The following is a 72,089-nucleotide window of genomic DNA, read 5'->3' as shown; positions in this document are numbered from 1 at the left end:
CCACTACAATATCAGTTTCTAGTTTGAGAGTTTCTCTTCTCTCTTCATCTGCAAGATGTTAATGGCTAAACAAACAGTAATTTTTATTAAATATCAAATAGGACATATGAACAGTGATGTCCATTAACAGTAGTAGATCTACAACATAACCCCCAAAAAATTCCAGAGAAAAAGACCTAAAACTAAAAGAGTACATTACATACCCAAGATACCCTTGAAGATAAAGTGAAATTACTTATCAGAACCTCTACCAAGCATCTCCTTGTACCTGAGAATAGAATCTAACCTCTGCAACTTCAATAGAACTTGTTTATAAACAACTTGTACCTGAGAATAGAACTTCAATAGCATATTTGTGATAGAAGGGAAGATCTATTAGAGGAGAGAAGAGAAACACATGTTTATAAATGAGAGAAAGAAAGGAAACAAACCTGGAGAACGATTAGAGTCTTCTTCTTCAATTTTAGGTACTTGTTTCGCGGCTCTTCCTTATTTTCACGAGGGTTTTCATTAGATCTTAACCGAACATCAAAAGCCAAGTCTAATCTAACGATGGATGAAACTATGGACACAACCGTGGCCAAAATGCGAAGTAAACCCAAACTACACAAACAATACCCGACCGCCACTTAAAACTTGGCCCACGCTGTGGGCGTTGGACCCCAACAACAGCTAATGACTGTGGCTAAACCTAGGTTGTACCTGTGGCCAAACCTCAATTTTCTTGTAGTAGTAGTTCTCAACTTAAAATCCATTAATGTTTCCTCGTCAAATCTGTTCTCGGTGACATTTTCTTCAAGTTATATTCACAACTCTTCTTCAAAATCAATTACGTTGACCTTAATGTTTGGGTGTTCGGACATTCTTTCTGCATATGCTAGTGCCTCACGATCGTCCGCGCCGCCCAAGAAAACCACTGCCACATGATAAGATGACGAGTTATCTAAAACACCACCAAGTACCCCCACCCGGTCAATAATGATGCCAACAGAGCAAGGTGCATTTTCAAGGACATTCTTGTTCATTGTCCTTATCCCACGCTGGCTAAGTCGATCCAAATGTTTGTGGAAGGGGAGAATTATGAGAGAAATCATTTTTTCGATCGCGCAAGCTACACACGTCATTGTGCATAGATGTGTATGATGTTACCACGATTGTAGGGCGAAACCGAAACTCTCCCTTTGTTTTTTCTTCATAAGACCTGAACACACCGATTCTCTTTGGGATCTTTGTATTAGGAGAAGAAAGAAGATATTTAAATCACGATCTGTGAGAAATGATTTGGGGAGTTTAAATGGCCAACAATCTCAACAAAATGAATGATGTTCAAGTTGATGGGGCTAGTTTTTGTCGGATTGGTGGCCATCATGAGATAGATCACGAGATAGTACATTCGGCTCATTGTGGATGCAAGCAAGAATTAGCGATGGAGTGTTAAGTTCAGAGTGTGCAATGGTTCTTCATTTGAGTAGCTTATATTTCATTGACAACTTGTGGAGATATCTTACTAGGGGTGCGAAAGCCCGGTTATGACCATCGTTGACAATACCATGATTTGAAAATAGTAAGTAATTGACTAGCTGCCATTTAAAAAAAAACAAAAACAAAAAAAAAAATGAACCAAGAGTTCGTAGTTACATGAACATAAACACATTAAGCCAACAATAAGAGGTATTATATATGGAGCATGATTTCTGTAATATATTATATACGAACGGCCGTCAATACTTGAAAAAGGAAAGATCCGTAAAAGCCTTGGCTGTTCATCGTGAGGCCAAGTAAAATAGCATCCTTGGACGACATGTTGTAGTAAAGAGCGGTAAAAATGCTCCTAAGAACTTTCCAAAGGCAACTAATGAGAACAACCATTCCAACAATGAGAGCTATAGATAAGTCGATCGGATATACATTCATCGCCATCCCATTAGGTGTGTGTAGAAAATTGGCATGATCAACCATTTATTGAAAAGTTCAAGCCTATTAACAAGGGCTGATCCTAGAGGTGGCCCAGGTGGTATCATCAGCCCAAAATGAATGGTCCAAACATAATATCAAGGTCGAAGTATAGAAAAATATGCTAACAATACTACCGCTGCAAACACCACAAACGGATATCCCTCCTGCTACCGTCTTTCCATCCGGTATCCGATTAATCATCCAATTTATCAGCGCGCAATGCAAACATAACTACCACAACTACTATGGCTATAGTGAGACACCCATATATAGCTATATTTAGGATGCTTGGATTTTGTTGATGGGTCAGAAAAATTGTCATTCTTGATATATACAATATACCACCGATCAATGAAGAACTTAAGGCTAACTGGCTGAACTCCGTGTTGAAAATATTAAGCTCGGAAAGATAACTAGAGATGGAAGGGAAAGCCGGAATGGATTCTGCAACTCCAACCATTATAAGATGATAGTATAGCGTTTTGTTTACGTCTTTGACTGAATATTGATGAGAAAAGAGTAGCACATCTTTAGAGAGTATCATTTGGAAGTAAAATTACCAAAATGCAAGTTATTATTGCTTTTCTTCCCGTCCTTAATATCATCCCGGGTTCATCTTCACTCCAATCAAGAAGATTTGGAAAATTATTCCCAAAGCTGAATATAGATCTAATGTAGCTTAAACTTGGCTCGGGCGAAAATTGTTAAGTAATTGTTTGTTTCGAAGGAGGACCCAAAATGCTAGGACCTACTACGATGCCCACCTGTTAGATAAGAAACATTAAAATAATTATTATTAAAAAAAAAAAAACATTCAACACTATTTTTTTTCAAAAATTTATTTCCCGTAATAAGGTCCAAAATTGTGTTAATGAAAGGAAATGTACACTATACATCTCTTTTGGTGTTGCTACAGTGGATGCAACTACCAACATTCAAGCTCAATTAAATAAAATTCTTAGTAGACCACCCACTTTTAGCCTCCTTGGGAGGCCTAGAATCCAATAGAATTGAATTCTAAACATACTCCAAATCCTTTTATGAAGTCTTCCAGACCTATGGTAATCCCATACAAACAGACCTATGGTAATCCCATACAATCGTAGACAACATATTCATTGTGTTTCAAATACAAAATCTAAATAGGAATTGAATTATGAAAGTTTGTCAAACACACATTTAAATAAATTTGAATCAAATTCTATTATAGTGGATTTCATTCCAATAGTTTCCAACTCCATCCTATTCCTAATTAGTTTCCACTTTAAGTTGCCAAACGTACTCAGGTACACCATATCAGACTCCTCCCAATTACATGGTGGTTTGCATTCAGACCAAATTTGTTCAAAAATAGTTAAACTAGTACCATGCATGTTTTGCTATTATATCAGCCGTGAAGCTAGTTTTCTTCCTTCCCTGTGTGAAATTTTCCTAATCATATATAGAATCTTGTTTTGTTCAAGGTATATGCACAATATAGAAATCTAATCTAGTATTATATTAAATACATACCATATATCTTGTCTTCCTCCACAATAATGACAATATATAAATCTTTTACAAAGATGGCATCTCTACTAGGGCTGTCCATGGTTCGGTTCGGGTCTGTTTAGTCCAAATATATGAACCAAATCACAAGAGTCGGTTTCTAACTTTTCAAACCGTAACCGAACCGCATCAGAAGAAAACCGAGTTCTAACCGAACTATAAAATCGGTTCGGTTCGGTTTAAAACCGAATATATTGACTTAAAGCCCAACTATTCCAACTTAAATCGGTTTATCGGTTTAGGCATTTATAAAACAGCAACATTAAGAAGGGAAATAATCAATTATACCAAATAAGATAACTAATTTTGATCTATTGAATCAATTAGATTTGAGATATGAATAGAAAGAATATCAAACCCAACATGAAAATTGATATCATTTGGCTTTAATTTACAGAAAACATATTTGTGAGATCTCTCAATCGATTGATCTATAACCAATGTTCATTCTTCTCATGGTGAACAACGATCCTTGATATAAAATTAGAAATTAAACTAGAAAAGAAGAAGGTGAGAGGTAGTGGTTGACTGGTTGTTATCTTGGAAAGGGTCACTGATATTTTGTTGAAGTGGTTGTTAGTTTGAACTTTGGAGATGAGAATATAAGAGAGGAGAGAGAATAAGAGAGGCACATGCGGCTGGTTGAGAGAGTTAGGGTTTGGTGGCTTAAGTTATATAGTCCATTCAAAATCAATGGTCATAAATTAACTTAAAGATCTAAGGGTTTATAACAATTATTACTAGTGTACCAAATGAGCCGAACTAACCGCGGGCAAAAACTGTTATATTCTCGGTTCGGTTCGGTTAACCGTGGGCAAAAACTGTGAGCCGAACCAAATGAAGTCAATTTTACAATTAGGAATCGAAAACCGAACCAGACATGTACGTAGTAATCTAAAAAAAATGACCGGTTCGGGCCGGTTCGATTCGGTCTGTCGATTTTTCGGTTTTTGTGAACACCCCTAGTTATATTTGATGACATTAGCAAATTGAGTTTATATTTCCATCGAAAACAGATGAAGTGGATAATAGCAATAGAAAGTGATCCTTTTTATGATCTATCAAGACTTGATTTTACTCAGATCCTCAATCCATCAACAACTTATTGACTTTTGTATACAGTTAGTCAATTCAAATATCTATCACGATAGGGATATAACATTATATACAATATAATGACAAATCTATCTATCGTGAATTTGAAATTGGAACTAAAAATTGGCAAACAAAGATAAATATGACTGGGCGCTTTTATATCTTTATCCACCCTTCATCATGATTATTTGATATAAACAGGTTTATTAAGGTTGCCGACTTGCCATTGAATTTCTGCTTACCCTTGAGAAAATCCAGTTCAACCACGCGGTGGCCATGCACCACCAAATTGAAGGGTGCGATTCTGAAACTAAGTAAGGTAGATGCAAGGCATTCACTTTACAATTAATTTAACGTTATAACTTATTAAATATATTAATAGATAGTAAGTTTGTGCAAATTAGCTTTTGAAGTTAATATTGAGATTTCTAATGACTCCATCTTAAAAGCAAAAATGTTGTATTCTAAGTTACATTGATACGGTTATGTGTGTCCATACCCGAAACGAATATGAAGTGTCAAACACGGAATCGAGATATATTTTATACCATTTATGTCAGTTTTTGGTCCGTGTTTTGATCGACAGCATCTTAAGAAAGAATCGTTCATTCAAGGCAAAGCAAACTTCACTTCTCTTTTCATAAATAGACTCAGTTAGAGATCTTCCTGATTGTGTGACCAAAACGGATACATAGATACTGATGTATGATGTGAACGTTCACTTTTAGGTATTTCTATTAGTAGAATTATTAAGTTGATTGAGTAGTTTCTTACGTTGGGTTTACTTAGATTTAGAAGTCTAGGTTTCTTGGTTATCAAGTTTGGCTTATCTATATAAGGAGGCCAATGTTAGTTGTTTTAGGTATTCAATTATTCAATCAGATCAATTATCAAAATTATCTCAAGTCTAATATTTTCCTTCTCCAATTATTCTTCATCTCCTTCAATCTTAATTTCTTATTCGTCTAAACTCTTCAATCTCCTTCGTTCAATTATTCTATGAAGGATTTCCATATCCTATCTTCTAAATCTAATTGTTCCCCATCAGATACGTATCTGACACGGATTATTTAAAAAAAATTGTAAGTCCATGTAACATAAGTTGTAATTAAACAAAATCTAACATGACCACTTCCACAACACCCCAGTTCCATTTTTTGGGAAGAGATTAAACACATCTTGTACTTAGGTAAAGTAGAACAAAATGCATCAATGTTCACTAAATTTGGCATATAATTCAAGGGCTAGGACTCTAATGCGGTAGGAAACAAAAGCAGCATGGATTATGTATTTACATACATATCCATGCAAAAAAGACATTAAATCTGGGCACCCAACTCAAAATCAATTGGCAATAAGTGGCTCGTCCCCGAGATTTATGTATTATATGCATGGGCGCATGGCTTCAGATATCCGATATGGGATAATAGATCTCACGACGCCCCCTAATGTGTGACGTATCTTGAGCCAAACATGTGGACACATTTTAATGAGTGATGTAAAGTACATGGGTATTTGGGGCGTCGCGTATCTTGAGCCAAACACATGGACACTTTTTTAAAAACACACACATATGTGGTGTAAAGTACATGGGTATTTCGGGCCATAGAATAGTCCGCTTTGATACCATATTAAATTTGGGTATCCAACTCAAAACCAATTGGCAATGAGTGGAGAGGCCCCATGTTTCTTATACAAGGGAACATCCTCTTCTCCCTATTGAGAACAAAGGTATGAATCTGGGTCTCAAACAGTAGAACATGATATCCGATATCGATTATAAATCTCAAGAAAAGAAAATACAGACTGTCAGGTATGTTGATATGACAAGAAGTCCTATATTCTCAAACACAAGCTGATTGGCATGCCATTGCAGATAAGGTTGACAAGGATAGGATACAAATTACGAATACTTACCCAAGGTAACCAATCATTAAAGAAACACCCCACACGGTGCTTTCCTTGCCTCTATTATATGAACTAATGTCAGCTGCTGCCTAATTTCACCAGTTCAAAAGAAAAAGATAAGAAAAGTAGATTCATCAACTTCCATCTCACAAGTTTCATGAAAGTCCACAAAAGTATATTCAAATTTTGCTTTATTATATATTTTAGAAGTAAATAATGTAGATCTTAGACAGCAAAGACAAAATCTAATAGACAATGAAACAGTATACATAAACAGGACTTGAGGTACCTATAAACAGAACGAGTAATTCCAAAGACAACCATTAAGTTCCTAGTCTTCCTACAATAGGTCCAACCAAAGAGTAAAACAACATGCTCCTTATATAATTGATAGCTAAATATTCTAATTTTGATTTAGCATAGCGGTTAGCAGACTTCTAAACCATTTAAAACTTTCGATTATCAAGACACTATGATGTTTTTGGATTCCCCTGAGAGAGGGGGAGGGGGTTATTTTTAGATAAAATCCTAAATGCATATGAGAAAATTGATTATAGAATCCCAATCTTAGTAGGCTTAGTGTACAAGTTTGAGCAAGTAAACCTCCAGACCCTACAACAATGAGATTTAAACACATTGGGTAGTATGTTTTATCAACCTCCTATTCCATACCAGCATCTGATTGTACTCCTATTCCGCCACATCTCGTACCCAGTTTTCTAGTACCTAGTTCTTTACATATGATCATTGCAGCCCTACGCCCCTTTTGTTGTACATTTTATAGAAGATATTCATTTATGTTGGGGTTCCACAAACGCTTCACACTTAAAATTCCACACAACAGTGAATAACATAATGGTCAAACACTCAAATAAACTAGGATAAGATAAAAGAACTTCTAAAACTTAGAAGGAAGCTCTTAATAAGGGAAAGAACCACTCTTCAAAAGCATACCAACCTCTTCAACCCACTAGGTTTCTATCAAATCTCTCGATATGATCTCAAACAATTTGCGCCAAAGAATTTTCAAAAATAGACGAGGTATCCACCCAGTCGAGTACCCAAATTATTGTTCCCACAAAAAACATTTTTAGAAGAAGTGATCTCAAGGAAAAATTCAAACCAAAAAATTATAAATAAAAGTAACAAGTCGCGAGGTGTCTTACTTAACAACCTAACTCCCCTCGACGACAATGGTGTCATCCATGAATTGTGGGAGAGAAATGTCAATGCCTATCTTCCAACCTTAAAGCCTTAAAACCAATTGGTTAATTTTCCTTATAAAATTCTCATTAGTACCCCAATCAGTACTATCAGCAAACGAGGGAAAATGTCTCAACTCTGTTCCAAATTGGTATACTTTACACTCTAGTTTATGATTTACGCATAGTTCTTAAGGGGTACTAAGTGACAGATTTTGCTTGTGTATCCAACAAAACCCCTCACATTCAGGCAAAGCCAAGCAGGTAACAAATGGAAACATTTCTAAATTCAAATGGTCAAAATGTCATGTTATACAAGAGAAAGGAGACAAAACAAAGGATAATAATGTTCAACTATTCTTTCCAATATTATTGTGGCTATTCATGTATAAGATAGCCAGTAATATAGTTTGTGATCCTTCTTTTACGGTTTTACACATTCATTAAGTGGATAATATGCCCATTCCACGACAGAGTAGTAAATCTGATTTGAAAACAAAGAAATTATAGTAGTCGTACTGACACCCGTAAATAAGATAGGAATCTACTTAGCGAAAGAATTACGAGATATAAGACAAATACCGAGCATCCTATAGTCACTACTACAGCAATCAAGTAGTCTCGGCCCCTATATCTCTTCTGCATAATTAATGTGCCCCAAACCTGCAGATAAGAATGGAAATCTTTTTGAGAGACAAAATATAATCACTTGACATGAAGATTCAGAACCTTGCTTAAGATGAATGGTAGAATATTTTTTCATCCTAAACTAAGTTATACAACCAATATTAAAAAAAGTAGACAATTACACAACATGAGGATGGAGGATTCCAAGCAACTAAGCTTGGTTCAGAATGAGAGTACAGGAGAGCCGAACTCAAAACGATGCCAGTATTTACTTTAAAACATTTATCTATGATACTGTGGTACTTCAATAAACACAACTTATGCGTATCCATGCGTTATCCAACACCGAAACCAACACAAGGACACCGACGATCGACACTTACATGGGTACTTCTTGAACGACTACCCCGTATCCTTTCGTGTTTACATCTATTGCCCACACACTTATGAATTACTTAATTCCTTTCGAAACTGAGACACTAGATAGTATATTGCAAACAAAAATTATTCTAGAAAGGAGTGCAATCCTTAAAGTGGTATTACATCTATTATCAATTGTGATTGCATTTACAATATGCATAGTACTTAAGATAAACTGCTAAACTTAAGAATAAAGCTATTGTCTACAAAGATGGTTGCATATTGCAGGTGCCGACTAGCAAAGTCGGTAAAACCTTTGGGTGATGATACCAGAGGTTTGGGGCTCGAACCCCGCCAGCATCAAAGAGTTACTGATCTCATTTAAAATAGGCTTACCAATAAATAAAAAAAAGATGGTTGCATATTAGCTTTAAACAAAAACAAAACACTAGAAAACATATTATGTATATTATGTACTGTACATACATACAGCAAGTAATCGTGCAAATGAAGTCAGGAAGCTAATTTTTCAGAGGCTATTTTCTTTAAATTGTTGTTGTACAAAATAACTACCACAATACTTCATTCATTATCTATCCAATGCATTTAATGTACTGGCTAATACTTCTGGTTGTGACCACTAATAGCGTCAGATCACTTCTAAATCTTGTAGCAGGACAAAGAATAACATACTCTCGGAGGAAGAAGAGTCTGTTGAAGATAATTTTGACGGCCTATATGACACTGAGGATGAGATGTTGGATCTCGAATTATTGAAGGAATACTACAACAGGGAGGTGGAAGGAGAAGACGAACAGAGGACGAGGAACAAGGGACCATCTAAGTCAAGTGATAGTGGTCATCTGGTGTAGGAACTAGGTTATGGTGGTGTTTTTGGGTGCTTTTGTTCTTGATTACCAACTGGTCACCTGCTTGTTATTTTTCGTTATGTTTTTCTTTCCTTTCTTGTAATCAGGGGTTGGTGTCTTAGGGTTTATGGGGCAGGTTTTGGGCTTGAAAATTAGCTACTGGCTAATAATTCAACTGTTAATTTAATCCCATTCATTAATATTATTACATTTTCTTTTATGTATCCAAAAATAAAATAAAAATTGTAGCAGGAGTTGTTTCTTTGGAGCAAAAAGCTGATGCTTGGAGAGTCTGCTCCTAAAACCGTAGGAGCATGCTTTTGGAGTCAATCGACCACCATGTCACTTAGTTATGTTCTCTGTGGAAATGATACTTAACTCTGTCTTGCATACATACTAGATCACTGAAGTAAAATAGGCGATTGTTAAGGAACAACATATAGCTCCTTGCAAATTCCACAAGGAGACATACAAGGCGTACATAAATAATTCTACGGAGCTAACCCTTAAAGTTTTTGTTTACTATAGGTAACACTTCAATAGGTAAGTTGTGGCGGGAATATATGCAGGATACTAAAATTTTGAATTCAGTCAAACATCTATCAAATCCAATAGAGCTAAAAGTTATTTTGCAATGTTCAGTGAGGATTAAAGAAAGTTAAGACCTAGAAAACCTTTGGAAGCAACATCACGAAAAACGAGTTTGGAAAGATGAGAATAAATAAGTCACTTACCATAACAGGTATCATCTTAGCACATTTTGCAAGTGTCTGAACTGGAAAACTAACATACTTGAGGGCCTGGAGAAAAAAATAGGTGACATCGTTAATATACAGGCGAAATTAATTATAAAAAAAAAAAAAAAAAGAAGAAATAGTACATACCTCATATTGGCAAGTTGTTGTGAGTATGTTTGATATTGAGATGAGGCAATACTTATAGATTGGAGCAACAGGGTCCAAGGCTTTTTTACTTGCCTAAAAAAGATATTGGTTAGGCAATGACACCATCTCCGGAAAGACAAAATAATAATAATAATAAGGTTACATATATAGTAGAGTACTAGTAAAAGCAAAACTGCAGATCTCTGAGACGTCATAATGTGGTTCGCGAAAAACAAGAAATAACGAGTACTTAAAATACTCTTTCTTTTCCCCATACGGAACTCTCATTATCTTTTCCTGCATCATTAAATTTCCCTTTTCTTTGTCAAAAATATACACAAGACAAAACTCTTGAGACGAGAATTGAATTTTTTTAAAAAAACTGTAAAGCGCCCGTAAATGGCGAGAGTGGTCATGATCTCGAGACAAATAAAAGCGCCTTTCCATAATAATTTATTATTATTATTATTATTCTCTTGTAATAATAATAAGCCACTCGATGGAGGAGGAGGCGTCATGCTAATTATTAGACCGACACGTGGTGAGTGGAGAGGCGGAAATGTGTATTAGAAGAGCGCGGGTGGTGGCTTTTGTATATTTTAGTTTTTGTTTTGCGAGGACGGACGGTCAACCTTACTTATGTTGCTGCTGTGCCTACAACAGAAATAAATATAAATACTAGTGGACCAACTAGTTCATTTCCTAAGAGGCTTTGGGCTTTACACAGCACAGGCCCACAGGGTTGGGCTTCTACAGCCGCGGCGGTTACCCAATGTTTATATGTTTAAAAAATTGAAACACTTTGAAAGACAACAAGTGCATATCCACAAGATTAGATTTTACAACATCCAAATTAGGCGAAATATCTGTATTGACTAAGTTAAAAGCTAAATTTGAGCACGCTAGTTTTATTTTGATTGTTGTTGTATTAGCAAGAGTGTTGCCTTGCCACCATAATTTGATGTCTCGAATATGTCACCAATTGTACCTAATTCTGAGCATTTGTCGAAATCTGTAAGCTCGATGATAAGCGGTGAATTTTCATCGTGGCGTCTGCCTAGTATAATCAATTCGTATTTATCTCCCATTTCACGAATCACACTGACTACACCTACCCCGTTGTTTACCTCCTCTTGTATATATGTGACTCTTTTGTTGTATGTACACTACAAGAATACTGAGCATTTGCCACGGACATAGACCGTGGCTAAAGCCCTTTTGCCACGGTTTATGACCGTTGCCAATGCATCTGTGGCTAACCTTTTGCCACGGCTGTTGGATGTGGCCAAAGCTTGGTTTTTGCCCACGGTTTTGGACCGTTCCATAGGCCGTGGCAGATATCCCTTTTGCCACCGTTGTTAATTGTGGCCAATGCTTAGATGAAGCGTGGGGATTGTTTTTCTTGAACTAGATCAATAATTTAGCTACGGTTCTAAGCCGTGGCAAATGTTTTGAATTAGGTAAAAAAAATATGATTCTAGCGCCTTTATACAACACGTGTAATTCATACAAAGATATATAATTCCATTCAAAACCACAAAAATCATAATTCTTCACCATTTAACATTTCATACACAATGTGTACTTGACATGAACGTTTTTACATCATAGATTCCATTTGAAATCCAAACTAACATAGAGAAAAAAATATAGTACTCTTTAAGAAATTTGAAATATTATTAGGACTCCCCAAAAATGAACCAAAAAATGAAAACATCACCAGACATAGCGCCCAAACTCGATAGACTATATTCCTAGCCATCTAAACAGCACCTCAACTTCTTTGGATCAAAGTCCGCATATTCCAGTTCGCTTGCTTGTACCTCATCATGTTAGACAGTAGTACAGGCATTGAAGATATAGCTAAAACCATATAAAATCAATCATTAGAACTTGAACTACACACATCTTCACAAAAAAATTAAGTCGATATTTAAGATTCAGTCATCATCAAATAGAAAAATTAATAGTACAAAACACTAATAAATATCAGCACCAGCCTCTGCTCACTGGGAATGGTTTAGAGCCTCTGAAGCTGCTCCTGTACAGGCCTCACATGAGTTTTATAGACATGAGCGTCGGATAAAATCACCAGGAACAACATCGGGGTGTGAAGGAAAACAAAGCCAATTACAGAAGTAACTAATGAAAATTATCACATTACTAAACCAATCAAAAGTGTACTCGACAAAAGTAAAACTGGGAAAGGAGAAAAGGATCTCTTCAACCCCTATGTCTTTCTTCTCTCTCCTTTTAGTTAACTTGTTCTCTACCAAAACTACCAAGCCTGCCTTTAGATGTGTGATTATTAGGAAAGTGCAAAGAGTACACAACATTACATATGCAATATCATCATTGTAAAAGAGGCCATGCCTAGCTATTCTAAAGTCGATTATTTGGGGACTCCCATAAATAATTCTTGATACTGTGATACATCATTAGTTATCGCACCGATCAGGAACATACAATAAGCTTAAAATTGCTGACAAAATAAATTCAGGTTTTAAAGATGAACAACACATACCACAAACACGAGCAATCATGCATGTGAGAAGAGCATAAAATGCAATGTTGAAAGGCACACCAAGACCCAGGTCTGCAGATCTCTAATACATTTGACATTATAGCTCTCCATTGGCCACATAAAACTGCCAAAAGACGAGAGAATAAAGGAAACAATAAGTAAAAATTTACATCAATGTAATAGCCTAGAAAAAATGACCAAGTCCAGTAGGGATAACCTGTGCAAACATGTGGCAAGGTGGAAGGGCCATCAATTTGAGATCAGCAGGATTCCAAGCTGACAGAATAATCCGCCGGTTGTCAGGCTTATTCTTTACCTTCTCAATCACATCCAGCAACTAATCAAATCCTTCGCCAGTGTAATCAGCATGCATGTTAGTATACCTGTAAAAAGCAACTCCTTATGAGGATCCATGCAAATAGGAAAGTGAAAACATACAAAAGACTCGGGTTGCTCACCTGGCACCAAAGTGTCTCCATTGGAAACCATAAATGGGGCCTAAATCACCATCTTCCCAATCACATAATATTATTAATGTCAGTACTTCTATATCCAAAGTTCTATTCTCTTTCACCAATCACATAATGTTTTTAATGTAAGTACTTCTAACCAGTTTAAATGAAAGCAGAGAATAAGTTCAAATCAAGACCAAAATATTATCTATCCACGTTGTACATGTAAGAAAAGTGTAGTTGATACCTGGTCTGATGTGCAACATTTCCTTAGTATCGGACCAACAGGTAGACCATCATCACTAGGTAGTTCTTTTCCTTTCTTCAAGTCTCGTTGTGTTTTTGAAAACCCCTCAAAGTCCTTTAAACGGCAATCATAAAAGTAATAAGCAAACCTCAAACAAATGAATTCGACCAACTTACACAACAACGAGTAACTGGTGATATGTACAGTGGTAATACCATAGTCTCCAAACATCTTTTCGAAAGATAATTTCCAACAAAAAACAGACCAAACAACACTAGAATGCTTTTTTAACCAATAACACAATTCATCGGTATCTTAGTATAAAAAAATGTACTAGACATTCGTTCAAGTTATCATCTTCAATAGAAATCAGAGAAAACAACACAAATACACCACATTTCCACATTATCATTTCTTTATTGAGATTCACACAGACACATTTCCTCAAATCAAATAATTTTTTATGTTAGTACTTCTAACTTGGAAATGAAAATTGAGAATTTGTTCACGTTAAGACCAAAAGATTATGAAAGCACTTGTGCATGTAAGAAATGTGTATTCTGTCCCCGGTCTAATGTGCAACATTTCCCAAGGAAAGGACCCACAGGTAGACCATCACTAGCTTGTTCTTTTACGTTCTTCAAGTCTCGTTGCATTTTTGAAAGCCCCTTAAAGTCCTTCAAACATCAATCAGAAAAGTAGCAAGCAAACCTAAACGAAATGAACCAACTTACACACAAACAATTGACTAATTGTAAGAAGTAGCAACATACTCTCCACATATTGTCTAAAAGATTATATCCAACAGAGAACATATTTTTTTTTACCGAGAGAAGACAATTCATTATTATCCTAAAGATAACTATGTACTAAGAGTTTATCAAGCTTTATAATAAAGACCATTCCAACCAATCAAATTACATTCAATACTATCTCGCTACTAAACACCAACAAACAGCATAGTAGGCTTGTTGTTTGTTAGCTAAGAAATTGCACAGAAGTTTATAAATAAGACCATCGATCCATCATATAACTATGGAGAAAAAGAAAAAGGACGATAAAAGAAAACGTGGAGAGAGGATAACCAAGATTCTGAAAGTTTCTCCACGAAGACGAAGAAGCCAAAATCGACTTCGAATGCTCCAAAGACGATTTAGAAGAAGAAAAGTGGTGGGGTAAGGGTATAAAAAATGTTGATGGAAAAGCAGACAGTAGCAATGGTGAGTAGGGTGGAGGTTGCAGGTTACTGGTGATGGTGATTGTGCACGCATTTTGGATCCTAGTTATATCTATTTTGATATTCACTAAAACAGGTAAGTTACTGCATCATATCTCAAAAAATGTTAAAAAAAATATGTAAAACAAATGGTAGAAACATACCTCCTCAAAATTGAGAATTAATGAAATCGGTAGAATATTGATCAGCTCATCGTCCATAACAACACAAGACTTGCAGGACGCGAGAGATAGTATGAAGCGCTCATTAAAGTGCCCAGTTACTTCAGAATGGGATTCGGTTTGAAATCTCTCATGAACATTCTGAACAAGCAAGGTTCTATTGATAACAATGTCGGGTGGCATAAGAAACAGCATAACAGCATATAGTATTCATGGCACTTATTTCATCAAATGAATAGCATATAACAACATAAACCACTTGTTTATAAACAACATAAGTTCTATTGATATATAATTCATCTAGTCTGAAGTCTTTTTTTTTATATAAAGTCTAGTCTGAAGTCTATAAAACACAGTAAAAGCTGTCGCAATTAGAAAAAGTATTGGTTTAACCCTAACTAATGCACTTTAGGCACCAACATGCCATTAATTAGAAAATAAAGTAATCTTCACCTCAAAGTAAGCTACCAAGCTCTCCTGAGTCCTATCATGTGACTGTGCAACGACTAGATACCTACCCTGTTTGCTGGAACTCCAATGGCATACGGCATATCAAAGTCAAGACAACAGAATGAATTGGAATGGGGCATAAGAAATTAAGAATCACATTTAAATGCCTACACATTTGGACAGCCTTTTCTTGTCTTCCTTTCTCTTTTGGCCGGCCGGTTCAGAAATGAGCATACATCGTCAGTAAAACATCTCAAACTTTTATAGCATTACAAACAGTACATTCGCATTTCTCTATTAGTCCAATGGTTTTATGTTACAAACCATTGAACATTTAAACTGTTAGATAAACTGAAACGGAACAAATGTTTCCAATGAGAATCAACAGCAATTCCCAATTCCCACCATTAACTAGCTAGAACTCTAGAGCACCTAAAGCAACCCCAGAACTAACCTGTTAATCTACTTACCGCATAGGCAACTGATCATTGCTAGAACCAATCAACTCTCCTCAATGCAGAGTCCCTTAAATCTTAAGATTAATCACTAGAATTCATAGGTTTTGTAAAGTATATGAGCAAATGATCAAGTGAATTGTTTCACTGCATGAATAAATAAGAATAAATGGCTCAGAAAATATAATCAGCTTGATTTAATTTATTGAACCATACTCTGATACTCTACACGAAGAGGGAATCTAGGAACGCATTTTAGCAATCAGTTTACTATTTAGAACAAGCTGAACATGTTAACAAGACATGGACCAGAAACAATTGGTCACCAAAAAAATACACCCAATAGAGTGTATTTTAAAGGTCCATAGTCCATACACAGCACATGACATTGAAAACTCCATTTACACCCAAAGCATTCAACCCCATGTGCAAGTGCAACACTGGCCAAGCTAGAATCTTCGCCCACTACTCTTTGTCCAAAGTCCAAACAAGGTGTTATCAAACAAAAAAAGATGTTATCAAACATTGCAAAAATTTGATATGCCTTAAATGCCCATCAACTTGACCATAATAATATATCTGGGCACTTTCGTCATTAATCGACCACCTCACTCACTCTGACATAATCTAACTACACAGCCAGAAAACCAATCACATTGATGCATACTGACAAGTGACACCACTACAATATCAGTTTCTAGTTTGAGAGTTTCTCTTCTCTCTTCATCTGCAAGATGTTAATGGCTAAACAAACAGTAATTTTTATTAAATATCAAATAGGACATATGAACAGTGATGTCCATTAACAGTAGTAGATCTACAACATAACCCCCAAAAAATTCCAGAGAAAAAGACCTAAAACTAAAAGAGTACATTACATACCCAAGATACCCTTGAAGATAAAGTGAAATTACTTATCAGAACCTCTACCAAGCATCTCCTTGTACCTGAGAATAGAATCTAACCTCTGCAACTTCAATAGAACTTGTTTATAAACAACTTGTACCTGAGAATAGAACTTCAATAGCATATTTGTGAGAGAAGGGAATATCTATTAGAGGAGAGAAGAGAAGCACATGTTTATAAATGAGAGAAAGAAAGGAAACAAACCTGGAGAACGACTAGAGTCTTCTTCTTCAATTTTTGGTACTTGTTTCGCGGCTCCTCCATATTTTCACGAGGGTTTTCATTAGATCTTAACCGAACATCAAAAGCCAAGTCTAATCTAACGGTGGATGAAACTATGGACACAACCGTGGCCAAAATGCGAAGTAAACCCAAACTACACAAACAATACCCGACCGCCACTTAAAAACTTGGCCACGGCTGTGGGCCGTTGGACCCTGGCAACAGCTAATGACTGTGGCTAAACCTTGGTTGTACCTGTGGCCAAACCTCAATTTTCTTGTAGTAGTAGTTCTCAACTTAAAATCCATTAATGTTTCCTCGTCAAATCTGTTCTCAGCTGACATTTTCTTCAAGTTATATTCACAACTCTTCTTCAGCAATCGAATTACAGTGACCTTAATGTTTGGGTGTTCGGACATTCTTTCTGCATATGCTAGTGCCTCACGATCGTCCGCGCCGCCCAAGAAAACCACTGCCACATGATAAGATGACGAGTTATCTAAAACACCACCAAGCACCCCGGTCAATAATGATGCCAACAGAGCAAGGTGCATTTTCAAGGACATTCTTGTTCATTGTCCTTATCCCACTGTGGGCGAAGCCAGTATCCAAATGTTTGTGGAAGGGGAGAATTATGAGAGAAATCATTTTTTCGATCGCAAGCTTACACGCGTCATTGTGCATAGATGTGTATGATGTTACCACAGTGTAGGGCGCAACTGAAACTCTCCCTTTGTTTTTTTCTTCATAAGACCTGAACACACTGACGATTCTTTGGGATGCTGTATTAGGAGAAGAAGAAGATATTTCGTACGATCTGTGAGAAATGATTTGGGGAGTTTCGTGGCCAACAATCTCAACAAAATGAATGATGTTCAAGTTGATGGGGCTAGTTTTTGTCGGATTGGTGGCCATCATGAGATAGATCGCAGATAGTACATTCGGCTCATTGTGGATGCAAGCAAGAATTCGCAGTGGAGTGTTAAGTTCAGAGTGTGCAATGGTTCTTCTGTTGAGTAGCTTATATTTCATTGACGACTTGTGGAGATATCTTACTAGGGGTGCAGAAGCCCCGGTTATGACCACTGTCGACAATACCATGATTTGAAAATAGTCGTAATTGACTAGCTGCCATTTAAAAAAAACAAAAACAAAAAAAAAAAATGAACCAGTAGTCGTAGTTACATGAACATAAACACATTAAGCCAACAATAAGAGGTATTATATATGGAGCATGATTTCCTGTAATATATTATACCTGAACGGCCGTCAATACTTGAAAAAAGGAAAGATCCGTAAAGCCTTGGGCGTTCATCGTGAGGCCAAGTAAAATAGCATCCTTGGACGACATGTTGTAGTAAAGAGCAGGTAAAAATGCTCCTAAGAACTTTCCAGTGCAACTAACGAGAACAACCATTCCAACAATGAGAGCGGTAGATAAGTCGATCAGATATACATTCATCGCCATCCCATTCGTGTGTGTAGAAAATTGGCATGATCAACCATTTATTGAAAAGTTCAAGCCTATTAACAAGGGCTGATCCTAGAGGTGGCCCAGGTGGTATCATCAGCCCAAAAATGAATGGCCCAAACATAATATCAAGGTCGAGAAGTATAGAAAAATATGCTAACAATACTACCGCTGCAAACACCACAAACAGATATCCCTCCTGCGCTGTCTTTCCATCTGGTATCCGATTAATCATCCAATTTATCACTGGCCGCAATGCAAACATAACTACCACAACTACTATGGCTATAGTGAGACACCCATATATAGCTATATTTAGGATGCTTGGATTTTGTTGATGGGTCAGAAAAATTGTCATTACTGATATATACAATATACCACTGATCAATGAAGAACTTAAGGCTAACTGGCTGAACTCCGTGTTGAAAATATTAAGCTCAGAAAGATAACTAGCAATGGAAGGGAAAGCCGGAATGGATTCTGCAACTCCAACCATTATAAGATGATAGTATAGCGTTTTGTTTACGTGCTGACTGAATATTGATGAGAAAAGAGTAGCACATGCTGTAGAGAGTATCGCTGGAAGTAAAATTACCAAAATGCAAGTTATTATTGCTTTTCTTCCTGTCCTTGATATCATCCTGGGGTTCATCTTCACTCCAATCAAGAAGATTTGGAAAATTATTCCCAAAGCTGAATATAGATCTAATGTAGCGAAACTTGGCTCGACGAAAATTGTTCGTAATTGTTTGTTTCCAGTGATAGGACCCAAAATGCTAGGACCTACTACGATGCCCACCTGTTAGATAAGAAACATTAAAATAATTATTATTAAAAAAAAAAACATTCAACACTATTTTTTTTCAAAAATTTATTTCCCGTAATAAGGTCCAAAATTGTGTTAATGAAAGGAAATGTACACTATACATCTCTTTTGGTGTTGCTACAGTGGATGTAACTACCAACATTCAAGCTCAATTAAATAAAATTCTTAGTAGACCACCCACTTTTAGCCTCCTTGGGAGGCCTAGAATCCAATAGAATTGAATTCTAAACATACTCCAAATCCTTTTATGAAGTCTTCCACAGACCTATGGTAATCCCATACAAACAGACCTATGGTAATCCCATACAATCGTAGACAACATATTCATTGTGTTTCAAATACAAAAATCTAAATAGGAATTGAATTATGAAAGTTTGTCAAACACACATTTCGTAAATTTGAATCAAATTTTATTATAGTGGATTCCATTCCAATAGTTTCCAACTCCATCCTATTCCTAATTAGTTTCCACTTTAAGTTGCCAAACGTACTCAGGTACACCATATCAGACTCCTCCCAATTACATGGTGGTTTGCATTCAGACCAACATTGTTCGAAAATAGTTAAACTAGTACCATGCATGTTTTGCTATTATATCAGCCGTGAAGCTAGTTTTCTTCCTTCCCAGTGTGAAATTTTCCTAATCATATATAGAATCTTGTTTTGTTCAAGGTATATGCACAATATAGAAATCTAATCTAGTATTATATTAAATACATACCATATATCTTGTCTTCCTCCACAATAATGACAATATATAAATCTTTTACAAAGATGGCATCTCTACTATGGCTGTCCACGGTTCGGTTCGGGTCGATTTAGTCCAAATATATGAACTGAATCACAAGAGTCGGTTTCTAACTTTTCAAACCGTAACCGAACCGCATCGGAAGAAAACTAAGTTCTAACCGAACTATAAAATCGATTCGGTTCGGTTTAAAACCGAATCTATTGACTTAAAGTCCAACTATTCCAACTTAAATCGGTTTATCGGTTCAGGCATTTATAAAACAGCAACATTAAGAAGGGAAATAACCAATTATACCAAATAAGATAACTAATTTTGATCTATTGAATCAATTAGATTTGAGATATGAATAGAAAGAATATCAAACCCAACATGAAAATTGATATCATTTGACTTTAATTTACAGAAAACATATTTGTGAGATCTCTCAATCGATTGATCTATAACCAGTGTTCATTCTTCTCACGGTGAACAACGATCCTTGATAGAAAATTAGAAATTAAACTAGAAAAGAAGAAGGTGAGAGGTAGTGGTTGATTGGTTGTTATCTTGGAAAGGGTCACTGATATTTTGTTGAAGTGGTTGTTAGTTTGAACTTTGGAGATGAGAATATAAGAGAGGAGAGAATAAAAGAGGCACATGCGGCTGGTTGAGAGAGCTAGGGTTTGGTGGCTTAAGTTAGATAGTCCATTCAAAATCAATGGTCATAAATTAACTTAAAGATCTAAGGGTTTATAACAATTATTACTAGTGTACAGCTATTGGTTCGGTTCGGTTAACCAGGGGCAAAAACTGTGAGCCAAACCAAATGAAGTCGGTTTTACAATTAGGAATCGAAAACCGAACCGGACATGTAGTAAACCGAAAAAAATGACCGGTTCGGGCCGGTTCAATTCGGTCTGTCGGTTTTTCGGTTTTTGTGAACACCTCTAGTTATATTTGATGACATTAGCAAATTGAGTTCATATTTCCATTGAAAACAGATGAAGTGGATAATAGCAATACAAAGTGATCCGTTTTATGATCTATCAAGACTTGATTTTACTCAGATCCTCAATCCATCAACAACTTATTGGCTTTTGTATACAGTTAGTCAATTCAAATATCTATCGCAATAGGGATATAACATTATATACAATATAAGGACAAATCTATCTATCGTGAATTTGAAATTGTAACTAAAAATTGGCAAACAAAGATAAATATGACTGGGCGCTTTTATATCTTTATCCACCCTTCATCATGATTATTTGATATAAACAGGTTTATTAAGGTTGCCGACTTGCCATTGAATTTCTGCTTACCCTTGAGAAAATCCCAGTTCAACCCTGCCAGTGGCCATGCACCACCAGCTTGAAGGGTGCCAGTTACGAAACTAAGTAAGGTAGATGCAAGGCATTCACTTTACAGTTAATTTAACGTTATAACTTATTAAATATATTAATAGATAGTAAGTTTGTGCAAATTAGCTTTTAAAGTTAATATTGAGATTTCTAATGACTCCATCTTAAAAGCAAAACTGTTGTATTCTAAGTTACATTGATACGGTTATGTGTGTCCATACCCGAAACGAATATGAAGTGTCAAACACGGAATCGAGATATATTTTATACCATTTATGTCAGTTTTTGGTCCATGTTTTGATCGACATCATCTTAAGAAAGAATCGTTCATTCAAGGCAAAGCAAACTTCGCTTCTCTTTTCATAAATAGACTCAGTTAGAGATCTTCCTAATTGTGTGACCAAAACGGATACATAGATACTGATGTAGGATGAGAACGTTCACTTTTAGGTATTTCTATTAGTAGAATTATTAAGTTGATTTAGTAGTTTCTTACGTTGGGTTTAATTAGATTTAGAAGTCTAGGTTTCTTGATTATCAAGTTTGGCTTATTTATATAAGGAGGCCAATGTTAGTTGTTTTAGGTATTCAATTATTCAATCAGATCAATTATCAAAATTATCTCAAGTCTAATATTTTCCTTCTCCAATTATTCTTCATCTCCTTCAATCTTAATTTCTTATTCGTCTAAACTCTTCAATCTCCTTCGTTCAATTCTTCTATTAAGGATTTCCATATCCTATCTTCTAAATCTAATTGTTCCCCATTAGATACGTATCTGATACGGATTATTTAAAAAAAATTGTAAGTCCATGTAACATAAGTTGTATTTAAACAAAATCTAACATGACCACTTCCACAACACTCCAGTTCCATTTTTTGGGAAGAGATTAAACACATCTTGTACTTAGGTAAAGCAGAACAAAATGCATCAATGTTCACTAAATTTGGCATATAATTCAAGGGCTAGGACTCTAATGCGGTAGGAAACAAAAGCAGCATGTATTATGTATTTACATACATATCCATGCTAAAAAGACATTAAATCTGGGCACCCAGCTCAAAATCAATTGGCAATAAGTGGCTCGTCCCCGAGATTTATGTATTATATGCATGGGCGCATGGCTTCAGATACCCGATATGGGATAATAGATCTCACGACGCCCCCTAATGTGTGACGTATCTTGAGCCAAACATGTGGACACATTTTAGTGAGTGATGTAAAGTACATGGGTATTTGGGGCGTCGCGTATCTTGAGCCAAACACATGGACGCTTTTTTAAAAAAACACACATATGTGATGTAAAGTACATGGGTATTTCGGGCCATAGAATAGTTCGCTTTGATACCATATTAAATTTGGGTATCCAACTCAAAACCAATTGGCAATGAGTGGAGAAGCCCCATGATTCTTATACAAGGGAACATCCTCTTCTCCCTATTGAGAACAAAGGTATGAATTTGGGTCTCAAACAGTAGAACATGATATCCAATATCGATTATAAATCTCAAGAAAAGAAAATACAGACTATCAGGTATGTTGATATGACAAGAAGTCCTATATTCTCAAACACAAGCTGATTGGCATGCTATTGCAGATAAGGTTGACATGGATAGGATACAAATTCCGAATACTTACCCAAGGTAACTAATCATTAAAGAAACGCCCCACACGGTGCATTCCCTGCCTCTATTATACGGACTAATGTCAGCTGCTGCCTAATTTCACTAGTTCAAAAGAAAAAGAAAAGAAAAGTAGATTCATCAACTTCCATCTCACAAGTTTCATGAAAGTCCACAAAAGTATATTCAAATTTTGCTTTATTATATATTTTAGAAGTAAATAATGTAGATCTTAGACAGCAAAGACAAAATCTAATAGACAATGAAACAATATACATAAACAGGACTTGAGGTACCTATAAACAGAACGAGTAATTCCAAAGACAAAGCATTAAGTTCCTAGTCTTCCTACGATAGGTCCAACCAAAGAGTAAAACAACATGCTCCTTATATAATTGATAGCTAAATATTCTGATTTTGATTAAGCATAGCAGGCGTTGGCAGCTTCTAAACCATTTAAAACTTTCCAGTATCAAGACACTATGATGTTTTTGGATTCCCCAGAGAGAGGGAGGTTGTTTTTAGATAAAATCCTAAATGCAGATGAGAAAATTGATTATAGAATCCCAATCTTAGTAGGCTTAGTGTACAAGTTTGAGCAAGTAAACCTCCAGACCCTACAACAATGAGATTTAAACACATTGGGTAGTATGTTTTATCAACCTCCTATTCCATACCAGCATCTGATTGTACTCCTATTCCGCCACATCTCGTACCCAGTTTTCTAGTACCTAGTTCTTTACATATGATCATTGCAGCCCTACGCCCCTTTTGTTGTACATTTTATAGAAGGTATTCATTTATGTTGGGGTTCCACAAACGCTTCACACATAAAATTCCTCACGACAGTGAATAACATAATGGTCAAACACTCAAATAAACTAGGATAAGAGAAAATAACTTCTAAAACTTAGAAGGAAGCTCTTAATAAGGGAAAGAACCACTCTTCAAAAGCATACCAACCTCTTCAACCCACTAGGTTTCTATCAAATCTCTCGATATGATCTCAAACAATTTGCGCCAAAGAATTTTCAAAAATAGACGAGATATCCACCCAGTCGAGTACCCAAATTATTATTCCCACAAAAAACATTTTTAGAAGAAGTGATCTCAAGGAAAAAGTCAAACCAAAAAATTATAAATAAAAGTAACAAGTCGCGAGGTGTCTTACTTAACAACCTAACTCCCCTCGACGACAACGGTGTCATCCATGAATTGTGGGAGAGAAATGTCAATGCCTATCTTCCAACCTTAAAGCCTTAAAACCAATTGGTTAATTTGCCTTATAAAATTCTCATCAGTACCCCAACCAGTACTATCAGCAAACGAGGGAAAATGTCTCAACTCTGTTCCAAATTGGTATACTTTACACTCTAGTTTACGATTTACGCATAGTTCTTAAGGGATACTAAGTGACAGATTTTGCTTGTGTATCCCAACGAAACCCCTCACATTCAGGCAAAGCCAAGCAGGTAACAAATGGAAACATTTCTAAATTCATTTTGTGGGAGACAAAATACATTTTCAGTGAATACAAATAGTCAAAATGTCATGTTATACAATAGAAAGGAGACAAAACAAAGGATAATAATGTTCAACTATTCTTTCCAAAATTATCGTGGCTATTCATGTACAAGATAGCCAGTAATATAGTTTGTGATCCTTCTTTTACGGTTTTACACATTCATTAAGTGGATAATATGCCCATTCCACGACATCATATATAAAGATGAGTGAGAGGACTGAGAGAAGGTCAAACTCAACTAATAAACTTACGAGAATAAAATTTGGAACCAAGTACAGTGTTGCTTCGTCTTACATATATCAACACATAGGTTTTCTTTGACACTTTCCCACTATCATTTCACTCAATAAAGAAAATCAAAAAGACAGTATGCTATATGAACCAAACACAACGGTTTTTTTTTTTTTTTTTTAATTGGTAAATAGATATTTCATTGATATAAATGGTGTAACTCTTAGTGAAATAAGGAAACCATAGCCCTTAGATCTTCTACTTTATATGTTAACAAATTAAAAGATTATCCTTAACTAGAAAAATTAGTAGGAAAAAATGTGTCAAAAGACATTCAAATTGACGGATGCTAGAGTTCACAAATTCAAAACCAAAGGGTGGAGCACCTGACTCGAGGATGTCAGTCCAACGAATGCATCTTTCAATATTGCTTGGGTGCCACCATCAAATATTAAAGAGGCATTGCGCAAGAGTATTATCACGGGTCCACTCTCTAACAAAGCCAAATGGCTAGTTGGTCTTCTACCAAATGCCATTGTATAGACACTATGGAAAGAAAGAAGTATGAGGATTTTCTAACAAAAGGAAAGGGAGATGCACAAGTTGGTAGGGGAAATCAAGGAACTCCTATTTGAATGGGGACATGCTACTCCATTGTTTATGGGTGTAAAATTTGTTGATTTCATGTGGAATTAGGATGGGCTAGCGAGATGAGCGAGCTTTTGTAATTGCTAAATTGGGGTTTTGTGGAGGTTGAGTGTGGTCGAGTAGCTCCTTGCTACTTAGACCCTTAAACACTGTAACATTTATTATCTTTCTATGAATACAAAGTGAATTTGACAGTTTTAAAAAAAAAAAAAAAAAAAACATATTGTAAAAAGATTACTTCAATATTCTCTCTTCTCAAATGCAAGATGTAAAATAGCTTTATCATATAATAAGCTTGAGGCCTTCAAAATGAATTTTGTTCGTATAATCATAGATATACACTGTCAGCAATTAGCAACTATGTCCCTAAACATATTTCATAAATAGAGGAAAGTAAATAACTGATCACTTTTGTATCAAAACAAAATATGAAAAACGTATATATCTAATGATTGGAGCACTAATCATATGTCTGGGGTTCCACATACTTGACACGTACTCTGGATCAGAACTCTAACACAAATACAGAATCCAAATCGATATTTTGAATTGAGTAACAAAAACAAATTAAAATAATAATAATAATAATACTGATCGGGTTCGCAAAGAGATTGTGTAGTATAAAGATGCTTTCTACAAGGTTAGTCTTGTGGCCAAAACATGGCTTAAGGTCAATTATATGATGTTAAATACTTAAATCAGGGTTAAATCAGATTCTGTGGCGGCTGTGAGCAGTTTCCTAAAGAACCAGGAGTATTGGAAGACTGAATGGAATAGGGTTAAGAACAAAGTTGAATTCATTAACTTCTCATGTTCCCGGAGAAAATATGGGTGCTAACTCATATGCAAGAACTGTTGCCGACTCCTATGCACAAACAGGTGCAGGCTTACCTAAGGGCAATTCAGAATGGTGATCATACAAACCATATTTCTTGCATATAGTGGAACATGAAGGATTCAGTGATTCACTTACTATGGGTTATTGATGCACTTGGAAATGGCATGTTTAGCAATCGTTCTCTTCTATCAACTTTGTAAGTTATTTCATTTTTTTTCAAATCTTCTACCTTTTGCTATTGATACAGTTAATTTTAGCAAAGAAAAGAAAAATATATCAAAACAACTAATCATATTAAAACTCAGAAGTCAATTTTTGAGTGAAAAAGGAAACGATGATAGGATCAATTAGGACAAACCATTCAAGGAAAAAGAGATGAGCATATGTTACAACGAAAGCCAACCAACATAAAGGATACTCATGCTAGCAACTCCAGCAAAGTGAAAAGTTTTTAATGTCATCTGGGTCCCAGGTTCTCCAATGCTTTGAGCTCCAATAACTCCAATTGGAGCTCCTGCTTCAATTCTTTTCAGATGGTAACGATCAATGCAAGTATCTAAGAAAACCTATAATGTAAAAGTAAAGAGTCATTTTGTCAGTCCATATAAGACAAGAGAATGTAGAGAATGATTTAGCATTAGATTTCAAAGGATTATGTGCTACTATTTCCAATATGAAACAACTTAACAGTAGATAACCAAAAATAGACGGAGAAAAATATTGGCTGTAATAGTCTAACTCTTTAAGGGACGACACACGTATAGATATGACAACTAATAAACATATACCATATTCAAGATTTCTTTAACAAGAGTAACAATACAAAAATTCTAGAAATTGCAGAAGATTATAATTATCCCATGTTCCATTTTATCAATTATATATATACAGACAAACTTGACATCTTATTTTAACACCTTATTTTGACATCCACAACCTGCACATTGAACCAAGAGCTGTTTGTCTGGGAATATGTCCTCCATATCATGGAGATCACCAAAAAAGAAAGAAAAAACAAATCAGGTCATATGAACATGCCTAACCTTGCCAAAAGTTGGGTTCAAGTTCAATAGTAGTTTAACGGCCCACAATGGAGCGGAGTTTTGGTGGAGATGCTGTCCATGGTAGGGAGATATTCTCCACCAAAACTCACCCCCTAGCTCAATGTGCAAGTCCACTTTTAGGTTGTGGATGTCAAAATAAGTTGCCAAGATAGCCTGACCCATACATATGTCACCTTTAAGTTGTGGAAGTCAAAATAAAATGTCAGGGTAGCCTAACCCATATGTACATGTCTGTCAAAGACCGTCAGAATTTCAATAAATATTTTAAGTAACTTTTAGGGTTAAGGCAGACCCCTACCGGTTTCACTAAACCAAAAACAAGAAACATACAAACCTTTAGATTACTAGCAAAAGAAGCTTAAATAACTAATTACAAGTGCAAGGAAATCAATTATGGAGCAAATATCCTCAACCAAGTACCACAAACAAATGAAGAACACCCACGCCAAAGATTTTCCATAGGTCCTATAATGTGGCTAGGCTCAAGTGCGCAATGGAACTCACCAATTGACCACCTTAAACTTAAGTACAAGTCTTATCCAGCTAAGAAACCATGATGCATAATCCCAAACCCTACAATCATAGATAAGTATGAAAGCAAATTGAGCCTCTCTTTACCAAAACAAACCTCTATTAAATACTTCAAGAAACAACAATATTTTGAGGCTTACACACAACCTTAAATGCTTCACCATTACACCTCTAAGATGATAACATGGATTATGCAATAACAACCTCTTTAGTACCACAAGCCTTGGAGAATTCTGAAATCGTAGTAGCACATAAGTAAATCGACTATTGTGAACCTTAACAACAAGAACACAACCAGAGAAGTAACCTCAGCCAAAGGTTATCAAGAGTTAAATTCAAAAATGGCTTAAACTTTATTCAACCAACAATTTTTAAATGGGGACTGCACTGACTCTCCTAATATAAGGAGAGTATACATGCTACGACTGCTACCTACTCAATATCGGACTATACCCATACTTTAGCGTACTACTTCTCATATTACTCGACACTCCTCCACAAGCCGAAAAATACATACTCAGGTTTCAAATTACATTGCGTAACTGAACAAAATACATAGATACCATCTCCCCCTTAGGCAAAATCACAAATACAAGGATAATTTTAACACCAAGCTCCAACCGCAAGCAACATCCTCGATTGCACCCGCAACAACAAAGTCAACAAACGATAACAAAGGTTTAGTCTTTGTGACCTATGTAGCTCCAACAAGGTCCCAGGCACATAGGCCTCAGTAGCTCCAAAAACAAATTCCTTTCATTTAGAGATAGCTCAAGACCGGGCCAACGAATAAAGGAAGAGCTTGATCAACAAGAACAATGACTGATCTGCATCCAATCCACATAATCATAGTTTCAAAGCAGTGAAGTGTCCAATCAATCGAGGGGAAGCAGCGTCCAAAATAACTTTCAACACTCCCCCCTTATTAGAAAGCTTTCAAACACCATCAACTACCATCTCCAAGCATATGGCAGGGGTAAAAGAGCTAGTGGAGCAACTCTTATGAGCACACTGATTTGCAAAAGTGGCAGGCAAGGGCTGCTCTTGCTTGGGTGTCTAGGAGGCACGACATTGGCAGCACACAGGGAGAGGAGTTGCTTGCAGTAAAAGATACCATGTAGTGGTTTATATTTTGATATTTTGAGTGATTGCATCCATCAGTATTTAAAAGGGTTAACGAGTATTACCCCCCACTAGGTGAGCCAATTAGGATTTCCCCCCACTAGATGGGAAATTAGGGTCTCCGCCTCCCCAAATACACACAAAAGAAACATGGTCAACCCACTTTGACCATTTTTTTGGTTCTATTTTTTTTTGGGGGGGGGGTAATACTCGTTAACCCTATTTAAAATACAACGATAACAGGTGCACAAATGCAAAGAATGTGCAGCTGTTACAGCATGGGCACAAAAACAAATAAGGTAAGATAGGAAGTTGTCATTGTCACAAGACATGCAGCTGCAGAGGGCAAGAAATGGCTTTTCACCAATAAATGTTTGAACTACCTTGATCCTTTGATCAGGGATCAACCATCTTAATCTTCTAATTTCCAAAGTGACTGCTTAATAATCACTTAGAATCCTTGCCTTGACACGGGTAATATACTAAGATACAGATAGAAACAACCCTCCTTACCCTTTTACTAGCCGAAATAGGATAAGTCCTAATACGAGTCCTAAACACATTAAACAGACTGGTTTCCTAACAATCTTCCACCCATGTGTGATGCATATATATAAGGGGAGTAGGGGACAAACAAAAAAAAAGATGTGATACTGCTCTACGGAATGCAGTGCAGGATCATTAGGAAAGTATATGGAACAAGATACTAGATCTGATCGATAATGCAATAATTTACACAACTGCATTAACAAGGGATATAAAACCCCAAAACTACAATTCTTGAAGCATTTAAACTTTTGTTCTATGTAGTACCAACTGGAGGAGAAGATATAGTTAAGAGAAGCATCACTTTGACCTTTCTATACTTATAAATAATAACAGGGAAAGGTTGTATTATCGGTTAAACTCTTTGCTGGTTGTTCATCAAAAAACACTTCAATTGTTGTTTAGGTATTTAAATCCAAGAGTTCAGTTCAACAGTATAACATAATTTACCTCTAGCTGCTTCAATGAAATACCAGATACATTCGCAGCAATCTTTTCAAGAAAACTAGGATCATTCTTCTCAACATTATTTTCATCAAGATCAAGAAACTTCCTTGTCTTCTTTAATGAATCAGTTACTCCTTCAAAAAAATCCCGCAATGAATTTTTGAATTTATTAGCCCCATCAAGACTTATATCAGGTTTTTTGAATCTCTCATAGACTTTCTTTAAAGCTTCTGAAGGAGACAAATTCTCATGCGCATTAGCAGGACATGTAGCCTGTAAATTTGATGACAACAACAAAGAAAAACAGTGAACATCCACGAGCTGATTTAGCTATCAGACAAAAAGTGGAAGCTAACAACTGACCCTAATTTTCATGTAAAGTCTTTCCAAATTCAAAGGTATGCCGTCCTTCCCTTCCATTTTTGCTGGATCCATGCCATCATCTCCATAAAGAAATTGAACTACCCCACCACTAGCATTATGGACAGTATAATCATATTGAACTGATAGGTCTTCCAAGGCTTTAATTAATCTACGTGACATGTACCCAGTGTCAGCAGTTTTCACCTGTAGTAACCACAATACAGTTAATTTCAATTCGATGGTCACTTAAATAACAAACTTGAGAATGATTAAAAACTGAAGATAATAAAATAGAGCAAGGTCAGACAAGTATCAAGTACATCTATGATTCAAAAGAATACGCCGTCCTAGTTGGCAAAACCAGAAGAATTTCCCTTTCATTTTCTCCATTTATCAACATTTGCAAACCTTAAGAACACTCATCAGCATACAAGGTCGAGATAATTGGCTTGTAAAATACGCTAAAACCAACCTCCGTTTCTTCTCTCCATACAATCATTTATACCCTAGATTCTTGACTTGGTATAAGAGTATTAATCCTTGTCTTCCACTCCTCTTCTTCTTCTTAATTTTTTTGTTTCTTTGATTTTACCAAAAAAGAAGGGTGCTGATTTGGTGGGTATAGGGAAACAAGTTCTTTCCCTAGTTGCTTAAGTGTGTATGTGTTGAATCCTTAATGGATTAAAACAAGGTTCGTGTTGAACTGAAGTTGCGGGCTCGCCATTATCATTGTTGATGAAGGTGCATTTAGTTTTTGTGATTCGTTTTCTGTTATAGTTGTGCTGAATGTTGTGATGCACTGACCAATTTGAATGTTGTCTGTTGGTGTGTGAGAATAATCTTCAATTGTTCTTTGAAATTGCTGTGGGTGTTTGCTGCCCTTTGTGTGAGTTGCCAGTTTTGACAAATTACAGTAGAGTGACTCGTGCAATCAGTTGAGAATTTGCTCTCAAGTCTGTTTGACATCCATCTTCCGTACTCAATTTATTTTGGTTTATAACCGATTTGACCGGCAACGGGTGACAATTCGGGACCTGAAACAGATTCAAAGCTGCCCATCTATTACGTGAATGACGATCTTGGTAAGCCCAATACTAATATTCGATTGAATGGTAATAATTTTTGATGTGGAGTTAAGCGGTTGGACACATTTTATCCGTGCGAAGAAAAATTCCAAATTTGTTACTGATAATCATTCCAATTTTGGTGATCCTACATATGATGATTGGCAAGCTTCCAACTCCATAGTTCTGTTAAATTGCTAATTTCTCCATAAGTTCGAACTTATGTGAATGGTCAATTCTATTAATATATTAGAGTAGGCTCGGAGACACTCATATATGTCAATACTCCCCCTCAGCGGGATACGCTGGAAAGACACAAGTAGAAGAACTGGACATCTTCACCTGGCAGGAGTTGAACTGGAAATACACAGGTAGAATGACTGGACATCTTCACTTGGCAGGAGTTGAACCCGAGACCTTTCAAAAACCAGAGGCTCCGATACCATGTTAAATTGTCAATTTCTCCATAAGTTCGAACTTATGTGAATAGTCAATTCTATTAATATATTAGAGTAGGCTCGGGGACACTCATATATGTCAATAAGTTCTAACATGATTATGGAATAGTATGGAACCAAAAGTCCTTACTAATGTCTAGTTTATTTTCTACCAACAACCAAACAGATCTGGTCATCAGTGAAAGAGATGTACTCTTAGGAAAACAATATTTCTCGCATTTATGATTTGCTTGAGTCTATATTTAAGACAAAAGAAGGTGATCGGCCTCTTCGTGAGTATTATAGCACTATGAAGGGGATGCAAGAAGAACTCTCACTCAATCAGCCATTTACTGTTGATTTGGAGTAACAGAGACAACAACACAGGCAAAGAAAGCAGGGCCGAAATAATGAAGAATTGAAGATCCGTAAACACCAACTTGACCAGTGATGTGTATAAAATAGAGTATAGATGGAAAACACGAAATTTATGATGCTATTGCAAATTGCAAATAAAATAAAAGGCAATGATTTTCTATCTGTTCAGCAAAAGTTGACAAGATTATAAAATATGAAAAGAAAACACGTCCAACCAAATATTCCTTGCATGGGAAAAAAACTTAATGATATTCAATGACTCGAGTTCCAAGCGAACGAACACAGCATAAAAGACAAGTAATCTCTTGATCAACCAAACATGATTAAATCCATTATAGCTCCATGGGTATGATGCACGGATACTGTAGTTTACCCATTGCACCAGTGTCAACTGGTAAAGATTCTGGTACAGGTACAGGATACACTATGGGTACTGCTCAAACATGTATCCTCACATAGCCATCAAGAATATGGGTGGGTGTGGGGTGGGGGGAGAAACACACAAACAGAGATGGAACGGAAGATATACAGAAAGAGGAAGAGGAACAAGTAGCTAATCAGCAATCAGCAAGTGCAACACCATCTTATGTTCAAAATCATATTGAAATGCTAGTTTTCTTAAAAAATCACTGAGAAGTACATCCGTGGATTTACATATAACCAAAAAGAATATAAATTACTTCAACAAAACACAAATCATAATTTTATTTAGCAAGAAACATTGATCACTCTTCAACCTGTGTACTACTAGACAAACAAATCAAGTGCAACGAAAGGTACACGGAGAGAATACTAGTGATAAGTTTTCCCAATAAAATTGAAATATAGGGAAGAAAGCCTCGTTGGGAAATAAAGAATAATGTGAGTGAAATGAAATAAGATGTGTAAAACAGAAAATGATAAATGGGTACACCATAAAATGGCAAAGGGAAAAGATATAACTCATACCGCGGTATCAACGAGACCTTCACACCCACCCATTGTATGAAAGAAAAACTCAGTGGAAAACACAGTGGCCGTCAAACCAGAGTAGAATGAATTAGCAACAAAGCCTTTTGCCTGAAAATATGTACCATAACTTTTACATGATTTTAAAGAGAATAATTCAAAATCTATGATATTTAAGATTGCATAAAATAGAGTAGCATGCATTAAGACAATTTCCATACCCATGTTGTCATAGGCGACACCTAAGCGATTAGGCACCGCCTAGACGCTTTTGTTTTGGCAAGTAGCCTTGCCTTTTCAAGGGACCGCCTAGCATACCTTGCCTTATCATATCCTATATTTGTTTTCCTTAAAAACTAGATTCCACTTCAAACCTAAATAAAACAAAAGCAGGATACCTAATATGTCCAATTGATTTCATGAATTTACTGTAAAATGTTCTGTGATTTCGAGTTTATAGAACATAGGATCCCAGAAAAATACTGTAGCATGGCATCTAGGTACTGCCCAGGCATCGTTTAGGCACTACCTAGGCGTTTGGGGACAGTCCATTGCCCACCCCGCCTCGCCTCGCAATGCATAACACCTTGGAAAGCATAGGTTTGAGGAGCATTGGTTTGAATTGTTCAATGCATGAGACTCCATCATACAATGAAGAGAAAATAGTTTCAATAAACTAATTAAAGAATAGCGAGAAACACTAACATAAAGCATCACAATTCATGATTAAATAAGAATGGGGTTATTTAGCATTTGGCCTACTGATTTAGGTAGGGGTGCTCACTGGAAACCGAAAACCGAGCCGAACCAGCAGGTTTTTTCAGTTTCTGATACACGGTTCAGTTCACTGTTTTAAAACTTCAAAACCGCCAGGTTCAAACTGGTTCTCGGTTTTAGTACTCGGTTAACCGCTTACCGAACCGTATATGGAGCGAGTCTTATGTTATACGCTCATCATAAAGCTTTAGAACTTTGTTTGGGTGAATCCTAGCCAATGTTATTTTGTTCACATGTTTGGCAATGAGTTGCGACGTTGTATAAGTGTGGAAGAGGTAGATTTTGCATTGCATCGATGATTACTAATATGCTGAAATGCTCATAAAATCACGGTGAACACTAGGGGTGTGCACGGGTCGGTTTGGGTCAAGTTTGGGCTAAAACCGACCACCGAACCGACCCTATCAGTTTATGTGATACAATAACCGAACCGACCCGACCCGATGGAGTTAACCGACCCGCAACCAACCCGACATTTTCTCACCTAACCGATACCCGATCCAAACCAACAGTTTTTCGGTTTACCCGACATTAACTGAACCGACACGACAATTTAGTAGCAGTACCAGTGGGGATGGACAAATGTTTTCATATTGAATTAAATAATACAAATTTTTACACTAGATTTAAAAGCATAAACATTAATCATTTAAACCAAAAGTTATAACTAATCAAATAAACCAAGGATTTAGTTGAAGCAGCGGTTTCCAAATTATTATCAAACCCAAATATGTTGTTTGTTTCGACCAGATATGATCAAAACATCAAGTGTTGATAAAAGAGACGAAGAACGTAGAAAAATAATTAGAAAAATGATGGTGATCGGGGGAATAATGAGACTGTACCTTGCGGTTGACTACGTACCCAAATTATCAATGGGATCAAGTCTCAAGAACGTAGTTCTGAATGAAAAATAGTTTGGTATTTATATAGGTAGAGTAGAGAATCCTTGTAGCTCAAGTATTCTTGTAGCTTGAGTAATTGTGATAGAATATAACTCTCAACTGATAATTATCTCTTTGATAAGAAACGAATCTGGACATAAATCAACGCATTAGTAGCAAGTCATGTGGCTAAGGTTCACCTTAGACAGACACGTAGAGATAATAATCAGACATTGATCCATGATATTCGCGAATTGGGCTTTAGCCCCTATCGATTAAATGAATAAAGTAGAGACCCTACGAATGGGCGTTTGCCACGTAGGTGGGGGGGTTGAATCACCCTCTTTGACATGCGAACAAAGTTCATATGGCAAAAAAAGAGAAGAAAAATGTAAAAACAAAATCGTAAGAAAAAAAGAACGAACACATGATTTGCAAAGCGGTAGACAAAAGCGAGAATGATTTTAAAAGCTAGGCGAACAATAGTATGAAATGAAAAATTAAGAACCGTAAAAAGTTGGTCACTCACGAAAATGAAGTATATATGGTGCAACTAGAAACCGGTTGGAAGTCGATAACCAAATCTTAAAAGACCTTCTTTTTGTGGTAATCTTGGTGTTCTCATTGGTTGAGTTTGAGTAGTCGACACTTCTTTATAAGTTGACGAGATTCTACAAATTGGCATAAAAATAAAAAAAAGAGTTGCTTCTGTGCAGCTTGTTACTTCTTGCTAACCATGGTCAAATTAATTCGAGATGTATTGTAACTCTGAACAAATTTCAGTTTACAAAATAAAAAATTTCAAAGTCTGAGCGATGTATAAAGCAGCAAAGTCATGGAAGTGGAATTTACACGTGAATGAATAACAGCTAAATAAATGCTAAACTACTCAAAATATACTTTCACTATCATATTGTAAAAGAGATGGCGCTATTGTCCAAAAGAAGTTGGACTTGAATAGGAAAGACACATGACTAGAATATGGGCCCCTAGAATATTGGACTTACACGTTGAAGAGAGAAATTGGAAGATAAGGATAATAGAATTAGATAACAGATAAACCAGCGAGTCTCCCACAGTACGTTAAATTGTTTTGGATAACTGGATAAGAATTGGTACGTCAAATATGAACTGGACTGTTTTCATAACTGGATAAGAACTGGACGTTTGCAATTATATTTAAGTATCGATTTTTGGCAGTATTTTCAGGAGGGTTACTGTAAAGTCTCGGAGCTTGATCGATGTGGTGACTTGACGACAGTCGTTGGTGATGCAGATAGCAGCAGTAGCCATTTTGCTGAATTTTAGAAGATAAAGGTTTATCTTCATCAAAATCATATGGCTTCTTAACAGATGCACCTGCACCGGACTTCAAATGGAACTTTGACGACAAAGTCACATCATCTTCCGAATCTTCAGACTTAACATTGCTTTTCTGTGATTCTTCTTCAGGGTCATCATCGTCATTCCCATATTCCATGAGTTTGATCAAAGTATCTGGAACAGGATCTGATATTGATTTGGTAGGATTTGAAATACTGTGACCGGCTTCCGAAAATTGGCTTAACATTGCTTTTCTGACATAGAAGAACTAGGACCAGATGAAGTAAGCCCCTTCAAGACACTCGGGGAATTACTCTTTGGTGGTGCTGCCGAACTAGCTGGAAGTCTAAAACTCAATGGCTTTTTGTCATCAGAATTAGAAGTGGGCTTAGCATGATGCTTATTGAGATACTCTTTCTCCAAATTATTGTTTCCCAAAGTTGTTCCTAAATGGATTGATTTATCATCTACTAGAGTTGAAGAGTCTGTGTGATGAGGTTGAGCGCAAATAAGGGACAGGAAGGGCCGAACTTCTCAAGCATGCTTTGGGAGGCAATATTGACTCCAATGGGAACAATACAGAAGAAAATAACCACACGAGTCAGACTGACTCTGCTGATGCTAAATTGAAGTGGCTCTAGTTTTGCAGACCAAGCCAAAAAATCCATTTTCCAGTTATGAGAAGAAAGATGAACCTTGGAACGAAGAAGAAATCGAGATGTTTAGAAAATGGATGCTAGAGTATACTGAACCTGTGGCAAGGAATTGTTTAGGTTTGTTTGCTTTTAGTTAATATAATTGTTGACTTTGGTAGGAAGAACTGATCTGACGATTTTTTTTTTTTTTGACGCTCCAGGTAGAAACGACCATATTATACGGGCGAAAGATAATCGAGAAGAAAAAGATGCGATGACGATCGTAGACTTGGTGAGGTGGAAAGAAAGTGACAGATATAGTGAATACACAAGGCTGCGGCATAATCTAGCTCAGGATCGAGCAGCTTCAAATTGGATCGGCTAGGATATTAAGATCAAATTATTGAGTTTCGATAAAAATTAAATTTGGCCTGTCGAAGAAGACAAAGAAAACGGAGAAAAGTGCGGAGAATATGACAAAGCGATGTCGGAAACAGATATGTTAGTATTTTTTTATCAGTTATCGTAAAATTTTGGTTAAGTTTGAAAGACTGACGAAAAGTTTATTCTTGTCGTCGTAGGTAGAAACGGCGGTACGACAGGAGAAAGAAATTCACGAAAAGACCGCGAATAAAAGTTTCGTTTCGCATGATCTCAATGCCTTGGAAAAATAAATAAGGTGAAGATAATTTTCAATCCGCTCGGAAAGTTAACGTAATGCGAATTTTTTTGCCGCACGAAGAAACGGCGGTAGTACGAGCAAAATATATTCACAAAGAGTCGACGGAGAAAAGTTTTGCGTAACAAGGTGTCAATTAATGTCGTAGAAGAATGAAAGAAGCTGAAAGAAGTTTCGTTGAGAAAGATCAGCTCAATGTCTTATAGCGCTGTCGGAAAGTTTAACTCAAAAGATTCGCCTGGAAAAATCGGCTCAATGCCTTAAAAAAAAAATAATGAAACTGTTGGTAAGGTTTAATTCGCTCGGAAAGATTCGCTCAGAAAAATCGGCATGAAGCTATTGAAATTGTTTGCTAGAAAAATTTCTCGTAGAAAAATCGGAACAATGTCTTAGAAAAAAAAAAAATTAAGCTGGCATATAGTTTCGCTTGAAACGGAAAGAGTTGTACGAGTTGTATAAGCAAAAAACTGATAAGGAACCATTGGCTTTTCCCAAACCAATGATTATGTGATTGTATGAATGTAATATCATAGAGCTAAAAATTCTTGTAATGAAAATAAAAATAAAGTATGTGTTTGCAATTAAATATCGTTGTGATGTCAGATAACATATCTGTGGAAAACTGACAATGTTGTTGATTTATATAGATGATACGAAATAGAATGAAACGCCCCCAATGCTAACTTTAAGTTTGCAAAATTAGATTGAGTGAAAAAATGCTCCGATGCAGAACTGACGAAACGAAACGGGGTAACTTCATCAGATGTTGACATAGCGCGAATAACCGATTAAGCGAGCGTAAAATCGTTCAATTTAGACTGACGAAATTAAATGTGGTAAGTTCGTCAGATTTTGTCGTAGCGATAATACGACTAAGCGGCATGAATAACGGCGTTGACTTATCTTAAAATTAAACGTGGTAATTTCGTCAGATTTTGTCGGAGCGATAGTAACGACTAAGCGAGCGTAAAAACGTTCAATTTAGATTAACGAAATTAAACGTGGTAATTTCGCCAGATTTTGTTGTAGTGATAGTAACGACTAAGTGAGCGTAAAAGCGTTCAACTTAGACTAACAAAATTAAACGTGGTAATTTCGCCAGATTTTGTTGTAGTGATAGTAACGACTAAACGAGCGTAAAAGCGTTAAACTTAGACTGACGAAATTAAACGTGATAATTTCGCCAGATTTTGTTGTAGCGATAGTAACGACTAAAGCGAAATAAATTCAACTTAGGCCGACGATATTAAACGTGGTAATTTCGCCGATTTTGTTGTAGCGATAGTAACGACTAAGCAAATAAAAAGCGTTCAACTTAGATTGACGAATTAAACGTGATAATTTCGCCCGATTTTGTTGTAGCGATAGTAACGAATTGCGTAACAAATGCTCAACTTAGGCCGACGATATTAAACGTGGTAATTTTGTCGATTTTGTTGTAGCGATAGTAACGACTAAGCGAAATGTAAAAGCGTTCAACTTAGGCGGCGAAATTAAACGTGGTAATTTCGGTTATTTTGCTCCGAGCGATAGTAACGACTAACTAAGCGGCGTAAAAGCGTTCACTTAGGATCGAAAATTAAACATGATAATTTCGCCAAATTTTGTTGTAGTGATAGTAACGACTAAGCGAGCGTAAAAGGGTTCAACTTAGACTGACGAAATTAAACGTGGTAATTTCATCAGATTTTGTCAGAGCGATTATAAGGTTCGCTAGAACCAAAATCATACCATTGGAACTGAAGTGAAAGAACTGCTTCTTTATTGATTACCAAGTCTTGAAAAATACAAAGATAATAACGGAAAATACATGCCTGAACTGGAAACAAACTAAATATTGTATTATTTTATTTCTCCAGGATAACGGAAAAACACAACTAAAATCTACTTATAGAACTTGCGCAGATAAAACGCATTCCACGGCTTATCGAGAACATTCCCATCTAAATCCCTGAGAACATAAGATCCTTTTGGTGACAGAGGCGATCTATGATGTATGGACTGTCCCAGCTCCAAATTTACCTAATCTATTAACCTCGTCTTTTCGATAGAGTACCCGGTCATCTTTCTCAAACACTTTAAGTCGAACTTTCTTATCATATTTTCGTTTCATATCGACTTTGATAACTTAATTAACTCATTGAAGACCAACATCTCTTGTCTCATCTATCAAGGCTTTTGCTTGAGCAAGTGCTTGATCATTCGACTCGATTCCACGTTAGAAGTTCGTGTGATTGGTGTCATCAACTCTGTAGGCAAGACCGCCTCGCATCAGTAAGCAAGATTAAACAAAGAAAATCCAAATAATGTTTAGGTGTGGTTCGATAAGCCCACATAACCGCATGAAAGTTCTTTAACCCATTTCCTTTGGCTGTTGAAGTCGCCGCCGAAAGATTGCAAGAATGGATTTGTTAGTAGCTTCCGGCTTGTCCATTAGCTTGAGGATGGTACGGTCTTGAAAAATTGTGATTAATCTTCAAGTCGAACAAAATTGTCGAATTTCTTGAAATTAAATTGTTTGCCATTGTTTAAGTCAATGATGTTGGAATACCGAAACGACAAACAATATCTCGCCATAAGAAGTTTTAACATCCGGAAGCATGAATGCGGGCTAAGGCATAAATTGACCCGTTTGGTAAAATAATCGATTCGCGACGAGTAAAAAGCGAACAACGCCAAGAGCTTTCGGAAGAGGGGCCGACAATGTCAAGACCCCACTTTGCAAACGCCGAGGGCTCAAGATTGATGAAGTTCCGTTCTTTGAAAGATTTCCCATATTAGCATATTTCTAACAAGGAACACACTTTTCAGACAAACGCTTAGCATCCTTTTGCATGTACGACCACCAGTATCCTTGTGTCATTGCTCTATGAGCGAGACTTAGCCCCCGGGAGTGGTTCCCCACAGATGGCGCCAATTATGTTTCGACCAGATATAATCAAAACATCAAGTGTTGATAAAAGAGACGAAGAACGTAGAAAAGTAATTAGAAAAATGATGGTGATCGGGGAATGATGAGACTGTACCTTGCGGTTGCCTACGTACCCAAATTATCAATGGGATCAAGTCTCAAGAACGAAGTTCTGAATGAAAAATAGTTTGGTATTTATATAGGTAGAGTAGAGAATCCTTGTAGCTCAAGTATTCTTGTAGCTTGAGTAATTGTGATAGAATATAACTCTCAACTGATAATTATCTCTTTGATAAGAAACGAATCTGGACATAAATCAACATACATTAGTGGCAAGTCATGTGGCTAAGCTTCAGCCTTAGACACATGAGTTAATGGGCTTGTACATTGATCCATGATATTGCGAATTGAGCTTTAGCCCTGTCAATTAAATGAATAAAGTAGAGACCCCTACGAATGAACGTTTGCCACGTAGGTGGGGGTCGAAACATTGTTCTTCTCATATTTCAAGGATTTAATTGGTAGAGAAGTGACAGTAGAGTTGAAAAACGATTTGGCAATAAGGGGAACTTTGCATTCTGTTGATCTTAATATTAAGCTTGAGAATACTAGAGTTGTTGATCAAGACAAATACCCTCACATGCTCTCTGTAAGGAATTGCTTCATCAGGGGATCAGTTGTGAGGTATGTTCATGTTTCCCCGGAGTGACCGACCTCCTCCATGATGCCACTAGACGGTAAGCCGCGTGGTGGTTGATTTTCGATCCTTTCGTGACTCTTATCATAGTGAGATCAATCTGACGCAGTGGCTGTTCATTCTGATGCATTATTTTGAAATTCCAGGCAACTTTCTATACAATGTGTTCAGTTTGTATCTGTACCTTCATCTGTGTTAAACGCATCACTTCGAATTTCTAGATAAATTTGGAGTTCAAAAAAAAAAAAAAAACCAAATTCCTCTTCTCTCGATTATCATAAACAATAGTAGCATGAAATCCATTCTCTTGAACATTCCGAACTTTATCTTCAAAGAAAATAAAAGCGTAAAGAGGTGTCAGTTTGAGTGGAAGAAGGAGATGAGCACTTGGTGAGGTTTGGTGTAGTGGCGGCTTGGTGAGGGAGGAAGAGGAGTTAGTAAGAGAGAATGAACTATTAGCTAGGGTTAGTTTGCTTTTATGCAAGATCCAAGGGCTCAAAATTGATTTTAGTATCTAACGGTTATAAATAGAAGTTATTGCTAACCCTAACTTAAAATTTCGGGTCGGGTCGGTTTTCTCGATTTCCAAATGTCTTAAACCGATGACCGAGCCGAAAGGGTCGGTTTTACAGTTTTCTAAACCGAACCAAACCGGTTCTGCTATGAATAACCGACCAAAACTACTCGGGTCGGTCCGGTTCGGTCGGTTTGGTCGGTTCCCTCGGTTTTTTGCACACCCCTAGTGAACACCAAGGGAATTTTCATTAGTGTGGGGTTATTATTTACTTCATGGGGTTGGGATTAATTATACATTGGATCCAAATTGGAGTTTTAAGTTGGTGTTAATAGTATGCATGTAGTATTAATTGGGTCATTTTGGTTTGAAAGTATGAAATGTGAGTGTGATTTAGTATGTGTAAAGAGTTTTAACACTTTCTTTACCACGAGAACTTAATCCAACATCCTCAAGCCACCCAAGTTAAAGCAATGACAACACTAGAGCTTCTTCTGAACCATTAAAATCAACGTGGGTTGGATCCAAATAATGGTACTAGCTGGTTATCAACTTATCATTTAGGGTTACTTTAAATTATTTACACAGATTTATCAGTAACTTGGTTTTTGTTTTTAGTCACATATTACCCAAGTAGGACACTATACTGTTAAAAACTCTATCAATTTGGGCTTGGGCAACCACGTTTTACTTGGTCTTGAACTTGGTTTATTAGCCTTAACATGGTTAGCTGATCAACTTAACCGTGGCCTAACAGTCCACAAGCCAGTAATGTGGCCCAACATTACCCCAAGCCAGTAAGAAATTTGAAGCTTAAAACCGATTGGCAAACTGATCCGAACCGAAATTTATGGTTCGGTTGTATCCGGCTTTTGAATTTTCTCAGTTCGGTTTGAGTTTTGATCTCTATGAACTGACTAGTTCGGTTTGGTTAAATTTTGTTTAAAACCGACCCGAACCATATAGATTTAGGTGTATTCAGTGTTAGACCCCCCAACTTTTTCATTTATTCGTTTTGGGCCCCACTTCTGTCAGTTGACTCAGTCAAGGTTGAGTTGATCTTCACATGTTTTGTGCTGACTGTGAGTCCACTAACGGAAATGGGGCCAAAAACGGGGAAAAAAGAGTTAGGGCCAAAAGCTAAAAAACTCTTAAGAATTTCACCAACTTAAACTAAATAACTCAAATATGAATAAAGCATGAGACTCATTTTTAAAGCCTTCCATTGCATCCACATGGAAACCATCCTCATTTTCAAAACATCTATCATTATGAGATGAAGAGTCTAAATACAAAGGAAGTGACACACAACACCCACATGAAGACTACATTGAATAAAAAACCTATGGCATTTTTGTCTCCTTCGCAAAGTTTTTTTCTTTTGTTTATACACAGGACTTGGAGGCGCCTAGGCAAGCCTAGAAAGAAGCACGAAAGAAAAATAAGCATTGGTGCATGGGGGAGAGTTTGCTCGCATTAACAAAGAGTGAAATCAGACAATAAAGCATTCTTTAATTCTTTATGCAATAAAAAATATATATATGCACTTACAGATGGTGTTTTGCATTTCCTAGGAAAGTGTGGGAGACTACGATCAATAAATCCATTGGGGGCACGCCGACCAACTGATTGTTGGCCAACACATGCAATCATCTGACTAATATTAATAGGGGAACCTTTGGATCCACACTGTGACATTATCAAAGGGCTGTTCCTCCAATGGAGCTCTTTCATACAAACCTGAGAACATAAAATAAAAATCAAACTGAAAAGAGAAAAGAGAAATCATGAACAAATAAACGAAACTGACAAAAATGAATGTCAGCAAGGGCAACAATTAATCTTTAGAGAAAAGCATCTTAAAGACAAAAGATTAACTTGATTGCCTAATCTGTTGCACCGTAAAGGAAACTTACGTACGTCAAACAAAGGCCAAACTCTATACTGTACACAATTATCACACTGAATTTTCCAAGCTGAATAAAAATTCAAAATATGTGAATTTCCATGGATCAATTACCAAGAGAGTGTATAGTTTTATATGTTTACTATAGTTTGTAACAGATTACATAATAATAAGCTACTGGAATCTGTGCAGATACACCTGTGTGTCGCCATTTAAAGGAGAGAGTCAAATCTAGTGATGTTGCTATTTGGAGTAAGAGTCTTTCTTCGTGTAGGTGACAAGATGAGAAAAACTGGGTTACGCCTCTTGGGCATTTTACACTTAAATGAAACACTTCGTTATCTCGAGTAAAGGGTGTCACACACACAAACACACAAAATTGATGCTTCAGACAGACTCGTAATGGTCAATATAAACATAAAAAATGCAACAATCAACAGAAAATAATCACTTACATTTGCAGTTGTTTCTCGAATGTTATTTAACACTTAACTAATCTCAGCTTCCAATGTTAGAGCAGAATCAGAACCTGGCGGAAGTTCAATATTCCCTTTGATGTGTTCCCGTATCAAGTTATCCTTCTTTGCAGAAAGTTGGCGACGATGTTTCTATAATCCTCTTCGGCCTGTTTCTTAGCTAGAAACCCATAGAAAAAATTAAGTGAAAATATCTTGCTTACGTCCCATTCCCAAATTCTTCCATCTTCCTCAATGGATTTCTCCCGTATCTGGTAAATGGCGGTTAAAAAGTCAGCCAAAATTTTGAAAACCACATCCTCACCAGTCACCAACGCATGTTCAACCGTCACCACATAGTCCACTATCTTGGCATTGTTATCAGAAGCAATTTCATAAATTTCCAAAAACTATTCTGTAAGCAGTCTTCCGCTTATCCCACTGTCATGCAAAAACAAAATAAGGTGATCCATCCCACTAATGAAAGAAAACATTTTCCAAATCTTCTCACCACTTCGTAATTCCTTATTCCCTTCCCACAATGTGATGCCATAAAGACCCCAAGGGGATTTTGGTTTCTACTATTATCTCTTTCTCCATACTTCAATATCCATAAGCCATAGATGGTCCTTGTCCTCACTATACCTTCACAAGTCTATACCTTCACAAGTCTACAGCCATTGTAGTCCCCCTTCCCCTTACTCAAGACATAGTTTATGCCCACATAACCCACTGATTTTTTTTTCACCTCGCTACTCCCCTCAAATGAACCAAGGCTCTTGTATCTGTTTTTTTCCCATGAACACTTAGAGATATATTTCATTACTCCCCAAAGAATACATTCATCACTTAGCAAGATGCTAAGTTCAAAGGCTACAACCTTCCCACTGACAAAAGAACTTAGACTTGGGCATTCCCATACTAGCATGCAACCAAAGAGCATATAAAGGTCAAGAAGTACAAAATCTTGATGCTAAGTTCAAAGGCTACAACCTTCCCACTGACAAAAGAACTTAGACTTGGGCATTCCCATACTAGCATGCAACCAAAGAGCATATAAAGGTCAAGAAGTACAAAATAAGATTCCAACCCACATGTACCCGATAGAAGATATGTAATCACAAGGCATAAGCACCAAAAAGAGAATACCTCAATTTCGCAAGACGGTTCATACAAGAAGCAGCAGCATGTACATTGTAGTCTCTAAGGAGAACAGAGAACAGGCCATCCTTGTTACCATTTCCTATGTAAAAAAAAAAAAAAAAAACCTTCAAAGATGTCCAACTCTAAACTCACAACAGAAAACACATTACCATACTGCACAACATCCCGGTCAGACCTGATGAAAAAAGTGGAAAATTCCTAAGCAGTCATGGGCTGGACAACCATTTTGATATCAATATAGACAGTGACTTCTAATGTATCAAAATATACAATAAAAATTCATACCACCATCTAATAGAAGATATATCTAGATAAAGCAAAATATTGTGTTCCAATTGCCACGTAAAAATCAATGTTTTCCCCTGAAAAAACCCTACTATCTATGTCAGTCTTGTAAATTGGGATTTTAACATTTAGTGAGGTACAGAGAAGGTGGGTCACTTGATGGTCCGATCCAGCCTAAGTAGTTTAAATAAAGTAAAATATCTACATTACAATTGTACATTTGCACCAACTCAAACATATGTCAATTTTCAATTGCATTTGAACATATAGTGAGCCTTTCTTGTTATGTAGGATTGATCCTCACGGAGATCATGTGCACAATTGGTGATAAAAAATCCCAACAAAAATAGGAAATAAAAGGTTTTTGTCACATTATCGGAAATAATATCCAAATCAAATCCTTGGGAATTTTCCATGGGAAGAAAAAAAGGTGTGTGTGTGTGTGTGTGTGGTGGGGGGGGGGGTGCGGCTATGACTTTGATGGACCGCTAAGTTGTACTGAACGATCCACAGTATGAGCTAGCGCTCTTACGAGTTTGTGTTGGGCTCCCTCAACTGGTCTTTGCGATTCGTACTTATCCACCATCCATTTTTAAGGAAGCAGCTAAGACTTTTGACTGGCATCTTTGCACGGTTCTTCAGGGTATTATAGTTTCAGATGGTCTGTTTGGCTTCGGTGATTTACAGTGCCGTTTAGCGACGCTTCCTTAATGTCTTAGTGGGTTAGGTATCTATTGTGCCACTGATGTCTATGCATTTGCTTTTGTGGCCTCTCATTTTCAGACTTTTGAGTTTTAGAACCACATTCTTAGGAGTTGTGGTCTAGTGCCTATGGGTGAGATTCTTGATGATGCTACTAGTGCATTGCGTCTCTATCTACCCGATTTTGATCTCAATTCTATGGTTGTGAATGCTACCGTCCCCTCAAAACCACAAAAAAATTTGGCGGAAGCTTTTTACGGTAAGATTGTTGTTAGTCTTGCGAGGAAGTTTGAGTTATCTACTCGACAGAAACAATCATTGGATACTTGTAGTCGGAACAATGCAAAAGATTTTCTACTTGCTATTCCGATGTAAGGACTTGGACAACGTATGCCACCGGTGGAGTATCGCACTATTCTCCGGTACCATCTCATGATCCCTTTGTACTCTGATTGTGGCGTTTGCCCTGTATGCAAAAAGAGTAGACTAGATCCTTTCAGGGACCATACAACACATTGTAGACATTTTACAGGTTTTAGATACTGACATGATCATATGAGAGACATTTTATATGATGCATTTTGGAAGACGGGGGTACAAGTGAAGGAGGTTCCCGTCAATTTTATCATTGATCCGAATGAGGGTATGTCGACACTTCGGCCTGTGGATGTCTTGATTTACAGTTGGTCTGAGAGAAAACATGCATGTGACTAGAGTCTCTCTATTGGTAGGCCTTAGGAATGGGGACTTAGAGGTGGGAAAAACAGCTAATATAGCAGCGGCAGGAAACATGGAGAAGCACTAGAAAGCTTGTAGGGCTAACCAACATTGTTTTATTCCGTTCAGTTTAGACACTTTCAGTTTCTTGGCACAATAGTCTGTTGAGCTCCTTAAGAGATTGCAGAAGGTTATGGATAGTAACATAATGACAACTGGTTCTAAGGAATTTGTTTTTAGGAAGATGAGATTTGCCCTTCAGAAAGGACTTGCGGCACAACTTGTTGCACACTTGTCTTAATTATTTGTAAAACTAGTTATCAATAAAAATTTCATTTGATTTTAAAAAAAATCGAAAGTTGAAACTTAAAAAGAAAGCATTGCTTACCTTTTTATTTCCAAGTTCCAACATTGAACTCTTTCCCTAACCAAGCTATCCATCCCCTCCGTCTCTCTCTTGATCTCACCTTTCCTTTTCTAAAGAACTTCTACTTAAAATATATTAAAATAAGTTAATTATCTATTCCTAGCGGTGACCCTGTGTCTTTTCTCTAAAAATCTTGCCATGTCGGACACCAATATGTGTGTTAATCGCAGTGTTCTAAAAATCAGTCTAGACGGCAGCCTAGGCGGTCTCTAGGCGTTAGGCGGTGCCCAACCGACTCGCCTAAGCCTAAGTCGTTTAAAAAATCGGTGGACCGATTAGGCGGGCTAGGTGGACTAATCGGCCTCTAGACGGTCCAGTCAAGCTTTTTTTTATTTTTTTATTTAATAATTAAATGTCAAAAATTAAAGACCCGTGTAGGCTTAAGATTTGAATGAGTTTAGAAGACTAAAGTCTAATGTAAATTATATGCCACTATAAGAAAGAGTATGTTATTATATGAAGTCAATATTTTTCAACTATTACGCATTTTTGTAATAAGTATCTTTATTTGTGTTTATTTTTTGAGTTATGGTAAATGATTTTCTTCATTCTTATAGTATAGGTGTGTATTACTATATATATTATAAGATATATTAGGAAAAAAAACCGCCCAGCGCTTAACCCGTCTAAGCATTGCCTAAAAGGCCTAGGCGCTCTCCCACCGCCCGACTACCGCATAGCGTTTTTTAGAACACTGCTTAATCGCCATGTAACTTAGGTTTTCACAATCCTATCTATGACAAGCTGGCATTGAATTGATCACCGTGCTTCCCTAAATTTAAATCTTAGTTTCTACTCCTCAGAGTTGTAATAACTCGCCTTGTACCTCATGGTGTGAAACAAGGCCTCTTAACTTAGCCTCTAGGTTCAGTACGCTCTAAAGACAAAGACGAAATTCCCAGCCAAGTGGGATGAATATGAGGACACACAAGCTTTATCTAACAGTTTTAATTTTTGGATTAGGATTCCTGCTCATCAAATTATCTTGTTGTTTTAAGGCTTGGCCTCTCAAATGTAGTCAATTTTAAAGTTGATATAAAGAACTTTGTAGCGTCATTGAATTTTCCACCAGTATGTTTACCTCATTCTTCGACCATATCAAGCAATCCTTGGAATTTGTTGCAAAGCAAGTTAACCATGCTACTGGATTTAAAAACTAAAAGTACAACCATCTTCTGGAAATTGAATCTAGTTTACAGTTTAGTACTACTTCAGCGATTTCACAATAGACTACCATACCTTATAGTCTAAAACAGAATGAGCGCACAAAACACATTGAAGTAAATACACACTCATTATAAGATGGGATAAAAACAACAGGAAGAGAAACAAATGTTCACTTTCTGATGAACATTGACTACAAGGTATAGTTCTTACAAAAGGAATAAGTTGATATCAAATTTAAGTATAGCAGATTGGATCAATGTCCAAACATGAGGAGTGTAATAATGTTTCTTATTTTCCAGTGTTAATTCTTATAACCAATTATTGATATGGGGGGCGGACCAAGTACTGAGATGGAGGGTGGACAGTTACCCCTCAAAACTCAATTACCTTTCATACAATAAAAACCTACTTGGGGAGAAATTGTGAGCACCTTACATGTCCACCAATATCTCCCTGTCTCCAACAAATCTCATATCTTCATCTTCGCCTTTAAGACCATTCTTTTTCTTCCTACATATCCATTTACCTTATAGCCTTTTCTGGATAGAAGCAACACTTGCTATATGTTTCATATTGCACATAAGTTCACTACTGATGGTCACAAGAAATATACAAATTATCATAATAAGACAAAAAAAAAGGCAGAAGAAATAAAGTGAAGAAAGAGAGAACCAACCTACAGTAGCCTTCCTAAGTTGCCCACATATGAAAATACACAAAACCATCATTAGGACACATTGTTTCTCTAGACTTGCTGTAATTTTTCTCCAAAACAGTAAGGTTCAAAAAGACCTTCATCTGAGCATGAGGACGTGCTAGGATGCTAAACAGTTGTTTCCCAGTCCATAGCTCGACTGGCTGTGATTCCAATAGCAAAACATTACAGTGAAAACCATTACCATAATGTAAGAATGTCAGACTTCCTAGGAAGAAAAGAAGCTAGAATGAAGTGAAGGATCTTGGACAGTATCACATAAAATATTGATTGGCCAGAGTTGACTGCACTTAGGAAAATTGCAAATAATGAAAAAGTAGGCAGAAAAGAGTAGTAAACTGAGAGATAAGATGACACCACAAAATTAACGGATAAGATACACACCAAGAAGTTCAAAACAACCAATTAAAGATATAATAACTACTTCACTCCAATCAAGGAAAAAAACAAAACGGGGAATTCAAGTCCCAAAAGTAAACAACCTTTGAAGATAGGGAGGAGGAACCAAACTCCTGAAGAAAATAAGTTTAGGCATCCAACGGGTAATCAAAGACCTTGAAGAGAAATGTTTTAATGATTGGCCCCTTAATACAACATTTATTTTTTTGATTGGCAAGCCTATTTTAAATAAGATCAATAACTCTTTGATGCTCATGGGATTCGAGCCGCAGACCCCTGGTATCATCACCCAAAGGTGGCACCTGCAAAAATCTTTTTTCTTTTTTTGGTGGCAAGCCTGTTTTAAATAAGATCAGTAAATCTTTGGTGCTGGCGGGGTTCGAGCCCATACCTTTGGTATCATCACCCAAAGGTTTTACCAACTTTGCTAGTTGGCACATGCCCTTAATACAACATTTATGAAGCTAAAGTTATTTTTGATACATGTGGAGGATCAAACTTAAGTTATTGATTTGAGTCCCCTCCCATTTTTCGATGAACACAATAAGGAGACTTTACCAGTTGAATCTGAAGGTGAGAAATTGTCGAAAATGCAGTATTAGATATTGTGTCACAAGAAACGCAAATTTATGTGGATCCGGTTTGGCATGCTTATTTTCTAATTGTTGCTCCACAAGGTTATAAGTTGCAATTGCAGCTTTTGTGTCTTGCTAATTTCAGTCTTCGCCTATTTGGGTTGCTCGACTTACTTTCTGAAAATTGTGTAGAGATATATAAGAATTAGTATTCTTCAGTTTGGATTTTTAATCCCACAATGAGTATGTAGGAGTGTTAGTACATCTTTAATCTTTATTTAAGAAGAGTGGGTCCCATGTAATTATTAAGTTTTGTTATGATCAATATAATTTTAATTTTAGATTTCTACTTGGTAGAGAGAGTTAGGGTTTAGACATAGGTTTCACGTTTAGTCAACGAATTCCAGTGACCAGCAGAAGGTGGACTTCGGCAAAGAATTTTCTTTTTCCTCATCTAAATTGGTCTCTTCCTCTAACGAAGTGTGACAAGGAAAAGGTGTTTTGGCAAAGGAACTTTCACTTTGTATGCCTTCTTTTTCGTAATTGAAGTTTTTTCCCATCTTAATCTGAACCTGTTGGAAAAGAGTCATACATTTTCTTAGTTCTTGAAACGTACTGTGCGTTAGAAACTACATTTGACAAGCTTTCCACTAAGTTATAGCTATAGCTCAAAATCTAAGTCAAAGTAGTCTGGGCAGTCGTTTGAAGCTACTCAAGGCAAAAGGGATGATGGAGTGGCTATTTCTTTTTGTTCCACCTTAATTAGGTCGGGAGTTCGAGTCTCCCTACCAAGAAGTTATTTTTTCTTTTTGTTGATATGTTATGTTGCATGGGTATGGGTACGAGTGTCGGGTTTGGACACGGCGGGGTCTAAAAAATCAGACACAGGGACAACTAATATTATAATTTAATTTTCTCATTTTTTTTTAAAAAGAAATTATTTAATTCTAAAACATTGAATCTTGAAAAGAAATTATCTTATAAAGAACATTGGGCTTGGAATCAGCAAATGGGCATGCTTATAATAATAGTAATTCTAGTGAGTCTGCCAGTGGTATAAACCTATAACCAATTAGTTGGTTTTAGAAGTGGCCCATATTCTTTAGTGAAGTTTGACCTTAGATAGGCCAATTAGCTAAGTCCATACTAGTAAGCCTCTTAATTAACAAATAAACCCTAAATCAGCTGCCTCCTCTAAATCAGCTGGAGAAAAGTTTCCTACTTCAATTCCAGTGAGAGGAAAACACATATCTACAAGGAAATCCCTCAGTTCCTTCTTCAAAGAGATAAATTTCTCCTCATTTCTTCTTCTTTCACCTTATTTTCACTTGAAATTTTCTAATCTCTTTTTTTTTTCTTACACCAATCATGAATCTGTATCGTACCAGAGTCGGCATCAACATGACATGACACAAGACACAGAGGAATTTTAGGCGTACCCATGCAACACAGTTGATATGTTATGTCCCACAAGGGTTATAATAAGCCACGAATAAAAGTATATAAGTCTTGGGACCTCTCCACTTATCACCAATTTGTTTTAAGTTGGATACCGAAATTCAATATGGTATCAAAGCGGGCTATTGTTGTTGGTCCAAAGGGCCTGTTATTTACTCAATGTCCGCAAATATGTTTGTCTATATGTTAGGCTCAAGTAATGCTACACGTGAGGGGGCGCGTTGAGATGTTAACTCCCCACACAAGATATGTTAAGCCACTTATCACCAATTGGTTTTAAATTGGATGTCCACCTTCAATAAGTTGCTACAAGAGAAGATATCGAGGCAAGCTACGCAATCATCTTAAAAGTCAGGGATAATTGCATTTCTCCTAATGTCTTGGGCCATCCATTTAGTTTGTGAGTTTCTTGTGAAGAATATTTTGATAATTTGATCTTTAATCTCGAGGATGAAGATTCTCAAAGTCGGGGAGAAGGATGGGAATCTTGTTGGTGGACATGTCCAAGGTCAAGCCCCAAGTCTTTATTTTTCAATTTAAGCACACGTCATTATACTATTGGTTCATTAGTTTTGCTTTGTTGACAAGCAAACCCTAAGTTATAATAATGGCTTGTAATGCATTAGAAGTGGGTTCATTTGCTATTAATGAAAAGTGATAAAGCTTAGGCTTTTAGGATTTATTCATGTTTCCCCTAATTGTAATTTGGGGTTCAATCTATTAAATTGGTGTTGGATGATTTAATCAAAGCTTCTGCTGTTTAGATCACATCGTATGTATAGAGCAATGTTATCAAAGTCATACGATTCTCGACTTGAATCGTCCGACTCGAGTCGAGTCGTAATCAAAAAGATCAGAATTGTACTAGTAAATCGTGAACGACAGGAATCGTCACAATCGGGATTCGAATCGCAAAATCGTAGGAATCGTCAATAATAGCGATTCCTTCGATTCAAAAAACAGCAACGGGTACGTACAGATCAAGAACAGAAGAAAAAAGAAAAGAAAAAATATAAAGAAATCAGAGAACTTATAGGTAAGTTTTCTACTTCTTCTTCTACTACTTCTTCTTCTTCTACTTCTACTTTTAATTCTTCTTCTTCTCTTCTATTCTCCTTCTTTTCTTCTTTTTTTCATTTGAACTCCTCAATTTTTTTTGTTTTGTTGAGGAAAGCCACGAAGGGTATTACAATGGCTATATGGACCCAACATAAATATAACTTTAGCCCATATCTATTCCGAAAATTAGACCAATTTCAACGAAATTTCAGTCTTTTTTCAGAAATTTTGACCATTATGCCTCCAATTTCAATGAAATTTCAGTCTTTTTAGAGTATTAGACCAATTTCAACGAAATTTCAGTCTTTTTTCAGAAAGTTTGACTATTATACCTCCAATTTCAACGAAATTTCAGTCTTTTTAGAGTGTGGAAAGGAGATTTGGGGATTTCTCTTAGGGTTTCTACTTTCTTATACTCCAAAGCTTTCAACATTTCTCTTAAAATGGATACAATTTACTTTCTATATAATATGGCTTGAATCTTACGATTTACGACTCGATACGATTTACGATTCGGTAAAAATGGAAAACGATTCCCGTTTCGATTCAGGAGTTGACAACATTGGTATAGAGTACCAATCTCAGGAGATATAATTCTAAGACATAACTAAACAAGTCAAAATAGAATCCCACATATTTGGCTCCTTTATTCTATATAATATGTCACACGCAGTCAATTGAGTTCAGCACTGTTGAGTGTATGAAGTCAGGCTGTGTCCTTGGCACTGGACAACGAAGAACACTAGGGGCATCAGTTTCATTTTTGTGTCCAGCATTACCTTTAACCAAAAAATCAGATGCAACCCCAATTTCCTCCTGTATTTCTTCCTTTCTAACCAAACCCCTTGCTCCCCATTGAACTACTTATTCTTCAATTCCAAGTACCACCAACTTAAGATTTTGAAACTTTTAATTGGTTAGACTTGTTGATAGCCAATGAGGAAATTTCAAATGAGAGACAAGGTTTCGAAAGATACTTTCCGGGTGTGTTGGAGAGGAGAAAAGTCAACGTAGAGTTTGCCAAGTTCTCCGTGGCCTCTAGAGAGTTTGGTAGTAGTGATTCCATCAATGATAGACGATATATGGATCCAGATTTATGGTGGGTAATCATGGCGCTTCCACTCCCTTACTCCAAAGCTTAGCATTGAGTTTACTTGGATAACCTTGCTCCTCTTCATGTTGTGGGAGCAATTGGAGTACGTATCTTCCATCAACTCTTTGAAGAGGAACAAGATAACACCACAAAGAGGTGAAGACTTGGTATATGTCAATTCTAATCTTCACTTCTTATCAAGGGGAACTCAAGGAGTGTCTACTATGTCGGATGTGGGGGAAATGCATTTGATACCTTGAAGGGTGTTGGTATACTTGAGGTTGCGACTCTTTCACTTGGTAAACTGGAAATGGAGACCATGCTACTCACAAATGAAGGAACTGCAGAGATGTCCTTGGAGTTGATGATGATGAAGATAATTGAAAACGGATAATTTGTTCTTATGGAGTTCTTTCGTTCTTTTGTCCTTGGAGTTCTTTTGTTATTTTCTTTATGCCTCTTGTGGCCTTTGTAATGTTATGACCATGACTTATATACTTAAGTGAGATGTCTTCATGACTTTTTATTTTTAACGTGGTTATAAATTTTGATAAATAATGATATGACTTCAAATCTAATGTTACATCAATATAAAAAAAATTCAAAATATAATATAACATCTGCGTCCTTGCCGTGTCCACGTTCTACTTTTTTAGGATATGCCTGTGTCACCGCCTTGGTGTCCGTGCCTCATAGCTCGTAGGCATTTGTCACAATCCTTGAGATCTTGGATGTGGAAGACTTGAATGATTTAATATCACCCAAAGATAGTGGCTTTGATACAGGCTGCTCCCCTTGTTTATCTACGCCTTCCCCACATTCTTTTTGTTTGTATAGCTTCAGACCTATCAACTGGAATTGAGCAAGAAGTGGGCGGAGTGCTACCAATTGGATAAACATGAGCAAGCTACAGCAATAGGCGACTATTATGATGGACACGTTGTTCTGGGAGTGGCTTTGTCTTGCGCAGTGGTGGACAGCTACAGTTGTAATCATGATACTGTGGCTGACATCCATTGGAATATGGTGGAGGAATTTCTCAAACAAAGTGGCAATATATGTTTACCGAGTCGAATAGGAAGAAAACGTGGGGAATTCGCATAACCAACATAGGATTTTTATTTCATGACCTCGGTAGCAAAAATTTGGTCTTCAAAGTGGCAAAAATTTCAACATAGGATTTCTTTTTTCATAACCAACTAAATAATAAAAATACTAATCAAATATTACTAAACAGTAAAAATATACTAAACAAATAATAATCAGACCATGATACTGTATCATCTTTGGTCTTACATGCAGCTTCTTGCTGCAATTCTAAGTGTTGATAAGATTTCTAATTGTATCACTATATTTCCTTTCCCAAATAAAAAAAGAAACGTATTATGAAGAAGGAAAAATATACGAGGTAGGAATATGAGAAATGTATATTATGCAGATCAGAAAGTACCAAAATCATCAAGGTCGTAAATTTTACCTTAATTAAAGCTGGTGTTGGTAAGTCAACAGGATCCATTGCATCCCCCATATAAGAACACATAAGAGAAAAGGCAGCACGATCATAGAATGTATCCTTCCTTGTGATGAGAAACGATGATGTTATATAAAGTCTTGAGTGGAAGCAACCAAGACTTCTCCATTTTTTGGTGTGCACAGGTTGTTTTGCACCTGTGGAACAATAACAAGCACTTAATAGTGTATGCAGATTGAAAAAGCTCGTGCACACAGTCACACACACACACCTAATAGCTACAAGCAAAATTCCGATGCGCAAAATCAGCTCATTCAAATATTTCTAATCGTGGCAAAAGAAGTGGTCAAATTTTATGATTTCGCTAACAGTGTATAATGTTTCATCTTTGCAACATTTTTTTACAAGGATCGAAATATTCAAATGAGTTGATTCTTTGTATGAATAATCTCCAGTGGGGAGACCATATACACAAAAAATGATCCCTTCATTGCTTGCGTTAGTCCACTTTTGGGTCGGGATGGATATTTGGTAGGCTAGGTATCCTGCCCCTTATATAGGGAAGGATACGGGACAACTCAAAAGACATTTGCTTTTGAGGCGCACATAGTGATAAGCTAAGGTCTGATTTTCTATGGATATGGATATGTTCCGCACATCATGAAGAACATCCTCACAAAAAATTAGCCCATTTAGACGTGTCTAACTTGCCAAAGTTGTATTTATGTTTACGTTTTAACCTAGGTTACATTGACACGGGCACGCGTGTTGGTGTCCGACACGGATACGGGGTGTCGGATACGGCGAGGAGTTGAAGATCGACATGGAGACACGGATAGGAATAATTAATTAATTTTTTAATAATTATAAATTTATTAAATTAGATGGTAAATCAGAAATTCGAGGTAAATTAAATACAATATGTTTTTTTAGGACACGGACACGTGGATACGTATCCGACACAGATTTTTTTCAAAATATGGCGTGTCCATGTAACCTAGGTTTTAACCAATGGTTCACGATTATTCACTTTGCAAAATTCTTTTGACAAGGCTAAACATTTTCAAATGGGATGATTTCCAAAGATGATGATGTATCTTGTTGGCGGAAAACGATAAACATCAATTATGACTAATCGAACAAACACCTAAAACTAGGGTTTAAACCTTCAACATGAAGAAAGAAATAATATTCAATAACAGGCAACTAACAATGAAGGCCTAGATGCCTTTATATAATATAAACCTTGTTCCTAATTCTAATTGGAAACCAAAATAGAAAGTACTAAGTGGCCTAGTTCTAAAACAAATAGGAGACTCTAATAACCTATTACTAATTTAATTAAACTACTAATTAAATATACTTCCATGCTCATGCATCAAATGATCTTCATCATCATGAGGATATCCTCACAAAAAGCCAGCTCCTAACTCTTCTCCATGTGCGGCCAACAAACGTGTGTAGTTTACTGTGTCATAATGTCCTTACCATACATATCTCTATATATCCTCACAATATTCAGCTAATTCGACTATATCTAATCATACTAAAAGTAGTCCATATATTTTCAGATATACCTAAACGATACACGATTTTTCTATTTTGCTACACTATTTGTCTCTTTTCACACAGTTAGACGTATTCCATTGAGACAATTGTTTGAGAGGATGATCTCCACTTTCAAATGGTGTATGTCAGCTTTTCAAATGGAGCAACTCTAAGGAAGTGGCATTATCCCTCCCCTATATATAAGCAAGTACATTCTTTAAACAAAACTGTAAAACATTACTATATTAAATTGGGACTATAAGAATAGGAAGTCGCAGGCAATCTAGAAAATATTTACATAAAAAAATACTACTTCGAACCAAGAGATTCTTTTCAGCATCTGGTATTCTAGTCACATCCAGAGGGGGGGCAGCACATCTCTATTCAGAATCGGATATTTATGTAATTGGGGGGACGGCAGGATGAAGCACAATTGGTGCTGACCACACTGCCTGCTACCATCAACCTAATCGATCTTAGGCAACAAAAAAAATTCAAGTTTTTCATATGACCTTGTGGAGCAACACTAAGAATATACATCCCAAATGAGTTACTGTTCTTGTGGCAAGGCACCTAATACTGCGTTTTCAACAATTTCTTCACCTTCATATTCACCAGGTGTCTCCTCTAGGGGTGTCCATGATTCGGTTTCGGTAAATTTCTACTTGATTCATGGAACGAACCGTTTGGGTCGGTTTCCAAATTTTCAAACCAAAACAGAACAGTAGCTTGGAGAGAACTTGATACTAACAGACCATTAAAAACGCTTCGGTTGCAAACCATCAAGTCTAAAAAGTTTCAAGTTTATAGATGTCCAACTATAAGCCAATGCATATTTTAAACTGACCACTTGCACAATTAATAAAAGGTCTCACACTAATTTGTAGGCCCAAAGGGCATGCAGTAAGTATTCCTAGCCAAGCTAACGACTTTATAAAGTTCTTTGCAAAGAGACTTTGGTTCTTTAGGCTACATGGGACTAGGTAGTGCAAAGCATACTCTCTAGCCAACACATGATAGAACGACCGCACCAAGAACTCCTCTTTGTTGTCCCACAACCAATTCCTTCTATCCACCTCACCAAACTACTCCCCCTCTTCATAAATGCTAGCCAAAAATGATGCATAGGATTCAAGTTCCCAATCATTTCAATCTCTTCTTAAAGTCACATTCCACTCAACTATATATTCCCCTCGTTCCATGTAATCCGACACCAAAGCAATCAAACATGCTTCTAAAAGTCCCTAATAATACATAGACCAATATCGGACTAAAATCAAGGGTTTAGTTACCTAAATGCACCAACATGCATGCCAAAAATAGGGGCAGAATTTGGAGAAAAATAACATTATCTTCCTCCATATACTCATCATAACTTGGAGAACTTGAACCAAAAACCACAGTATCATCCACAAGAAAACTCATAAAAAACGAAATGACAATTGCAATCAACAAAAATATCGTCCTCCTCAGTACAATCAAATAACTCATCAATCCAAACAATGTTTAGCGGCACTAGGAAAGTTTACGTCGTCATGGACGTTTTGAATTGTAGATGGGATTAATTTTGTGCCATCCTCAAGGAAACACAAAATTTCTTCAATCAAAATAGAGTTTTGGGGCATTATGTCTCTACCATTCAACAAACCTCCACTAATTTTCCAAAAATGTTCACTAAGTTTGCGAAAATCGACCCTACGCTTGGTGTTTCTTGGAGGCATTTTTTCTGTTAAACGGTAACACGGTGAGTAGTGGGTGATGAACAGTGACGCAATTTTATTTTGTTTCTTTTGACATACAACAAACCGATTGATCTACTACCTTTGTGTAGATGCTTGAAAATTGTGCTAGCTTCTACGAAACAGATTGTTTTGACACAATACCCTACAATCTGACAAAACCCTTCTCGAACCAGTTGACGCCTGACAGACGAAGCATTCAAGAAACCCAAATTCTTCTTCTTCTTTCTTTCTAACCCAAGAAAGAACCGATGTGATACCAACTTTGATGTGATCTAATACCCGGACGCTTTGATTAGACAATCCAACATCAATTTAATAGGTAGAACTCTAAATTACAATTAGGGAAAGGGGAATAATTCCTATAAGCCTCTGCTTTAATACTTTTTATTAATCCAAAAACAACCAACCTCTAATCTATTACAAGTCCTTACATATTGACAACAAAGCAAACCAGACGAGGAGCAACTATATTAAAACAAATAAAAGCTTCTCAAGTCCTTATTCAATTAGTCCAATTTGAATCAAGATTGTTTTCAGTAATTTTGATTTAACCAATTAGGCTACAAGTAAAAGAACTTGCTTTGATAAGTTATTGTGTAGGAGTCAACTAGGTAAAAAGCTCTTAAAAATATTACATTATTAGCTAGATTATGACGAATTAAATTGAAATATTTTCCGTTTGCTTGATATACAGCAAAAGGAGTTTGCCAAACAGAAAAACCTAATAAGTAAACAGTACAACATAGCAAGTAAAAATCTCCTGTGCTTACCCCCATCAGTGTGAGAGCCTCGGTTCGAGCTTCTTCTGTCTGAGGAACATGCATGTTCATCTCATCTCCATCAAAGTCAGCATTGTAAGGATTACACACAGATTCATTGAATCTCAATGTTCTCCAAGGCATTACCCTTGCCTACAAGTAAATACTAAAAACATAAGGTAACCTTAATGGACATCAAAGAAGTTGGACACAATGAATTGAAGCAATTACTCTATGGGACATGATCGACATCCGATGCAAGCTTGGCTGTCGATTAAAAAGAACAATATCACCATCTTCCAGGTGGTGTTCTACAATATGACCATATTTTAATTCATCAGCAGCACGTTTCCTAGCAGATATTTTAAATGCCTGCAAAGATAGTACAGAAATTTCACTGTTACAAAAGTAAACAGATTGACAATAAGAGGAGAGATAACTGAAATGGCAATAGTAACTCACATCAAAGTACCATCAGGATATCTGATAAAATTTGCTCCAGGATATTTTTGAGGTCCATTGCGCACACATTGCCTCAACTTTTCTAAATTGTGATGGGAAACTCGTTCAGGATATGTTAAGATCTGAGCCATTAAGATGGGGATTGCCACCTGACATGCCAGAAAAGGTTTTAAGTTAAAAATTGAAAGGGAAGAGAAATTAGTAATGATTGAAGCTACCCCAACAGTTGTTGACCTCTGTAATTTTGAGATTAGGATCAGGGGAGATAACAGTCCTGCCAGTATATTCAACACGCTTGCCAGATAAATTTCCACGAAAACGTCCCTGCTTCCCTTTGAGACGCTGAACAAACCCTTGCAAAGGCCTAGATGGCTGCATACTTGCAGGCACACCCCGTACATCACTATTTATATATTGTGCAACCTCAATCTGAAGCAGCTCCCAGTCCGCCTGAGTTTGAACAGAATTTAAAACAACATAAGCATTCTACAATTGCGTAGAACACATAAATGTGGAAAGAGTAAAAGACATCAAAATACCAAGTTGAGATGCATCCTATATTGTAGAGTAAAAGTCCAAAGATAGTTAATAAATTCTATAAGCTATCCTCCAATGCAACTAGAGGTCTCAAAATGGCCCTCAAACCCTTAGCCCACCCGCCCGCCCCGACCCGGCCCATGGGCCGAAAAAGCTCTAAAAATGAGGCCCTCACACATTCATGGGCTGGGCCTACCCGGCCCTCAAGCCTTTGAGGGGAGAGTAAGGGTCTAGACTTTGAAACTTAAGCCCTCCCTTAAGCCCGGCCCTCATTAGGCCCTCAACATTTATTACATATATTTTAATAAATATTTTTACAATATATTTCATTTTAGCATTAATATGCTAAAAATCACTTAAAAGAAAGTTTATCTATTAAGTTTGCCAACCTTATAATTTCATTATAATATTTTATGAAATGAATTTAACTGATTTTAATTGATTAATACAATTTTAACAAGTTTTTTTAGTAGTTTGAAGGTTTAATTGTGAAGTGCATTCGATTTTATCATTTTTAACTAATGTTTCTAAATTTATTTTGTAAATCAAATGTATAACATAGTATCCGGCCCTCACGTTTGGCCCTCATGCCCTGCCTTTCAAGCCCTCTCGAGAGGGTTGAGGGGCGGGTAAAGGCTTCGAAATTTAAGTATTGACCCGACCCACCCAGCCCAGCCCTGGAGGTAAATGAGGATAGGGCTGGCCCTGCCCTCAAAGCATGAGGGCTTCATTGTTTGCGGGCCGGGCCAGCCCGGCCCGACCCATTTGACACCACTAAATGCAACAACTCAATTTAAACATTAAGCGGCCATAACCCAAGGTAAGTGCTCCCAGAAGAGACCAGGGAGGTGATACATATGTGGCAGTCGTGATAATAAGGAAGCCCAATCAGTCATGCAGTCAAAAAATACTTACTGTTTTATTTTTTGCTGGTGAACTTAAACTTCACCCCTGTGAGCAGCAAAACAATACCCACATATAAGCTGCTACACGACTAGCAGTCAAGGCACTATCTATTGGGGAAGAATATGATACCAGAGTGCAGAGCTCCTAAAAAGGGTGGGGAAATAAGACAAATCACCAACATGACACTTACTAAACTGTTAATGACTACATGAAACAACAGTAGCTTAAATGAGTATTGATAGAGTAAAATTGTATTGTTGTTAGTGGAGAGGAAAGAGAATGAGGATACGGCCTTATTAGTTTTGGCCTTGTATCACATCAAAATATATATGAAAAATAAGAGTTTACAATAATAGAAACTTCCTAAAATATTCGGGTCGGGGACACTGCCCCCAAACCCCCAATGGACCATCCGCACACAACGAAAGTAGCATCCTGCGGCCCAATCCTTAAATCCCCTTGGGAGATGTCCTCTTAGAACTTTAACAGACAGTATCACCAAACCACCTTCCCCGCAAGAAAAGGTGTATTTCAGCCAAGAGGCTTCTAAAACAGAGAGTACCACCTCAACTAAGCCAAGACGATTTTCAAAATCTACATTGCACATAATGTGGTCTGACTGGGATAAATGCATTTGCAGAGGGAAAGAAAAAGGACAACAGGTACAAAAACAGAATTTGGGAATTTTCAACAGCATGCATGAATTGAATGGAAATAGACATATGTTACAGGGACACGCCATATTTTAGATAAACCCATGCCAGATATGTATCCATGAATCCGTGTCGGACACAACAGACACATTTTGCATGTCATACACCTCAATTTTCGATATTTCACCGTGTCAAACACTTCGTATCCTTGTCGGATACGGACACACATCCGTGTCAATGAAACTTAGAAATAAACAGATGAAGAAGGCCTAAATAATTTCAATTATCATAAATAATCCTCCTAGAACAAGGTATTGATAATAAAAGAGAGTAGAAAAGAATCTGGTGTTCTTTAAGAGGTAAGAGCGTACACTCTAATTAGCAATTGAACAATTATAACAGGATTACAACAGTAACAACTTGAGGGCTGGAAACACATTATTAGATATTAGACAAAGTGAATATGAATAGCCACATAAAGATATCCCTGCATTTGCTTCTATATGAGCAATATATGCATTGAATAAGAAAAATCATGTGCAAACACAATGACCTTAAGAGTATAGCTCGCATCAAGATTCAAGATTCCAAGACTTCATCTCAGTTGGACTCTATTCTAATCAATACTTGTTGGTGCAGTATGGTTTCTTAGTGCCTTCTAAGGAGGCTCTTCTGCGTAAGCGGTGGGATGGAAAGCAGTGAGTGGCCTAAGGGGTGCCAACCTCGCCTAAGGGATTTCTAAGTTCCATGTGAACTCCTAGTTAACCCCCTCTAATATATGTCTTATTTCCATCCTTTTTATAGGAATTTTTGTAGTGGAAAGACCAACTAATTCCTTGTGATGCAAAAGCAATATTAAACTTAATCTGAAAACTAACTTGGCCAAAGTCCTACAACTCAAATAGGAAAACTCTCGACACAATTTCTAATTCGATTAGAACTGAGAAGCTTTCAAATTCAAAATCAAAGAAAATCCTAGAATAACCCTATGCTAAATAATCCCAAAATATCAACTAAACCTTATTCTAATAATCCCTAAGCCATAACCATGTAGAAACAAATTGAAACTATACAGGATAACTAATTGACACAACGTATAAAACGATTAGAATTATCTAAATTCAAAATTGATGAAAACCCTAAAATAACCATATGCTAAACCTTTTGGTAACCATATAAAAACCAATTGGAACTCCCCCCAATGAGTTTGACGATGAGGGGGGAGGTAAGCATTCTTTCATACTTAGCAAGCACAATCTTTTTTTTTTATCGGTAGAATTACGATATATATAAGGAAAAACAATTACAAAAAGCATGAGATATCCAAACTACAAGTAACAAAAAAGAAAAACTTAAAAAACGAAAAAGATCATTCCCTAGGTTCCACACCTCGAAACCTACTACAAAGAAAGAAAAAGAAAGAAAAGCATCGGAATCAGAACATGAATGACTCCCATCTACACACAAAATACTCAAAAGGAATGTCTTGGGTCTCCTCATGCGCCTTAGACCAAAAGAATAGAAAGCCGTTAATGACCATAATGACCTCTTCCAAAGATGCCTCAACTCCCTCAAAGTGTCTCTTGTTTCGCTCCAACCATAGCAAGCACAATCTTATGAGATGGCATCTTATGTAGAGGCTAACTACCCAATGTAAAGACATGTCGACCACCAAGCAATAAGTCTGCTCCATACACGACAAACAGCTCAGACACTATGCTGCCAAGTGGTACCCAAAACCAAGTCACTTTAATCAAGACTATTCACATGTCAAAGAACAAAATCACTGAAAGCTCCAACACGAACACCGATTCGAACAATCTCTATCAACTCCTAAAACTCACCTAACTCATAGAGAATGCACCTTATTCGGTCGATGGTATACCATAGTAGTCAAGCCAAGTGTGACAATCATGCAACGTGAAATTAGAGAAATGTTACTACCATTAACCAAACCACATGAGCTGGACATGTCATAGAAACCAGTGGATTATATAATTTAGCACTTTGTAGAAATGCATTACCACGTGTTGATTGCGTAATAGACGACACATATGTCATAAGCATAGGGAATCCTTTATATGCAAGAATAATAATTCCCTCATATGTGTATTCTAGTGGTTCCTCTTGAGGTGTCTATGTAACAATAGTCAAAACTGGCTTCTTAGGACAGTTCACCTGAACATGACCCTATAGGCCACAAGTATGGTATTTAATAATTTTCTTAAAAATTGTGGGACTGGCCTCTCAAACATGGCATGGAGGAAAGATAGCTCATTTTCTTCTCAGACCGACATGCAGATCTATAAGTTTCCTCCAATGTATTATCCCGAACATGGATGAAATCATAGCGAATGTCTCTACTAAAAGACCATGTAAATGATGTCGGATGCAGACTTCCCCACCCTTTCGAAGGTTGCATCGTGATTGTAGATAGTAAAACGACTCGATATACTCTTGCACAGACTTTACCTCCTGTTTCAAATCTTGCAACTTCTCATACAATTGCAGAACATAATTAATAGGCACAAATTTAGTAACCAAAGCTTCTTTCATGTGTGCCCATATAATGACTTGACCCAAATTTTGATGTTGTCGTTGTTAAAGAAATTGTCCACCAAATCAAAGAAAAACCTCAAAGTCTAGCAGTAACCTGAACAACTTCCCGATCATCCGACATATATTGATATGCAAACACATTCTCAATTGTGGCAATCCATCCAAAACACACCTCGAGTTCCAGTATACCATGTAAGCTCTGGAATATCAGTGGAGGACGATGCAATGAAATTGAAGGAAGTGAATTATCTATGACAGTCGTTCCTACTTACCAACAAATTTCGCTATTCGGTAAAACGTGTATCAAGAGAAATCGCCAATCTACTTTCATCGGGTTAGCCTCCTGTGGCTATGTTTTTCGTTTTATTTTGTTTCTTTGTAATGGTAGGCTTTCTCGGCCTACTTTCTTTTCACTTTTAATGAGATTTCAACTTTACCGAGCAAAAAAAAAAAAAAATCATCCAAAGCAATAAACTTCTCATCATAACCAGATATCTTTTTCGTTATATCATGCACACTCTAATGCTTCAAACTACAAGTTAGGTTCCATGATTGTATTAGCCATAAGAACTTTTTCTTTCAATTGGGCTGGAAAAAAGAATGGACTGATCTTGTACTAAATAATACCGAAAAACTTGAGCCTAGTGATTGTAAGCTGATTTACGGGCTGAGAATGTTTAATGAATTGTTTGGATTGGGTGAGCTGTTTAGAATAAAAACTAATGGACTGAACTAGGTATCTATGGACTGGTCTGGAGGACTGGTATGGGTTTATAACGAATTATATAAACTGGGCCTACGTGGAATTCTAATGGGATGCTAAAATTATAACTAATGGGATAACTGAAATTTAATACTGAAATTCTAGAACGTGGGATGCTAAAGTACTGACTGAACTAATTACTGGGCTGGACTTGGCTTGGTGGATTTAAACGTGCTAACTGGTTGTATATTTATGAGATAAACACTAATGACAACGAGAAACTAATTGGAGAGATTATGAGGGAACAGTAAGTGTGGTGAAGAATACGGAGACTAGAAGGGAGAAAAATAAATAAATAAATGAAAGAACTATCACTCACTGTGGGGTTAAAAAGATGGTAGTGGTGACATTGTCTTTCCGATTTTTCTTTTTTTTTTTCTTTTGTTCTTTGCGACTTAAGTTCCTTTCTTCTTCTTCTCTCCTAATTTTCTAATTTTCTGGTGGAAGTTGCAATGGTTGAAAAGTCTAAAACCATGATGGATTGGTGAAATGAATTGCGGAAGCAATTCTTTTTCTCTCAATACCAGAACTTCAATGGCGTTGAAGCCTTGAACCCTAGCTCTTGATACCAAATTGATGCACTCGCAGTTGCAAAGAACAAACGCAACATATTCTCAAGAAAACTAAAACCCAATATTCAATTTAATCCAAAAAAATAACAAAGGCCTACAACTCCTTAAATAGGAAAACTACTTGACACAACTTCTAATTCGATTAGAACTCTCTAAACCCGAAACTAACTAAACCAATTGGAACTGAAACCGAGGGTGTAGAATCCTAGATAATATCACATTGACTCTAACCATGCCAGCCCGTTCTGCTTATATTCTAACCATGGATAAGTTTCCAAATTTGCAATTCAAACAAGTACCGCCATAGTTAAAAAGAAGATGAAATATATTTCACTTTTGTGTTAATTGTTCGATGTATTTTCCTTTAAATTTAATATCTGAACATTCTTTAAGAAATGTCATAAACGTTCAATTAATTAATATATTAAACACTAAAATTAATCAACATTTAAAAAAGGGAAAAGGAAAAAGGAAAAGAGTTCCTCGGATATACCAAACATTTGGATGTGGAGCCTGTACACTGTAAATCATTCCTAAGGCTCGCATTAGCTTGAATAATCGTTCTTAATTTAGATGTCACGTCATTCTCATTACTGCAAGAACAGAACCACATAAACTTTTATGAATTATACATTTAGAACTATACTGCTAACAACTATGTTTAGAAAAAGTGAGAATGGGAGATCTAGTAACATCCAGCAGAAAATTGGAAAATGGAAAGAACTATATTCCAGTATCAACAAACTACGGAGATCGATGGCTTGACATTTGCGACTTTGGTCTTCACTAGCTGGGAATAATTATAGTGAGCTTGTGTGGCACTTCCACTTTTATAAACTTTGTGCCACTAGGAGAGAGAGAGTCTTCCAGAAGACTTCTCTCTTTTACTAAAAAATACAAATCCATGTAGATTGCTCTAGTATATTCTTCCTTCTTGCTGTTTATTCTCTTTTTATTAATAGACCTTATCCTGTATACTTCTTCCTTTTAGTCAATAGATGCTAATTTTTTGACCAAATAACATATTTAGGAGACATAATAACAGAGAGAGATATTAACATTGAAACAACCTATTTTGTCCACCATCCATAATGACGGAAGGACGGATTGGTATAGGTGGCACTGGAATATCTGTTATGATGAGTTTCTCAGGCCTATCCGAAAGATATAGCACTTCACAGTCCTGTAACCCAACAAAAAGAAGGAATGTTATTTAAGATTAGACTGTACCACAAAGAGAATGTTTGCCCAACGTATTACATATTTATTCTTCACCTTTGAGAAAAACAATTAATTCCAGGGTTTCAAAGAATCTACCTCATCCAACATCTTTTTAAAAAGAGCAAGAACTCTGACAGGGTCGAGAAATTCTTCGCCAGTATTTGCAGCTTTCCAATAATGAATGATACGCAACACAGAGTTTTCTTTTTTTTTTACCATCCCTACATTACAATGGCAATGTTAGTAAACCACAAACTAAAAGAAAATTATATCTAAACGGGAAGTGTAAGTACTTAGTCCCATGTGACTTTACAAATAAAAGAGCATGGCAGCCCAAATTTTTAGGCTGGTTAGGCTGCTTTTCTAAGCATCAAAATATCAAGGCTATGACAAGAAAAACTGGAAAAGCATCAATATAGGGTGGGACATCAAACCTATAAACTGAGTGTAATCTTTTATTTCCACAACAATTTATGACATAATAATGAGTGAAATTCCTTGAGGGTAAAGTGTGTGGGGCCCTAGTAACACTTGATAAGCTGGTACAATAATGACCATGCAAAACTCAAGGTGTTCTCATGTGACAGTAGAAAATACAATCCACCTATCCTTTGAACATTAATACACTTAGAAGGTACGGAACAGAATGATACAATGGATAAAAATTCAGAGAACTGTGCTACCAACTGACCATGACTGGAGTGCATAATCAATAGAAGTAGAATCAATCAATCAAAGAATATTCTACTAAAAATCATCGAGGCTATACTAGCGCAACATTGTATTGGCTATGGACCAAAAGGAACAACAGGCGATCTAAAAAACGGTTCAAAGGGTGATGGCCAACTACTGATATGGCTGAAGAAACATATAAAAATGAAATCTACAAAGCAAAATTGACACTCTTAAAGACACTCACAAAACAAGAAGCATCACAGAAGGCGTAGGACGCAACATACATCTTCAACAGGAGCAGCTCATAAAGTGTGCATGCAACCACACGAACAAGGAGAAGTGAAGATTAACAGTGATGGGAGCAAGAAGATACTGAGAGCAGGTTATGGGATTTTAAGAAACTGAAGGTGATTTTAAGAAACTGAAGGTGATGCCCAATGTTCGTATACAGATACAGCCTAGGGGACAACTGGACTAGCAACTCAGTGCTGAGAACTACGAGCAACACAATGAAACTAGAGCCATGCTACGGAAAAGGACCCAACAGGGTGAGATAGCATCAGATTCTCTCAGGGTAAGGCAATTCTGATTAGTAACAGCAACGAGACAATACCCTGGAGCAACCCCAAAAAAAATTACATAAGCGACTTGAGAAATCAACTGGAAAGATTATATTTCTAGATTTTAGCAGAAGCTTGAAGAATGCAACGCAACAGAGCTGCAGACTGATTGGCATTGCCTAAAGAACCACCTAAATGCAGCTTCTTCTTACCTCTTTTCGACTCAACACTCTACAAATTTACACTAAAAAAACTATGTAAATATATCATAGAGGATAAGCCTGGTTTCAAAACATACTAAGGAGTGGAATTTAAAATTATGACCAACAGATGTAAAACTCATTTGTTGATCAATATAATTGAAACGCCACTTTTGCTTTTTTTCACGACCAAACAAAAACCACTCCAGTTTGATCCAGAAACCTAACTGCCACAACTTTCTCAGAAACCCCATCAACTTCTTCTTCATTCTTCAACCACTCAATTGATTTCGTCGAAGAAGTATAGTATCACCATGAACATGAAATCAGTGTCACCAATTTAAATATTGAGAATGTGTTTTGGAATATATGCATAGGCAGAGAGGAGAGGCAAATGGGAATCAGAGAAAGGGGATGAACGTGTGCAAAGATCTCTGAATTCATTGTTTCCGACCATTAGAAAGAGGGGCAGATGGAGGAAGATAATAAACAAAAAATTCTGGATTGCAGTGTTTCCTTATACAATTCTTTTGGCTTTGCTCCGTTTTTTGCAGAAGAGACACCATAGAAAGATGTAGAAGGAAAGATCCTTTCACACACAAAAACAAAATGTCAATAAATTCAAAATTACACAAACCAAGCACATCCTCTTAAGTTGTATTAAAACCTCATGTGAAAAGTAAAGAGCAACAAATCGCAGCCTTAGCATAGCCACTAGCATATAGTAATTTTTTCTAAAATAGAAGCTGCTATTTCTTTCTTAGTGATCCAGCAAGTAAAGAATAGTAATTACAAAAAACAACAGCACATATTTTAACACAATGAATGAGAAGCCACCGCGCACAACGCAACTTTATAAGAGCAAAATGCAACACAGATATCGAAAGAATACCATTCACATATCCACAACGGGAGCAAGCCGGTTTACACTTTTTCAAGACTTGCTTTGCTAATCCATTCTTCTGCAAAGCCTCCATTCTTGGATTCCGCATTTTTTTCAAATAATCTCTACGTTCCTTCTCTGTAAGAAGTATTCGCGCACAAGACTGCATGTTATTATAAAAAAAACAGTAAGCATCAAATGAATAAAAAATAAAAAACCACACGGGGCAAAAGAACAGGAAAACCATACCTTACAAATGCACTTCAAAATGTTTATAATAGAAGCAAAGTATCCAACATTGTATACAGGGAGTGAAAGGCTCAAATATCCAAAGTGGCCAGGACATGATGTAAAATTCCCATGGCATGTTGAACATGTACCAGTCTTATTAGCAGGACCCATTCTAGAATCAAGTAAACCGTTATTTTTTGGTTTTCGAAACTCATCATATAAAGCACTTGAAAAAACTTGGCATTCAGCTGCTTTCCTCATTTCATCTCCAGAGAACATTGAGAAATTCACACTCTTACTGCCCAATACACATATACATAAAACAACAACAATTAAATAATAATAATAATAATAATAACACAATACAATACAAAAATTATAAAGTTATATTCTTTTTTACATTTTACGAGGACCAACATCTTCGATATAAGGTTCTTTTGTGAACTGCAATCTGTCTTGAACAACCAACGCCATTATTTGGTGTGGGAAAATAATTGTGTAAATAAATAAATAATGGGTTTAAGGTTGAATTGGGTAAATATTGTGAGATGGGCCCGTTAAACTGTCTTTGGGCTTTTAAAGGACCAGGATCTCTCTTACTCATTTTGGCACTGTTCTAAAAATTGGTCTAGGTGGTCTCTAGTCGTTAGGCGGTGCCCAACCGACTTACCTAGGCCCTAATCATTTAAAAAATCGGTGGACCGACTAGGCGGGTCTAGGCGAACCGATTAGGTGGGCTAGGCGGCCTCTAGGCGGTCCAGTCAAGTTTGTTTTTTTTTTTTTTTTTAATGATTAAATGTCGAAAAATAAAAGCCCGTGTAGGCATAAAATTTGAATGAGTTTAAAATACTTAAGTCTAATGTAAATTATATGCCACTATAACAAAGAGTATGTTTTTATATGAAGTCAATATTCCTCAACTATTACGTATTTTTGTAATAAGTATCTTTGTTTATGTTTATTTTTTGAGTTATGGTAAATAATTTTCTACATTTCTTGTAGTATATGTGTGTATTACTATATATATTAGGAAAAAAACCGCCTAGCGCCTAGCCCGTCTAGACGCTGCCTAGAAAGCCTAGGCGCTCTTTCACCACCCGACTACCGCCTAGCGTTTTTTAGAACACTGCATTTTGGTTTAACTTTCTAATTTGTAGATTGTACTAGTATTTGCCCGTGTCGTCTGCGGCAAGATCTGTGGCGCTTTCGGCGCCCGACGCACATCCGCCTCGTCAGACGCGATCGAGACATGCGCGCCTTTGGTGCCCCAGACGCGCATCCGCCCTCCGGTAAAACGAATCTCACGCTCCTTTGGCCCCGAGCTGATTCCCCGGTACTAAAAAACTCCAACCGAAGCTTGACTAAAAAAACTCCAATCAAAACCCATTAGAAGCCCGACAAAAAAAACCCAACCAAAGTTCACTAAAAGTCTAGCCGCATTTATTGACTTCAATAATGATGCAACACTCTTGTTCCACACTAGTAAACAACCCACACCTCATAAGCCCTAGGATATGCCACCTCATAAGCTAGATCCAAAGGTTATGGGGTGGTGTTGGATGTCCAGCACCACCCTTCTTTGTTATATAGATATTCATTGAATCCTTTTGTATTACCATATAGAATTATGAATTGTAAATGTAACTATATAACTCGAGTATGGTTTTTTTTTTTTTTTTTTTTTTTTTTTTTTCGATAATAGTATGATTCTCTTCGCTTGAGTTAGAATTCTTGGAATGGAGGTCATTTTAGGAGTTGATGATGAATGCTTTGAATTTATTTATAATACATGCATGTTCACTTTAATTTAAATCTATGCTTGAATTCTTCATCGATGTTGCGTTTCCGAATTAAGTAATTGATGTGATATGTGTCTGTGTTTGTTTGTACTATCTGAGGCGAAATATTTTCATTATAGTTAGTCGGTTTATACTATATTATAGATTATAATACTTATTTATTTTGTTCAATTGTTTTTTTTTGTAGCAATGACTCATCGGTCAATGAATGTGTCTAAGGTGATGAAAGTGGAAGAATGTTGAAGAGATTGAGGAGAATGCCAATGAAGGGGAAGTCGGAGGTAACAGTGACGATGAATGTGAATATGAATATGAATATGAAGATGAAGATGAGGATGGTGACGATGATGATGATGGAGAAAACGAGGGTGTCGATGATGGGGGAGACGTGAATGGTGGAGATGGTGATATTGTTGTTGACGGAGTGGTAGGAAAAATGCCTCAAAGAAAAGGAAGAGGGGGTGGAGGAAACGATGACTTGTATTGCTAAGGCCAATATCGCGGTGGCCCAACGGACTCGTCCCTTTTGTATAACTATTTTGCGCACGTGATTTGTGATGTCTAAGATGAGAATATAATTTCTTAATTATGACCTTATTTAGTTATTTATTTACTTAATTTCGTGCGCAATTTAAATTTTTGTATTTTATTGTTTTAAGAGCGCGGTCCACTAAAGTGTGTTCAACACACTACGAAGTTGAATCAGTGGATCATCATGGATGAATGCAACGCGTTCGTTGAGAGGTGGCAT

General features: G+C 36.6%; 1 protein-coding gene and 1 long non-coding RNA gene across 2 annotated transcripts; one reads left to right on the top strand and one right to left on the bottom strand.

Annotated features, from left to right (window-relative positions):
- Positions 1-11,971: 11,971 nt before the first annotated feature.
- LOC147497632 (DNA-directed RNA polymerase III subunit 1-like) lies at positions 11,972-70,080 on the bottom strand. The gene is given in 29 exon segments (XM_086562951.1): positions 11,972-12,312; positions 12,974-13,097; positions 13,191-18,231; positions 18,362-19,373; positions 23,131-23,219; positions 26,760-26,922; positions 30,070-30,339; positions 30,430-30,633; positions 33,257-33,367; positions 43,228-43,416; positions 44,038-44,190; positions 44,262-44,405; positions 44,699-44,822; positions 45,021-45,071; positions 45,187-45,280; positions 49,176-49,207; positions 49,209-49,357; positions 55,276-55,401; positions 55,404-55,466; positions 59,330-59,470; positions 59,549-59,714; positions 59,780-59,928; positions 60,014-60,229; positions 66,263-66,362; positions 66,840-66,952; positions 67,087-67,211; positions 69,318-69,471; positions 69,558-69,837; positions 69,940-70,080. Coding segments are annotated over 25 exon segments (3,411 nt in total). The 5' UTR covers positions 70,014-70,080; the 3' UTR covers positions 11,972-12,312; positions 12,974-13,097; positions 13,191-18,231; positions 18,362-19,373; positions 23,131-23,199.
- LOC147497633 (uncharacterized) lies at positions 35,896-38,193 on the top strand. The gene is made up of 3 exons (XR_015195196.1): positions 35,896-37,013; positions 37,097-37,376; positions 37,457-38,193. It is a non-coding gene; the product is annotated as an uncharacterized LOC147497633 (long non-coding RNA).
- Positions 70,081-72,089: the final 2,009 nt, after the last annotated feature.

This window comes from Coptis chinensis, chromosome 5 (genome assembly GCF_015680905.1).
Source record: "Coptis chinensis isolate HL-2020 chromosome 5, ASM1568090v1, whole genome shotgun sequence".
Taxonomy (NCBI): Eukaryota; Viridiplantae; Streptophyta; class Magnoliopsida; order Ranunculales; family Ranunculaceae; genus Coptis; species Coptis chinensis.
Note: the sequence above shows the minus strand (reverse complement) of the source record. Positions and strands in the feature narration are given on the sequence as shown.